Source organism: Suricata suricatta, chromosome 8 (genome assembly GCF_006229205.1).
Source record: "Suricata suricatta isolate VVHF042 chromosome 8, meerkat_22Aug2017_6uvM2_HiC, whole genome shotgun sequence".
Taxonomy (NCBI): domain Eukaryota; kingdom Metazoa; phylum Chordata; class Mammalia; order Carnivora; family Herpestidae; genus Suricata; species Suricata suricatta.
In genome coordinates, this window is record NC_043707.1 from 59620809 (window position 1) to 59683027 (window position 62219).

The 62219-nt window shown below is 37.4% G+C and overlaps 1 protein-coding gene across 1 annotated transcript; it reads left to right on the top strand.

Moving 5' to 3' along the window:
- Positions 1–20072: 20072 nt before the first annotated feature.
- On the top strand, positions 20073–53475 carry FRRS1 (ferric chelate reductase 1). The gene is made up of 15 exons (XM_029948726.1): positions 20073–20270; positions 21566–21702; positions 23007–23101; positions 24415–24562; positions 27529–27711; positions 35094–35192; positions 36509–36656; positions 43909–44022; positions 46018–46130; positions 47561–47647; positions 49862–49959; positions 50442–50500; positions 51310–51453; positions 52531–52592; positions 52674–53475. The coding sequence occupies exons 1-15, from the start codon at positions 20075–20077 to the stop codon at positions 52764–52766; spliced, it is 1776 nt and encodes a 591-aa protein (XP_029804586.1). The 5' UTR covers positions 20073–20074; the 3' UTR covers positions 52767–53475.
- Positions 53476–62219: the final 8744 nt, after the last annotated feature.

The window sequence follows — 62219 nt, forward strand, 5'->3', positions numbered from 1 at the left end:
ATCCATTTTTGTAAGTAATTCTGATGCAGGTGGTTCACAGATGATTCTGAAAAATGATGCTCATTGATCAGTTCTTAGTCTCCAGTATATTCAAGCTCTCAGCGACATTTCACATGATTGACCAAACCCACCTTCAGATCCACTTTTTACACTTTGGGACTCACCACCCTTGGTTTTATTCTTATCTTACTAGCCACTTAATCACAATTTCCTTTACTGAATTTGCCTGTTCTTCTCTCAATTTCTAAACATTAGTGTGCCCCAAGGCTCACTCTTAAGATCTCTTCTCTTTTTTAATCCTTGCTCATGCCCTAAGTGTTAATTTATATCTCCAGACACATCTGTCAAACAGATATTTCCACTTGGATATTTCAATGGCATCTAAAACTTAGTATGTCCAACGCTGAACTCTTGCTTTCCACCTTTCAAACTGGCTCCTCTCCTATATCTCACCAATCTTTCTGTCCAAAAAGATGCTACCACTTCTAATTTCTTTCTGTTTCTCTTAAGTTTTCTGTCTCTGGATCCTGTCTCTGTCTTAAAATTACTTTGTCCATCAGGACTGAGTCAAGAGAAATAGTTCTGGCTGTTGCTCTCATTGTTCTTGAAGGGATGAAGTTATTAGTCATTCAGGTCAAGAATATATCCAGTGTTCTGTTTTAAGAGTCTTATTGCTAGCTTCTTAAAAGAAAATATCCTATTATAGACTAGAGAAGAGTTGGTCCACTGGGGGTAGAGAGAGAACAGCATGTTAGACATTCAGATCCCAAGACAGCCCCTGAGAGTGATTGGTTCCTATGCAACTCTCATAAGCACCGGATAACTAATATGATCAGGACTCATCTCTGCTGCTTGGGCTGGAAGGTTAGGGAGAGTATCAAATGAGTGCAGATATGGCTTTCAGAGCTGGGGAGCCACTGGACAGACATGGCAGCTGTCACAGAGAGACAGCTGCTCCCATATTCCATGTAGGGATTAGCAAGGTTCTCTAGCGAGTCTGTAAACCACTGAAAGTGTTCACTTTGTGGACTCCAGCCTGCTTGTTCAATGGCACACATTCCAGACTGAACCCTTATCTAGCTGTCAGTGAATTTAGCTCATGCCAGAAATAAACAGAAAGATTCACTATTTCCAGACTACCTGCTGTTGTTTTTCCTCTCCTCTTTCTCTTACACATCCTATTTTTGCCTTTGTCCCTTGATAGTATGTCTCCCTCATGTAAAAAATAAACAGTGCACAAAATAAATAAATAAACAAATGTGTCTTAAATACTTGAGTTATTCTTTGACTATGTTGTTATGTGAAAAAAAAATCAGAAAAATATGCAGAGAATGATACTCTTTCTGTTGCAAAACCAAAGTCATATATATTTTTTGTTTTTAAAAATTTTTAATGTTTATTTTTGAGAGAGACAGAGCATGAGTGGGGAGAGAGAGAGAGAGAGAGAGAGAGAGAGAGAGAGAGAGGCAGGATCAGAAGCAGTCTCCAGGCTCTGAGCTGTCAGCATAGAACTTGACACAGGGTCAAACTCAGGAGCCGTGAGATGATGACCTGAGCTAAAGTTGGACACTTAACCAACTGAGCAACTGAGTTGCCCCTACCTATTTTCCTGAGTACAGAAAACTACATGTAAAGTCTTAGAGGGAAACATGTTGAACTGATAACAATGGTTGCTTTGGGGAAAGGAAATGGAATTGAGTGGTATCTTTATTGTTTCAGTTTCTGCAATTAAAATATGTAGAAATAGTATCTATGCAATTCATAATAATTTAAAAAGTCAGGATACAAGGAAAATTGAACTAAACATTTTGGGCCATTTTAGGGGGAAAATGTAGAAAACTCTAGGGATTAGATGGTGTTCATTCAATTCTATCCCTTTAGAAGGCCCTATTTGCCAAGCCTGGACCACTCTTGCATGAAAAGTCACTGAAAGCTTCTGTGCTCCATTCCAAAATTCATCCGGATCAGGACTTTTAGCCATTTCATTACTTCTCACCCCTCTTTTCTTGGTTCTCAAGTTTTCTTATTTTAGCCACATATTTCAGCTTGCGTTTTCATACTATTTGCTTTGATTAATGGCCAGGTTTGGATTTGCTCTTCTTATTTTAATATTGTTTAATTGGCAGGATATGTTTGGTATTTGCCTTTAGGTATTATGCAACTGGAGACTTTTGAGTAAAGGCTTTTGCTTCTGTATTCACTTTTGGGGCACTAGAGGATAGACAGACTCCTTCCTCTGGTAGAGTTGAAGGGGGCGATCATATTCACCTCAATTCACTCATGTTCTGGAATTATTTTTCATTTTCAGAGTACATGGTGCTGTTTCATTCATTTGTTCTCCAGAAACCTGGTTCCTGAGGATTGTGACCTTATTTATTCTTTTGCTTTATGTTTGTTGAATTTAAAATTCTACAACTTTTAAGGTTTACCTAATGGAGAAGAAGTGTTCTTGCAATAATGGTTAGAGCTGCCAGCTTTCATTATAAATGTCACCCTGTCTATATAATGTTTTGTGTGTAAAAGAAACCAATGACTTCCCACTCAGTCGATAACTCTATTGCTTTTCATTCTGGCTGTGGAGAGCATAGTTTCTTTTCAGTATTAAGACTACATTACATTTGTATATATTATAGGCATTCACTTAACACAATAGCCATCTTTTAAATAAATCGCATTTTATTTAAAAAATTTTTTTTAGTGTTTTTTATTTATTTTTGAGAGGCAGAGACAGAAAGAGCAAGCACGCCAGTGGGGGAGGGGCAGAGACAGAGGGAGACACAGAATCCGAAGCAGACTCCAGGCTCGGAGCTGTCAGCACAGAGCCCCACACAGGGCTCGAACTCACAGACTGCAAGATCATGACCTGAGCTGAAGTCCAGTGCTTAACGGACTGAGCCACCCAGCCACCCCAATAAATGGTATTTTAAGAAGTCATGTAGTCCAAGAGCTGCTAAATAAAACTCTACAGTAAATTATACTATTCCTTCATTGTTAAAACTTGGGAAATTAAAACAAAACCTAAGTTATTACTGGATAGGACTAGGTTATTACTTAAATAGATGCTATATTCTTCCTTTCCTTGATTAAGAAAACTAAGAAGGCTTAGTTTCTTTTCATATTTGCTTTAATTGATTTAATAACAGGTATGGTAGAAGCTTGAATATAGTATAACCCTAATTGATAGAAAATAGTAGAAGTCACTGATTGTAATTACTAAGACCTTTATCTTTATATCATGTCTCTAGATGATCAACAGAGATTCTATTGATGATTTGGTAAAGCTGAGTCAAACTTTTAACATTTTACTTTGATCAGTGGTGCCATCTCTGGCACATAATTACAGAGCATTAATATGGTCTTGGACTAAATTAAAATGCTATAAAGGTAAATAATGTAATTAAAGAGAATAAAGAATGTCTTCCATGCTTTCATTATAATCAATAATCTGCCCTTAAAATGAACTGAAATTCAAATCAAGTTTGAAAGGGGATAAAACAAAAGAAGGGGCTTTCTAGTATCCATCTTTCTACCATTAAATTAAGGTGAGATTTTTAACATACATTTTTTTTAGTTCTCAAAAAGAGGAATTGAAAGTAATGACATAGTCCCAACCTCAGTGACTGCTTATAGTTAGTGTGGATTTTCATCCATTGGTGTGGACCACGTGGTGTAGTGTATTGCGAAGGATCTGAGTCCATGTCTGGGTAGGCAGTGAAGAGTATTATAAGCAATTGATGATGACTGCTTGAGTGTGGGAATGACATTTTGTGTAACGTGTATTTCTTCACCCTAACATAAGACAGTAAAAGTAATGTCATGAGCAAATTTTCAGGATCATTCTTGTGCCAATGTGATGAGATATTATTTCATGAAAACATCACAACAACCCTACTTCTATATCATTACCTTCTTTATGCAAATAAAGAAAGTGAGATTAGGGGGTTAAGTAACTTGCCTGAAGTTGAACAGCTAGTAAAGAGCAGAGCTGGATTTCAGCCGAAGTGGGTCAGACTTCAGGGACTATGGCAGTTTTGCTTGGCCATGTAGCCATTTTATGATGGAGGAACTTATATTAGTTCTGATTATCAGAAAGGTTTCATGGATGATTTGGGACTTTTGCTAACCCTTGAAAAAATGTGTGGTGTTTAATACTTGGAAAGAAATGAGATAAGGAAACAGCAAATGTTGGAAACAGGAGAATGAGGCTTTGCATTCTATGGGGTGAGTTAGTCAGCAGTACCCGGTAGGAAAGCAATGAGGATGTTGTAGGTGTGGCCAGGTGGCAGAGTGCTTTATTTATTTTATTTTATTTTTTATTTTATTTTTAAATTTTTTATTTTTGAGAGATAGAGACAGAGTGTGAGTAGGGGAGGGGCAGAGAGAGAGGGAGACACAGAATCTGAAGCAGGCTCCAGGCTCTGAGCTGTCAGCATAGAGCCCGATGCAAGGCTTGAACTCACGGACTGCAAGATCACGGCCTAAGCTAAAGTTGGATGGCTAACCAGGTGAGCCACCCAGGCGCCCCTTCCCCTGCTTTTTTATTCAGAGTGCTTTAAATGTCTGAAAGAGTATGAGTTTAACTCTATGAGCAATGGTAAGTCACAAAACATTATTGATAAAAGCAGTGCTTTAGGAAGATTAATCTAATGTTGGACTATTGTCAGCAGGATTGATGAAGGTCATGAGAGAGGAAGTGGGAGAAATTATTAGAAGGCTACTACTATAGTCCAGAGAATTTGAGCACAGATCTAATTATAGTGCACACATTTTATTGAACAATGAAAAAAAACTTTTTAATGATTATTTTTGAGAAAGAGTGTGAGTGGGGGAAGGAACAGAGAGAGAAAGACGGAATCTGAAGCAGTTTCCAGGCTTTGAGCTGTCAGCACAGAGCCAATGGGGGGCTCGAAGCCACAAACTGTGAGATCTTGACTAGAGCTGAAGTCAGATGCTTAACTGACTAAGCCACTCAAACAATTTTTATGTTTAGACATTGAACTAAGCACTGGACATATTTTATCTCAGTTAATCCTCACAATATCATAAGGAAAGTATCATGATCTTCATTTTATGATAGAGAGGTCTAGATCACAAAGTTTAGGGGTGGAGCTGATCTTCAAGTCCTGGATGATCCGATTCCAGAGCTCCATGTTCCTCTGCTTAGAACAAATAAGTAGGAAGGCCAACATGCGAGTGTTCAGAAGGAAGGAGACGATAATTGACTGGGGAGATATTAAAAGCAATTGGTTTCAACATTTTGGGCTGTTGCCCACAGTAAGAAATAAGAAACACATACACCAGGACATTTATACTCACAGATGTAATCCAAATAGCCTCATGAAACAGTGTTTATTTATTTACCCTTATTATATGTGATGCACTATTTTTTTCCTATGCTATTTTTATTAACATTTTTCTCATTGTTACCCAGTAAAGATTTTATAATCCACTAATAAATGGGTTGTGGCCTCCAAACTAAAAAACGCTGGGCTATAAATATGAAAGAGGGGCGCCTGGGTGGCCCAGTGGGTTGGGTGTCCGGCTTCGGCTCAGGTCATGATCTCACAGCTCGTGGGTTTGAGCCCCGCATCGGGCTCTGTGCTGACAGCTAGCTCAGAGCCTGGAGCCTGCCTCGGATTCTGTGTCTCCCTCTCTCTCTGACCCTCCTCTGCTTGCTCTGTCTCTCAAAAATAAATTTAAAAAAAATTAAAAAAGAATATGAAAGAGACAAAATGTTGAAAGTAATCGCTAGGCTTTGCTTGCGTGTTAACAAGAATAGGTACCACTGATTGACAAAAATACAGGAGAAACTGGAAAGAGGAGTTAATGAAGTTTCCTGCAGCTACTGTGACAAATGACCACAAACTCAGAGCTAAAACAACAAATTTATTCTCTTACAGTTCTGGAGGCCAGAAGTCCAAAATCAGTAGCACTGGGCCAAAGTCAAGGTATTGGAAGAAGCGCTTCCTCCAGCAGCTCTGGTTGAGAATCTGTCCCTGGTCTCTTGCAGCTTCTGGTGGCTGTGGGCCTTCTGTGGCTTGTGACCGCATCACTCCAATGTTTACCTTCATGGTCACATTGTCTTCTCTAGTGTGAAATCTCCTCTGCCTCTTCTTTTAAGGACACTTACGATTGCAGTTAGGGCACACCTAGAGAACCCAGGATAGTCTCTCTTTCTCAAGATTCTTAATCCAATGACATCTGGAAAGCAATGAGAACTGCATGCCTACAGAAACGTGGGTTTATCAGGTAATTATGTTCCTTCCTTTTATCCTTCCTTCCTTCCTTTTCTCCCCCACCCCTCTTTCTTTTGTTCTTTCTTTATTATCCACCTAAGAAATCACAATACATTAGACATAGGGCCACTTTATACAAATATAGGGTAGTGCCTGGCACAGTATCTGCCATATATTAGGTGTTTGATAAATACTTGTTGAATAATTATGATAATTTTTTAAAATGACCTCTCATTCTAAAAATTTAGTCTTTTTCTGCTTTTACAATTTGGCAGGAGACCTTAGAGAATATATGGTTATGGTCGTAACCCTTAATTTTTACTTCAGAGGTAACAACAACGGAGGAAGAGTGATAGCAGTGGAGAGAAAGAGAGGATGAATTTGGATAAGATGGACAAAATTAAAGGCCTCGTGAGACTGGGTCCATTTTAGCTGGTAGGTTTTGGATTTATTGAGTTGAAGCAGGATCTAATCAGTTGGGGATGTTTTGCGTGAATCATGTTTTATGAAATGCTGAGTATAATAAGAAAGGCAAGTTTATGTTTGGTCCATCAGATGTCATTCAGATTTGGCAGTGAGGTTCAGGGAAGAGAGTTAGTAACTGTGGCTTAGAACCCTGTTTTTCTCTGCCCGATTTTGGGCAATTTACTTAGCCAAGGATGTCCTTAGCATTCTCAGTGGTAGAATGTCTGTAATACTGTAATTCCTTTCACCTACAGTTCTTGTGAGACTTAGGATAATACATGTGCTTTGGTCAAAGTGAGTGCTCAGTAAACACTAATTCTTATTCTTGTTCTACTTAATTTGCCTTATTTATTCTCATTCTTTCATGAGTATACTCTGGAGTTTTCCAGTGGATACATGATGTGTCATAAGATACTGGAACACACTGAATACAGAAGAAGATGCGAGAATCCAACAGTCTTTTGTTAAGCCAGGCACTTAAGAGATTTGCAAAAATTTAACAAAACGACTTCTCTCACTAAACTCTTCTTTTTGGGAAACAATCAGAAACGTGATAGTAAAAAAAATACTATGTTATTATTTAATCAGTTTCTTTTGTCATTTAAAAATGAATTTGTGGGCAAGTACTTAAATATTTCTCACTTTTAATTTTAATACATATAGTTATTGATATCACCTGTTTAAGCAGCTATCTCTTTGGGGTCCACGAAAATTTTTAAAAAGTTGTAAAGGAGTCTGGACTGAAAATCGGAGAACTGCCAATTTTAGAGGCATGAGAATGGGATCCAATAGGACAGTATCAACTTCTCAGGGTCCAAGCTCCAGTGAACATCTCACTAAACGTGCTTCCAATACTCTGGTTTCTCTTGAGATCGCATAAATCTTTCGCCTTCTACTAAATGTGCTTCCTTTCGTGACAGCTGACAAGTAGCTGATGAAGAAAAAGCCTGCTAGAGGTGAATTTCTGGCAGGGAGTGATAAGGGGAATTATAGCTGGTGACTTTGGGGGAAATGATAGGTTTGGAAGAGAGTGTTTTTAGATAGAGCTAAACCTCTCTATTCAGTTCTTCCCACTACTGTTTATTTTTCTTCTTCAAGTTTTTACTTAAGTTCCAGTTAGTTAGCATACAGTGTAATGCTAGTTTCAGGTGTAGAATTTTGTGATTCAACACTTCCATACAAACCCTGTGCTCATCACCAGTAACCTTCTTAACACCCATTTCCTATTTCACCCATCCCCCTGCCCACCTCCCCTCTGGTAACCCTCAGTCTGTTTCCAGGTTTGCCCCTTTTTCTTCCCCCCATGTTCATTTTTTAAGAGTGCTTTAGGATAAAAGATTACAATAATATATTTTAACAATTATTTGTTTTGTGAATTTTTTAAATCATGCTTTTGGCATGCAAAGTGTCCACCAGGGACTATTTCTGGAAAAGGTGTAGCTGCAGAAAGGTCTGTCATCACCTGAGGCTTTATATGGAAGGACTGAAACTTGAGGGAATTTGAGTCTGTTCATAGTCCATGCAGCTTTAGGGTAGAAAACCAGCTCTGTGGCATCTTTATTTAAAGTGTCGATCTAAAATCTTGTAAAGAGGGGTTTTTGGTAATTGTGAGTAGTTCTTAAGGAGAAAGATTTAAGTGATAGTGTTCTTTCCCCTCTCTTCTCTCCTCTTCAGATGGTTTTAGAGAATTTAGTAGTGTTGATTGCCAACCAGTGATCACAGGTCAAGGTGTATATGACACCATTTATTTTCCAGTCTGCACTTGTGAGTCAGAGTCTGCACGGGAATGTTTCATATTTTCAGATTCATTGTCTTTTCCTAGCCCTAAAAATTTTCTTTGGCAAAAAAATCTTATGCAAAACAAAGATTAAAGCCTTAAAAAGAAATGAAAACAAAACTCCTGAGTTTCAAAGTGAATTATGCAAAATTAAATAATTCTTTTGCGTTATGTCATTTACACGTTCCAAGGTTTCAGTTCTATGCAGTCGGATTCTTTGCACTTTTTGTAGTTAATTGAAATAATTTGCTAATTACTGTTATGCCTTAGATAGAGTTGCCAGAAAAAATTCGAGTAAATTTGTATTTCAGAAAAACAACCAATCATTTTTTAGTATAATTACGTTCCCCAAACTGCGTAGCAAAATATTTATATTGGTTGTTTATCTGAAAATGAATTTAAGCAGGCATCCTATATTTTAACTATATTTTAATTTGCTAAACTTGGCAACCCTACCTAAGCATAACTAGATTCTTTTATTTGTCTTATTAGAGTATATGGAACAGATAGGTATTTTCAAATGGTTTTGAAGATAAAGGCAAATACACAATTTTCTCAACGAAATAACTATTACTCAGCAAAAAGTGTTCTTATTTGTAAAACAGAACCCTTAATTCTCAGAAATGGAGTCCAAAAATTAGTACTGGTCTTGCAAATCAAGTTCTACAGCTTAGCTTAGCTTGGGAAACTTTCCTTTCTAGTTACTGGGTGAGCTAGCTCCACCCAGCTGCTGAAGTGAGATACAAATTGTAACAAAACCGGAAGTTGGCTAGGCTGCCTTCGCTTCTCAAGGTAAGTGTCGCCTTCTGTTCTAAGTCAGAGCTCTCCGAAAAGCGTTTAAAAATTGAAGCCGGCTAAGCAAACAGTACTGAGAGCCGGCGCCTGGGATGATGGGGGAGTCGGCGACGCACGATGAACACTTTAACAAATTATGTTCTGGAGCTTGTATTGAGCTAATGAGTGTGCACAAACGAGTTAGGTTAATAATATGTCCCGTGACTTTGACTAACGATCTTTAATCCCAGAAAAGGGTGGTTGTAAGCAGAATCGTGCTTGGGATCCTGAAAAACATGGACTTTATTCATGCACGTGTGTTTCTTTCTTTCTCCTTTTTTTGAAAATTTGAAACTGTCGGAACTCCCTTTTGTATTTAAACCTAATGGCATAATTACCTGTATGCAGATTACTTAGAGCCTTACTTGGTTTTTAAAGTGTGCTTTAATCTAGAAATTTTAGCTCCCCCCCCCCATCCCTAGTGTGCCTTTAGAATTTAAGAAAGGCTCTGAGGGTGGCGAAGTGTTTTCTGCCCTGTCCCTCCCCCCACTCCCCCATTTTGCATCTTGTCAGTACTTGCTTAGGGGCAAAGGAGATTATTCGATTTGTAAATGCATTATCCAGGGATATTTCCTTACAAAGCTAAACTTTTGAGCTCAAGTATTTTCTTTTTCTTCTGAAGTAGAGAAAAAGTGGAAAAATTTGAGTTACTGTACAGAGGTGGAGGCTAAAATTTGGTTTATTGATTTATTGAAAACAATGAGCTAGACTTTTTAGGATGGTTTTGTTTGAAGGGATGGGTTCTAGTAGGTTGTTTCATAACCCAACATGTTGATTCTTTTGGCCGACTGTAGCTTCGTTTCACAGCTCTCCGTTTAGGTGATGTCAGATTCTCTGGAAATCGCACTGTACAAGCGCTGTTTTCAAGGTACACTGCTAGTCAATGTGACAGGAGGTCAACACTCCTGCTTGTAGGAGCGGGGCATAAGACAAGTCACCGGTTGGGGCAGGGGTGACAAAATTTTTATTAGCAAGATCGAAGCTTCTGCAGGTTCCGAAAAGAGAACAGTTACTTAAGGTTGGTAGAAATAGGCAAGACTCCACGGAAAGGAGATTTTAATGGAAGACTTTATTTAATTTTCACAAAGCACCTTGATGTTGGTTGCATTTTCTGTAACAAAAATGAGAAAACTAAAGCCTGGTGAGGGTATATAATTTGCTCACAGTCACTGAGTGCCTGCTGGATTCAAACCCACAGCTGGATAATTCGAATGATGTGATTTCAATATCCATAGTGTTCACTGTTTCATAGGACACAGTAGTTGATGGCTTTGGAAATGCACCTTGAAAGAAGGGAAGAGGTTTTATTTACTAAAATAAAACCAAACAAAAACCATAAAGGTAACATAGAACATTTGATAATAGATAAAAGAAAAAACTAAACAATTTTCTGGTATTTCTTTACAGTCTTTATATATATCTGTATTTTATACTTATAAACTATAATTTTTATTATATTTATATTATAAAACACTACATGCTTTAAAACTTTTAAATTATTTTTATATTATATATTTTCATATTATATATATTTTTAATTTTTATGTGATAAACACTCTTTTCAAAAAATATGCACAGTACAAAGAGGATTAAAAAGAGGAAGTCCATTCCTCTTCCCCTGTTGAAAACACTCTCCTGGTGGTAACCACTACTGAGAACTGTTAAAGTGTGGACTAGAGGGTTTTTTTCTTTTCCCTTTAACCTTTAAGTGGTATATCTTTCAGTATACTAAATATCATTTTGCAGGCTGCTTGTTTTCATTCCTCCCTGTGGCATGCGCGTGTTTCCACTTAAGTACATGCAGATTCATGTCTCAGGGTTTTTGTGAAAGGAGTTGATACTTGCAAAGCACTTAAAGGAATGCCTAGCTCTGATAAAGCACTCAGTAATTATTGGCTGTTATATTTGTCATTGACTATTCTTTTTCATTCTTTTTAAATGAGCATGCAATATTCTATAGTTTGGACGTAGTTAATTTTTGTAACCACCTAGATTTTTGCCATTTTCCAAATAATTTTTGCGTAACTGTGCAAGTTTTTCTGTAGGATAATTACTGCAAGTGAAATTCCTAGGTCAGAGGTTGAACATAGTTTAGTAAGATACTGTCAAATTTCCTCCAAAAATATTGTGACAGTTTACATTCTTCACTGTGTATGAGTGTACTCATTTTTCTACATTCTTTTTGATACTGGATATTGTCAGTATTTTGCGTTTTCCATGAAATGACAGGCAATGGTTTTTTTTTTTTTTTACATAAAAGGCATAGTGTACAGAGCTTTTTGTATCTTATTGTAAGGGCTTAGAGAAGATGCAGAAAACCGAGGTCAGAAATAAATGTAAAAGGCCTTTATTGGGAATGCTCTGGGGCGAGGTTCCCTGGTCAGGGAAGGTTCTGGGCCAGAGAAGTCTTGCCTGGGGGTAGGGTGGCGCATTTTCATGAGGTTGGCTGGGGCGGGGGAGGGGTGTATGGACTATTGGTATGTCCGTATAGGGTAGTTTTTTTGCTCAATTCCTTGTTCCCGGTGAGGACATGTCCGTTTTTCATGGTGGGAAGGCTGGGAGAATGGTCTCCTGGGAAGTTTCCGGGTGGGGCGGGCTATATTGAGGTAGGGAGGTGGCCCTTGTTGCCCCGGAGTCTGAAGGTCACACCCACCTCCGCAATCACTTATTTTTTCCCATTTAACATATATCCATTTTTTGCATGAGGAGGAATTTGGGAGATGAAATATGGAGGTCTCAGTTAGAAGGCAGAACATGGGGAGAAAGACTGTGTTGCTTATACCACGAATTGGTACACATGGTACCTTGTCACTAGAGCATGGGAGAAAAAAAATCCTTGAAATTGAGTTGTGCTTTAGGAAAATGATCTTGTGGTGGTGTTCGGGACAGATCAGAATGGTGATACAGAAACAAGGAGGTCAACTGAGAGTGTTTCATTAATATGGTGACAGGCGATGAAGGCTTTGAGCTTTGGTGATGGTGGAATGGAAAGTAGCAGACAAATGAAACAGAGAGAATGGAGAGTAGAAAAGAGACGCAGAAGGGATAGGTAGGAGAGCGGAAGGGTGGAGGAAGAATCTGCAGAGCTTGTTTGGAAATTGGGGTCCAGAAGAGTGTTTGGGGCCAAATCTTGAGAATGTGGGGGTGTGAAGTCTTACTGATTAGAAATGTGTTGCCAGATTCCCATCAAAATAGGGAAGTCAGATGCAAAAACTAGTGTGGAGGAAAAGATGATGAATTTCATCACAGAGCAGTTGAGCTTATTGTTGTCCAAACAGAAATCTATATACAGTTGGAAATATGAGTCAAAGCATTGTGGAAATGTAGAGTGGGGGTAATTGGAAGAGTTGGGAAATATCCTAGGGAGGAAAATTGAAGCCATAGAAGTGAGGAGCTTGCAGAGAAATGTGGGCCAAGGTAAAAAGTCTTGGGAATGGATATATTCATGTATGAGGCATGGAGAGGAATCAGACTTAATAACAATATTTTTTATAATGACTGTTTCTAACATTTGACCTTGGATTTAGGTAGGCAGTCCCTTTAATGGCTCCCAAAAGTCCATGATCACTTTTTCTACCAAAGGTAGAAAGAATCTTTTATTGCTCCCATTCAAATTGTGCTCATTTTGAAACCCATTTTCCTCCATTGTTTACCTACCATGTCAGCCTTAAAGGTCTGATCGGAATCTATGGGTCGCTTATTGGTTAAAACCTCAGAAACCAGATCAGAGACCATACTTTTCACCACTCATTTGCTGTGACTCTGACAAATGTCTTAATCAGTGCCCTATTTTACAATGTGGGGACAATAATACCCCCCATAACTTCCTGCGTTGTTTTGAGGAAGGCATACTAAGTACCTGACTTGATGCCTGACACGTTGTAAGCCCTTGGCAATTCTTGACTCTTCTATTATTTTCTCCCATACCTCTATATTTCTATAATGAAATGGATTTTTTCCTATTCTACCCTGTGTGATCTGAGACTGTAGTTTTTTATAACCTCTGTGAGTTTCAATTTGCATACAACAAAAAGTTCTTGATATGTTTCTTCCAAGGATTAGAGTTTATTTATGTGATGTACCTACTGTGATGACTAGAATGGAATTGGCATTCAATAAATTACACCATTTAAATACTAGATTTATGGCATTTACTTTTGTTTCATCTATTAGTTTTATATCTTTAGAGAAGGGCGATTCCACATTGTACCTAATTTTGTGTTGAGGACGGGGTTATTGCGAGGGCCACCTGGAACGATCCAGATGAAAACTCTGTATCATGTAATAAGGTATTTGCTGCCAATCTTTTTTTTCCTGAGATGAATAATGATGATGGGAAAATTCCTTGCTGATGATGTTGTGATTAGGGGAATCAGGATTAGATTGTAGAGTGCCCTATTACTTTTTCTTCGGGGGTTTTCCTCTACCTTTCCCCTTTTCTTGCTTTTACTTAAACTCTAAAGTCTTTTTGAGAATCCTTTTCAGCCATCTTAAGTTCTTAGACCTGACAGATCTCAAATTGGTGTTCAGTGTGCCATTTTTAATGCCTCTTTGTTTTTTAGAACTATCTCTGAAAATGTCATAACTCCAATTGTTAATTAAAAAAAATCTTTTTTTTTCTTTTTGCTTCCTGCTGTGCTAATGGAGTCTGAAACATTTTTATCTGAGGAAGTGGAACTACTTGACCTATTTTTCAATTTCTCCATACTTTGAGATTCATCTATCAAAGCCAATTTAATTCTTGATGTGGAAGTTTTCTATGAAAGTAAAGTTAAATTGCTGGAAAGAAGGAGAGCACATTTTCTGAAACATTTCAGAAGACTTGAACAAATTAAATGCAGATGAAAGAAATATATGAAAATCTCATTTGTCTAGCCACAGCAGTGTTTGGAAGAAATTAGCCCATACTTAGTGATAAGGAAATGTAATGGTGTTAATATATAGTGGCAGTTACCATTTATTGACAACTTACTGTTTTTAGGCATCGAACGAGTTGTTTTAGCATCCGTTCTTGCAGGAGCTTTAGTTCTATGAAAGAGATCTTTACATTGCTTCTTAGGGTTATAGAATAGACTTAACATCCTGTTTTTTTTTTTATTTTTTTATTTTTAACTTTTTTATTTATAAGTAAGCTCTATGTCCAATGTGGAGCTTGAACTCTAAGAACAAGAACTCTAAGATCAAGAGTTGCATGCCCCACCGACCGAGCCAGCCAGGCATTCTGAATTAGGCTAATTTAGATTTCAACTTTCTCACATTATGCCCCCACTGTCACATTGTTCATTGTGAAATTTGCATCCTTGCTGGATTTGTTTACTGCCTACATGCTTGTCTCTCTGAGGGAGCAGTGATGCCCAGTGAAGAGAGAATATGGGTGTTGCACCTAGATTTAGGTTCTAATCCTCAAAGTGTATGTGATTTAGGATACATTCTGTCCTCAGTTTTTTCATCTCTAAAGTGAAGAGATGAAAGAGATGAAGAGTATCTGTTGATTGTAAGGATTGCATTAGATGTAGTATCATCCAAGTTCTCATGAAACATTTGTTTCTTTTTCTCCTCTTCCATGCTCTGTCCCTTTTCCTCCCCCCTGGGTAGTAGAAATGTAATCCTTTTCTTTATGTCATATAAATTTCATTGCTTTTTGTGTATCTCTTGTGCTTAGTATTAACTTTTGTGACTGAATCAATCTCCTTATCCTTATGGTTCTACTTATTTTTCTAAAAGTCTTTCTACCTAACTCTGCCGCTCTATTTCCACCTCTTTCCACCTCTAGCCCTAGTCTCTCTAAGAACCTATCCGGTTTCCCTCGGATCCTCCTTGAAATGCTGACGTTACAAATGTGCTGTATCCCAAAATTAATTTCCAGTTTGGCTTGGAATTCCAATTCCATTTTCTAAAAGAAGCAATATTATAATTGGTGGTTCTGTTTCAAGGCCAAAAGCCTAGAAGCAAAAGCATGCTTAACTTATAAGTTAATTGAAATAGTTCACACTTGTAAAAAAGTAAAAGAAAATAATGCCATTGTAATTCTAGTAATAAAATAAAATGAAAACTGTATTGAGTAAGAAATAGTGATATACTTGGAGCATTGTACAATGTAGTTGTTGGAAATTCTGGAACGAGTGTGTAAATGCTTTAGGGATTGCAGCGTGTTTATGTTATGATTAAAATTTGTTTTCCTCATACAGAAGGTCACCATGAGAATGCTAATTTATTGGCCATATTTGTAGGTTTTTTTAGGTCACAAATGGAATAAGAGAATAAGACATTTTCATTGAATAAATCCATCCCTTGTCCAAAATCCTCCCTGTTGCATGACTTATTATTTTTTTTTTTAGTTCTGGAACTCTCCTTTTTAGCTGAAATCCTTGATACTCCTAATTTAGAGCTTGATTCAAGGCTAAAACCTAATGGTCAGGATGTGCTGTAAAGTGGTATTTTTCAAACTACAGGTTAAGATCCATTAGTAGGTTGTGCAATAATGATTCAGCAGGATACATAAAACCAGCGTTAAAAAAAAAAGGAAAGAATAGAAAATGTATGAATTTAGCGGCACTTGGGTGGCTTAGTCGGTTAAGCATCCAACTTGATTTTGGCTCAGGTCATGATCTCGTGGTTTGCGAGATCAACCCCGGTTCATGAGATTGAGCCCTGCATTTGTCCCCACGCTAAAGGTGTGAAGCCTGCTTGGGCTTCTCTCTCTCCCTCTCTCTCTCAGCCCCTCCCCTGGTCTCTCTCTCTCTCTCTCTCTCTCTCTCAAAAAAAAAAAAGGTATTTAAAAAAAAGGAGATATATTCATTTATCCCATGTGGTAAAGGTAAATAATATCTCTTAAAATGTTTCTTGGGTCATAATGTAAAAATATTTATTGTGAGTGTGGTAAAAAATTAAATAAAATCCACTGTACATAGCAAAAACCAAACCAAACTAAAACAAAAACCACAACCTTTTCCAAATTATTTACCTATTTTATTGTGAATCTTTCTGGTAAAGTTTTTGCTTTTTTTTTTTTTTTTACAACTCATTCTTCTTAATTAAGAAAACCTTGTTACCTTATACCTGTGCATTGATTAAGACTCTCACTGTGTGCTTGTACTTATATCTTGGGTGATGTAGATTGGGTTTCCTGGGCTGAGTTCCCACAATTTTTTGTGGATATGTTAACTTTTGAACTTTTTGATGCCTTAACTTAAAATGAATGACGAAGGGCGCCTGAGTGGCTTAGTCATTTAAACATCTGACTTTGGCTCAGGTCATGATCTTGTGGTTCATGAGTTCGAGCCCTGTGTCGGGCTATGGGCTGACAGCTCAGAACCTAGAACCTGCTTCAGGTTCTGTCTCCCTCTCTCTCTGCCCCTCCCCTGCTCTCGCTCTGACTCTCTCTCTCTCTCTAAACAAACAAACATAAAATGAATGACTAACCATGAGAGCTAGAGCTTGCTTGCAGCATAATTAGATTTGATTAGTTATTAGCTAGCTTAATAATCTGACTTGGGTTTAACAGGTATACTTTTCTCCATTTCTTCTTTTTCTCACATATTCTTGGAGTGACACATAAAAAGAAATTTAATGAACAATTCATTTAAAAAATTTTAATTAACGGGGTGCCTGGGTGGCTCAGTCGGTTAAGTGTCCGGCTTCGGCTCAGGTCATGATCTCACGGTTCGTGGGTTCGAGCCCCACGTCAGGCTCTGTGCTGACTGCTAGCTCAGAGCTTGGAGCTTGTTTCAGATTCTGTGTCTCCCTCTCTCTCTGACCCTCCCCTGCTCCAGCTGTCTCTCTCTGTCTCTCAAAAATAAATAAAAAGCATTAAAAAAATTTTTTTTAATTAACATAATCTCCTTATTCTAATGACTTTCTTACATCTAAATATTTTTCAATTGGATTCTTCTCATTTTACCCAAATTTTACTTTGCTGTCATTAAATATATTGTCTTGATAAATATCACTTGCCTCTGTGGTCCACAATCACAATAATAATGAAACATGCAAGTACAATAATTCGTTATTTAAATAATAAAGAATGCATTTGTTTTGAGTTTTTGCCATTGTGTGAGATGTATGTGGAACATGTTATAAGCAGTCATCATACCTTTTTACTAATAGCTTGTTTTTCAGGCAAGAAAGAAAACTATGCATATTTCATCAGCTTTGGGAATATTTCAGTTAGAATCAGGATAACCTTCCTTTTCATTCATTAGCTAATAGGTCTATCTTTGTCATGGGATGACAAAATGCAACTTATGATACCTTTTGTTTTATTTTCTATATTGTACCCACTGTGGATTTGGAATATTAAAAACTTTAAAAATCATACAGAATTGGTGGGAGTTCTTTCAGTTCTTGTAGGAAGACCTCATAATAGTTCATTATCCACATTACCTAATTTTAAATAAGTGTCTTTATGAATAACTTCTTATTCCCTTTTACAACTATGCAGTCTGTTGGCATTGGTTGGCTAATGAATTAAAGTATTACTTTGAGAAAAGTCTGTTCCTTAAATCATAAGTGGAAAATCATCATTGGATGTTGTAATGACAATAAAGCTGCACCTTGAATGGTCAGCATCTGACCAAGGACAAAGAAATTGCCGGTTTACTTCCCTCCCTGACCGTGTTTGTTATATTTTCCTAATGAATGACAGGTCGTGGTGCCTTAGTCATTTCCCTTTCCTTGCTTACACCTCTTGCTCTGCTAATTTCCAGGATCCTTTCCCACCTTGTTTTTCTTTTTTTTTTTTTTTAATTTTTAAAATTTGTTTTTAAGGTTTTATTTATTTTGAGATAGAGAAAGTGGGGAAGTGGCAGAGAGAGAGAGAGAGAGAGAGAGAGAGAGGGAAAGAGAGAGAGAGAAAGAGAAAATCACAATCAGGCTCTGCACTGTCAGCACAGAGCTGATCATGAGGCTCAAACTCACCAACAGTGAGATCATGACCTGATCTGAAGTGGGATGCTTAACCAAACTGAGCCACCCAGGCACCCCCAATTTGCTTTCTTAACATCTTAATGTTAGGCATGAAGGCGATTCTGAATTTATTCTGGTTTACCTATTATATTTCACAAATGAAAAAGCAAAGACAGAGATTATATAACCGGATTGAAATTATTCAGCTAAACAGTGCATAGCAGAGACTAGAATTTATATCTTGTTTCCACTTGCACCTGACAGAAAGTCAGTGCCAAATAAATATTTGCTAAACTGGGCTGACTCTTCCCTTATACCACCAATGTGTTGGGTGGCACATTACTGCATTTAGTCTTCATGATAATTTGGCCTCAGTTCTGTGGTTAAAACTGTGACCTTGATCTTCTCCAGCAAATCTTGCGTGATCCTAGGTCTGCCCCTAACAGAAGCACCTTAAAGCCATGTTTGAATAGAAAAATTCCTCTTTTTCTCCACTCTTTAGTCTTCCTTTTCTTCCCCTGCCCCAGTTTTATTGAGAAATAATTGATATATATCACTGTGTATGTTTCAGATAGTTGTTTTCCTAAATATCATTTCCTATAGTAATCAACCATTTTCAAAGTTATGCTTTTCTTATGACTCTAGAGAGAAATTTTATGCTTCTCTTTTAGATTTTTTTTTTCAGAAGCTCTTGATTTATTTGCTCTTCTTGCTTATTTTTAAATAGGAAAAACTCGACCTAGCCTGATGTTTGATAAAAGATAGGTGTATATAGTACTATCAGACCCTATGGTATCTACTTGATAGTTACTGTTGTAAGGTGCAGGGCTGGTTGAAATGTGTAGCCTCCAGCATAATATCTGGTGTCTAGCAGCAATTCTGTAGTTTAGTTGTTGTCCAATGTGGGGTTTGTAATTTACATGTCTAGAGAAGGGTAATTTATTCTAGTGATTCTAAGGGTGCTTTTATTTAGTCTAATCCATTTCTGCAGAGAATGAACTACTTCTTGGGTTCTGCCAATCTGCAGCCTCTCCACTAGTGACTTTGCTGCTATGTAACATGTCCCTGCCATCTTCCTCAAGCCTGGTTATTTGCTGTGACGGGCAGGTTCTGAATTTAAGCACCAGGTAAAGTGGTTGATGTAGGCTACCAGAGGGTTGGACTGACTAAGTAGCTGGTTGTCTATTAGGCAGATGGTGAGAGGCAGGTTCTGGATGAGAGAAGAAAATTGATTGTACTGACAATTGTGTTTCTTAATTCAGAAGTGCCTGGGATAAAGGTAATAGAAATGTTGTTTGTTGCAATCGGTTCTCTGTTACCCTCAGTTTTCAGTATTACAGATTAAATGATCCACCTTGTCATCATGATTAGTGTAATGGGAAATTGGGAGAAGTCCTATCAGATATTTATTTAGGTGATGGTATTTAAGTCTAGAAGAAACATTTTTTATTTGTTCTTTAAGCTTCCTGGGATAAAGTGGAATAGACCCTTTTGCTTTTAGCGAAAATCATGCTAATGAAAGCTAACATTTATTATCTACCATGGCAGACTTTAGCTTGTATCTTCATTTTATTAAAATAACTTATAAGGTGGGTGTTAGTTTCCTAACTTTTCAGGTAAGGAAGTGGAGGCTTGAGTGATTTGGTTAAAGTCTCATAATTGGTAATTGGTAGAGTCGAGATTCAAATCCAAGTCAGACTTCAGATACCACATTCTTTCTATTACATATTTTTGAGAATATGGTTAGCTGTCTATTGAAAGCAAGTTTTCTAGGATTACTATTCTGTCATATGAAACCTTTGTATTTTAATTATGTATGAAAATAATGTGCTTTTAATCTTTTTTTTTTTTTTTTTAGATGGCAGTTCCTGGGTTTACCTTTGGTACCTTCCTACTTGTGTTGCACTTTAGTTCTGTGGCTAATTATCCCAATGGAGAAGTAGGAAAGTCATGCCATGGAATGGTTCCTGGACATGGTCATACTGCACGCTCTGATCCTGTTCACAACATTTCCGTGAGTCACATGACATTCAGACCAGGAGATCAGATTGAAGGTACTGTGTTGGGATTAACTATTTTGCATTTTGAGTTTCCTTCTTTTCCTGTATATTGAATGTTTATTACTGTTAGATTTATAGTTTCATTTAAATCTATCCACCTGTTTCTATAAGATACAGTGCTCTTACGCTTCTCATTTTGTGTTTAACTACTACAGATGACTATATTATTGAAATAGTAAATCTACTACCCAAGCAGAATAGGTTTTTTTAAAAAAAATTTAAATTAAAAAATTATTTATTTTTGAGAGAAAGAGAAACAGAGCATGAGCAGGGGAGGGGCAGAGAGAGAGAGACACACACACACACACACAGAATCTGAAGCAGGCTCCAGTCTTGGAGCTGTCAACACAGAGCCCGATGTGGGGCTCAAACCCACAAACCGTGAGATCATGACCTGAGCCAAAGTCAGTTGCTTAACCAACTGAGCCACCAATGCACTCCCTGCCCCCAATTTTTTTAATGTTTATTTATTTTTGAGAGACAGAGTGCAAGTGGGGAAGGGGCAGAGAGAGAGGGAGACACAGAATCCAAAGGAGGCTCCAGGCTCTGAGTTGTCAGCACAGAGCCTGATGCAGGACTTGAACTCATGAACTATGAGATCACAACCTGAGCTGAAAATTGGACTAAACAGAATAGGTTTTAAGTAAATTTTTTTTATTAATTAATATATCTTTTTAAAATAATAACTAGTAACTCAATAGAAGAGGAAAATAAAATTTATCTTATCTAATTTAAGGTATAATAGACCCTTATTCTTCTTGGTATAGTGTAAATTCTTGTGTTTTTCTGATTCTTTGGGTGAAAGGTAGGCTGACTGTCAAAAGTGTATCTATAACAGTGTTTCACAAACTATTTTCTGCACCTCCAGAAATACAAAACATTAACAAACTGACAAAAACAGTGTATAGATAAATCAGTTTGGAATACTCTGTGTTTCATACTGCACAGTAGGATGCTAAAGGCTTTGGGGTTTTCAGTAAAGAAACAAGTATTTATTTTCATTCATCATTTTTTGAACTAATTGTGGCCCCATGGACACCTCCCTGACCATCACCTACCTTTTTTTCCCTGTAGAATTGGAATGGGTATTAACATCTCACAGAGTGAATGTCCTTTGGAACACAGTTTATAACTTCTTTGTCTCTGGGATTATTTCTACCATTTTCTCTCCTGGAGTAGTTTTGTGTGTGTATATATGCTAGATTCTAAATGTGAGATGCCTCCTCTAAACAGTTTCCTTTTGAGGATGTTGCTAAACCTCTTAAACTATCTTTTTATTTGTTTCTCAGTTACTTTGTCAGGGCTACCGTTTAAAGGCTTTCTCTTAGAAGCACGTGATGCTGAGGATTTGAATGGCCCTCCTGTTGGCTCCTTCACATTGATTGACAGTCAAATGTCGCAGCTTCTAACCTGTGAAGATGTGCAGGTTTGTGTTATGTGTTAGTTTTCATGGATCTTTTCATTACAAGATGAAAAGCTAATAAGGGTTGTGAGATAATGACATTACCCGTTTTGCAGACATTTAAATTGATTCACAATGATGAAACTTTTGAAATTTTTCTATTTGCAATACATTTTTACAGATCAGCATCTTAGAAAAGGCACTAGCTTGAAGGGCTTATAGCTTTTGATATTTTATGTAATATTGACTCACTATATTGATTTTAAAGCATGTTAATATTGAAGATAGGATTCTAGAATGGGACAGAGGTATAATTTTTGTTATTCATTCATTGATTTAATAAACGTTTATTATACCAAGAACTATCCTGGTGCAAGGGATATGGTAATGTACAAGACTTGCTTCTGTTCTTCAAAGAGCTGAGAGCCTCACACGTAAGTGAAACATACGGACATATGACGTATGATACATAGATAGACCATGAGAAATATAGGACAGACACGTAAGTAGAACATGTGATGACTTAGATTAGAAGCATTGGGTGGGTGGAAAACATAGCAGGGAGTGTCACCCACAGGCTGGAGGGAATTGAGAGAGAGCTCCTTGGAGGAAGTGATCTCTACATCAGGCCTCAGTGAATGAGTAGACATCTGCCAGGTGAATGAGAGTGGGAAATGAAATTGTTCAAGGGAAGGGACTTACTAAAATATGATGCTATGCATGTGGAGGCAGAATTTTGTATTTTGATGAGTTTTCTGGATTCTCATTGTAGCTATTAATGGAAGGAATACTAATTTATAGTATAAGTTAAATAATGAGTAGCCTCTATATAACATTGACATGCCCAGTATTCACAACTCTTTTCAGTTCTTAAATTTCTGCTGACTCTAATTTATATACAGAGCCAACTGCTAATCTGGCGTTAACTAGCCAACATGTATTTGTTGAGTCCCTGAGTTCCTGTTCTTATTTTTTTTATGCTTTTTATTTATTTTTGAGAGACAGAGAGAGACAGCGTGAGCAAGGGAGGGTCAGAGAGAGAGGGAGATACAGAATCTGAAACAGGCTCCAGGCTCTGAGCTAGCTGTCAGCACAGAGCCTGACGCGGGGCTTGGACCCATGAACCGTGAGATCATGACGTGAGCTGAAGCTGGACACTTAACTAACTGAGCCACCTAGATGCCCCCTGAGTCTCTGTTCTAAATAAAACAGTATTTACCAGAATTCCTGCATCATGCAATGATAGATTACTTTGCAAAATGAGAGTAGTTCCAGCTATGCTCAGCTATTAAGTGACTGAATGGTAGTTCTTTTCCTTTTTATTTCAGGGATATGCTGTGAGTCACACAAATCCACACAAGAAAACAAAAATTAATGTCTACTGGAATGCTCCAAGAAATGCTCCAAATCACATAAAGTTTCTGTGAGTAGGAGAGCTTACAAATCTGCAGCTAGTAAAATTGAAATCATGGTCTGTATCATTTTTGGTACCTATTGGACATTTACCTATTTAGAAGAGGTTTGGGGTAGAATGACACCACCATAGTGTGATAAGTGGCTATTTTGCTTTTTGTTTGATTTTTCCCCTGAGCCCAAGACCTAACACCTAATAGGTGCTTAATACACATCTGTTGAGTGAATTGAATATTGCAGTGCCTTGGCACTCAGAGGCATTAATTGATACTTACTTGATTTCATATATGGTATATGAACCAATATATTTATTTAGATTTGTTCTTATCTTAATATGATAATATGAAACAATCCCTAAAATTTGGATGACTGTTTTGTAGTGTTATAACCTGCAGCTTAGATTAGTAAGACTTCATGCTCTCATGATTATGAAATTCAGTAGAATTAGAAGTCCATTTCCCTTAATCCTGTATGCAAGGGGAAGTGGAATGTCATAAAACAGTTGAATGATAACCGAGTAGTGTTAGAGACATATGTATATGTTTTTTAATCAAAAAATTTTTTTAATGTTTATTTTTGAGAGAGAGAGAAAGAGAGAGAGAAGGATACAGAGAATCTGAAGCGGGCTCTGTGCTGACAGCAGAACCCAATGCAGGGCTCAAACTCATGAACCCTGAGATCATGACTTGAGCTAAAGTTGGATGCTTAAGGGACTGAGCCACCCAGGCGCCCCTAGAGACATATTGTAACGGGAATTGGTCTCCTGGCATGTCTGTCTGTATGTTTTGTTTCACTTTGTACAGGTGCTAGCACACAGTAACACAGCTTTGTACCTGTGTGTTGTGTGGATCATGGGAAAGGACTGTGACTGTAGTAAGATCTGGTGTTGCTTATGCAGCCTGTATCTAACTTCTTGCCTTCGCTGCCTGCTACCCATGTCCTGTGGGATAATTGAACAGCGCACTATGAAATAAGTAGTAGTAGTATGTTCTTTATATGTCAGGGAATAGAAGTCTGTGCGGCTTAGTCAGATCTGGCACTCATGACTACAGGGAGTATGCCCAAAGAGCAGACCAGGAAGAGAGAACAGAAGAAAAGAAAGATCAAGAGCAAGCAAGAGAACAAGGGTAGTAAGCGTTTATTTAGGAATGAGGTAGAAGAGTCATTAGAGACTTGCCTTAGACAAAATTAGTGGTACCGTTGGGTAGTATTAAGTTGTGTGTCCCCAGTTTATTTCTTTTCTTTTTATCTCTTTTTTGGGGGGATTCTATCATACGGGCCACAGTTAGGGTTCTCTTTGATCTCATTTGTACTGCATTTCAGAGTCACAGTTGTGGAGAAGTATAAAAATTACTGGGTGAAGATTCCTGGCCCTGTAATTTCACAACCCAATGCACCACCTTTTACAACGCCTGAAGCCACAGTAGCGCCTTTGTCAACATTACCTCCTGTCTCGCATTTAACCAGATCGGTAAGTAATGTGTTTATGGTTTCACCAGATGCAATCGAAAATAACAGTGTCTTTGGACATTGTGGTTCTGTACTTGCTGAAGTGTGCAGAGAAGTAGTTGTACTGGTTGTGGTAGGGAGTTTTCGGGACCTCTGCAGGAAATCTGAAGGAAGTCCTCATTGCAACATGATGGCTTCTAGGTCAGAATAAAGGGAATGCAAGACCCTGCGTGTTTGAGGTGTGGTTATGACATTCACACGTGGTCTGTACAGCCAAATATCAAATGTGGAGAGGAAGATTAAAGCTTAAGCTAACCTTAGACAAGATTTGGAGGAGAATCTTGAAATGGTGATGTAACTCTTAGATCTGATTTCATTAAGGCCAGTGAGTACTGGGAAATTCTGTGTACTGAACTGCAGAAGCCCTTTTGCAAACTCCTCAGCAAGAATTCCATTTCAGCCCACAGTCAAAAGGACTGTGGCTGAAGAAACGTATCTCATAAAGGGTAGTGCATATTAGAAATACTAGGTTTTACTGAAAGAAATTCTGATAAATAAGACATATTAGCTTGGAAGTGAATGTGTGAATGTGGAAGTGAATAATGAAAAATGTCTGACAGCAGGTTATTACCATTAAAAGAATAAACTTGGGTCTGAATCCTGACTTATATAATCTTCTGTGTGACTTTGGACGGGCTACTTAATTCTTAAAGCCTCAGTTTCTTCACCTATAAAATGTGAAATAATAATACCCAACTCTTAGTATAATTTTGAGAATTAAACAGTGTAATGATTATAAGGTTTCTAACTGCTTTGCACTTAATAGAAATTCTGTAAATATTAGTTCCTTTTTTTCTTTTCCTTCTCTTTTTTGTCTTTTTATAACTCTTTGTTCTCGTAGGGAAGACCAAGTAAAGCACGTGTATTCTTATGTCCTGTCTCATTTTGTTTTTCTTCTACATTTTGCAACATATGATGATTATACTTGATTACATTATTATGACTGTTACACTTTTGACCATATAATCGGATTTTTTATTTCCACTAGTTCTAGTTTACTTAGTCTTAATGTTTATTTATTTTAAAGCTGCCTTAGGGGAATAAACAATCAGTCTAGACTTGAGCTTCCTAAGAGGAATCTGCTGACATAATCTTTCCATATATTCACATTAAAAGGCATTAGCTCTCATTGGAGCTTTTATGGTATCTCTACACCAGGTTTATAATCTCTGATTATAGAAAGGTTTGTTCAGAGTCATGATTATAGCATTCATAAAGAGCTAGAAGAGACCCCAGAATTCAGTCCTTGTTGTATAGTTGAAAGTATACGTATACAAGAAAGACAGTTAAGTTCTTCAGCAAATGAGTAAAGGGGAGAGTAGAGATCAAAATCCAAGTTTCATCCTGGTATGTGTTTTCCATTCTACTGTGACTTTTCTTTAAGTTCCTGTGAAATAATAAGAAATGTATATTGGTTTCTACTGTGGTTCCTGCTAATGTTTGGCCTTTGATCCCAGTTCCTGATACAGAGCTCCTAAATCCCTTGTAATTTCCTGAGTGGTAGGAATGCCCTCTGCTCTAATGGGTAACTCTGGGTGGGCTCCTCCATGGGGGCAGTTCACCAGAAAGACCAAGCCATGATTAGAAACTGGGAACTTTCTGACTGCCCCTCTCCATTTTCCAGAGATGAGTGAGGGGCTGAAAATTGAGTCATTAATCCATCACGCCTCCATGATGAAGGCTCCCTAAAAACATCCAAAAAGTATGGGGTTCAGAGAGCTCCCAGATTGCAGAATACATGGAGGTGCTGGGAGGAGGATGCCTTAGAGAGGGCATGGGAGCTCCACCGCCTGCCCACGCACCTGCCCTGTGCACCTTTTCCATCTGGCCATTCCTGGGTTGCATCCTGTAATAATACACTGGCATTCTAGTAAGAAACCTGTTTCCCTGAGTTCTGTGAGCCATCCTAATACATTATCAAACTTGAGGAGAGGGTCAGGGGAACCTCTGGTCCTTTTCATTGGGAACCTAGAACTTGTGATTGGCCTCTGAAGGGAGCAGTCTTGTGGGACTGAGCTCCTAAATTGTAGGGCTGGACACTAACTTCAGGTAGATTGTGTCGGAATGGAATTGCAAAGTAGGACATGCTATTGGTGTCCACAGAGAATTGCAGAATTGCTTAATGTGGGAAAACCCACCACACATTGGGTGTCTAGAAGTGTCAGAAGAAATGAGAGGTTTTTGGATATAGTTCCCATTCAATCTAGATGCATGATGTTTAACTCTTCTGAAATACACTGTCATGGCGCATTCTAACAAGATGGCTGTGCTGTCAAAATTGCAGAGCTGAGATTTTTTTGATACTGGTCCTCTTATTTGCCATAAAGAGAATACTCTGAATTAAGTCAATAGATTGTTCCTGTTTCTCCTCCACTAAATTGTTATTACTATTATTTGGAGAAGTAGTATATAGTGGAATAACCATTTTTCTTATATTATTTTAATATCAAATTTGAACCTGAATTCTAGATGCAGGGTCTAGGATCTAAATATAAAAACTTGTGAGCTTGTCTGTTTGCTTTTTTAAAGCCCATTCTAAAAACCAAAGGATTTAGGCAAGAATGTCAATGTGGGCTTAAATATTACCCAAGCTGTTTTTCAAAATTTACTAGAAACTATGCTCCAGAACACAACTGATCTGAAATATTTTGTGTATTAAAGGGACTTTAATTCTCATGCACATTATGGTCCAACCAATATTGTGTCTTCCAAATTTTAATTAAAATTAATTAAGTTTAAAAGTTCACAGCCTAAGTACTGCTCTGATCATGTCTAATTTGGGATGTGTCATTTGTTTCCTTCTTTGAATCTTTATTATGAAAAGATACTCTTGTTAAAACTTGTACTTCAAGGTAATGGCTCTTTTATCATTGTGAAACGAACTGCTTTGTGGGTAATTAAGACTTTTTCTCCCTGCCATTTTTCTAGTTCAGTGCTTCAGATTGTGGGAACAAGAAGTTCTGTATTCGGAATCCTTTGAACTGTGACCCAGAGAAGGAGCGTGCATGTTTCTTCTTGTCCTTCACACGGGATGACCAATCAGTGGTGGTTGAAATGAGCGGTCCCAGTAAAGGCTATTTATCCTTTGCATTTTCTCATGACAGATGGATGGTTTGTATCCCTTGCTTACGTAAGTGGTAATGAAAGAAAAATTAGTGGAGGGAGCCTAATCAATGGCAATTAGTTGTTTGTTCCAGAGTCCAATAAGTGTACTTAAAGTGGGAAGGGGAAGGGGAGGGCAGGAGAAATGAACATAGAGCAGATTCTAACCTAAACATCTTTGGGTATTTCATGTTTTTAACAGTTATGCAATTATATGCCTCTAAGAAAGGCTGTCCTTTCTTAGAAAGTTAGGAAAATCACTTTATATCCAGTGGATTTGCCACTATTTCTGTCTCTGTTTATTTCTTTGTGATAAAAGGTTGATGGTACAGTTAGGAGAAGTTGCTCTGCATCAAGTCTCATGTTATTTGTGATGCTTTTCAAACCCTCCTTGTTTTCTTATGTGGCCAGCAATCCCAGTGTGGGTTACTGCTCTTGCAGCCCCCATTTTGGTAGTCATCAGTACGTATCCTAAACAAAGAGTTAAACCTGGCATGTCCAGGCATAAATATGTTCCTTACCGGTTGGCTCCTTCATCAGCTCTACTGAAGGCAGCATTTGATTTGGGCTGACTCTCGCTCTCCCTGGGAAGCACTGAACGGATTCAGGATTCAGTGGTTCTGTAGACAGCGGCCTCGGGCTGTGGTGTGGAAGCACAGAGTGCTGTGGGGGCTTCCTCCTCTCCCAGAAGGAAGGAGAGTGTGGGCCAGGACACGTGTAAGTCCTTTTTGGAGCGGAGATGGTGGTGAGGTCAAGGCTGACTACAAATGAAGAAAGTCTTTTACTTCCCCATTAGCAAAGGCAATGGGTCTTTTCTAGAGAGTTTTCTTCCTATTATGTCTTAAACTTAGCTTATCACTTCTTAAGGGACTTATATTTCAAAAAAAGAAAAGAAATGCTGAGATTCTATCACAGAAGGACAAATGTTTTCCTAAAAGTGCACTTTGATCACATTGGTCCTCATGTGCTGCTTATGTGTATCGCGGGAAGCCAGGCATAACATTTTTGGGGGGAGGGCATTGCAATATATGCACATGACCTAGATATATTACGATGTAGTCCTAGGATGTACTCATTATCCTTTTTCATTAAGCAAAACATAGACCTTAACCTTATGAGATTTAAGATACGTTATATGCTCTTAAAAATGACATATAAGAAACTGTGACTCTTCTTTCAAAGTTATTTTTTTGGGAAATTTTATGCTTCATCAAATGATGTTGTATTAGTTCAAGACCTTCCCCATTACCCTTTGTAATTGTGGTCAGAGCTATAGCATATTCTGTTGGGTATTTGCAGTTCAGGCAGAAAAGAACCAAGTTTGGGACGTAAGGTGGATAATGAGACCGGATTAAAAATAAAAATGGGGGCTCCTGGGTGGCTCAGTCGGGTAAGCATTCATAAATGGGACCATAAAGCAATAAAGAAAGATGGTGGTAGTGCTTGTTGTGTGAATAATTCTGAAGATGGACCCAGCAAGGGCTAACAATGGTAGCTTTGTTGGTGTGTGTAGTTTCATCTGTAATGTACAGTTTCATTTAGATATGTGTTGTAGTCACTTAAATAAAAAAACATTCCAGTCACTTTAGAGCCAAAATTCGTGCATTAGTATACTCACATTTTCCCTTTTCTGGTCACATGAAATCTGTCAGCGAGAGGAAAAGACAGTGCTGTACTGAGTGTGGTGACAAGGCGCCCACAAGTAGACCGGTTATTTCTGTTCTATGTTGTAGGCATAGATGGCACAAAAGCATTTATCTCTAATTCAAGATATATTTATCTTACTTAGGAATCTGATGTTTCTAGTATAGTACTCATCAAAAATGTTTATAAGAAAGACTTAATTACGCAGGTGCAGTTGATTTACAGAGCAATCTTACTCAGTGATTAAAATCATTTGTACACCTGTTTGCCTAAATGGGGGAAGTAAATAATCCTCAGAAAATATTTTTAAAGTGGTTATTTCTATTTTTGTTTATTTAAAAAATTTTATGATATTTTTATGACCTACTATTTCTTTTCGGAATGTAATATAAATTTAAATACTGAAGGTATCTGATGTTATGAATACTGATCAGCCTAAATGATACTTTTTTTGGTTTCACTTATAAATAAATGATGGCAATTGTTTTGGTATTAAACTTCATTAAAATGGATGAAAAGTATAATTTTCCCTATCTTAGTTACCAATGACTTGCTAATGTCTGAATTTTAACTCCATCTCAAAGTATTACACATATTCACTATCTCATATACTTTTTAAGTGATGTAAAGTATGTTAAGCATACATATTATATATGAACTTCTTCCTTTCCTCCTCTGGGTTAGTGTCATCTTACTTCATATATAATTTCTCAGGGCTCAAGTTCTAGAATGCTCCCAGATCTGACCTCTTTTGTACTTCAGATTGGGATTTCCAGTGGCCAGCTGCTCTTGTCCAGATGAGTGGTCTTGGACAATGCAAACCATCATCCATAAAATTTAGCTTAATATCTTCCCTCCTCCTGTTTCTTGTGTTCCCCATTCTTGGTGACCAAAAATGGAAATAAAGCAGTTACCATTACTGAATCTTGCTTCTTTTCAGATACCGTCCTGGGCACTTTATATACTATCTCATTCATTGCTGTCACTGTCTTCTTTAGTGTTCAGGGAAATTTAGTTGTGACTTAGATTCTTCCCTTTTATTCACCTCTCAGGTTCTTCTTGCTCCTACCCACCCCCAACTTTTTGTTTTGAGAAGTTTTAAACCTACATGAACGTTGAAAGAATAGTACAACAAACACCAGTAAGTTTTTTACTTACACTTGCCACTTTCTCTCCCTCTCCATTCCTGCACTGTGTGTGTATATATAGACTGACTCATGAAGTATATATAAACACACATTTTCCCCCCCAAATTATTTGAATGTTATATTATAGCTGTATCATGACATTTTATCTCTAAAATTTTTAGCAACTATCTATAGATCTAAGTATCTAAGAACATAGATATAGAATTATATCCTATAATTACCATATCTTTATCACATTGAGAAAACAGCAATGATATAGTAATTTTATGCAATATAGTCTAAATTCCAAATACTTCAGTTGTCCTGATACAGTCCTTTAGAGTTGTTTTTTAAAAAAAATTTCTGAACCAATATCCAGTCATTTATTACTAATACATTTAATTGTTACATCTCTTTGATCAATTACCCTACCTGTTTTTGAGAATTTTTTTTTCATGCTCCAGTTCTGTAGAATGTTCCACAATTTGTACACTAGATTCAGGTTAACTTTTTGGCACAGGGGCGCCTGGGTGACTCGTCGGCTAAGCCTCCGACTTCGGCTCAGGTCAGATCTCACATTTGTGGGTTCGAGCCCCGCATCGGGCTCTGTGCTGACAGCTAGCTCAGAGCCTGGAGCCTGCTTCCGGTTCTGTGTCTCCTTCTCTCTCTGCCCCTCCCCCTCTCATGCTCTGTCTCTCTCTGTATCAAAAATAAATAAAACATTAAAAAAAATTAAAAAAAATTTTTTTGGCACAAATACTACCTAAAGGGTGTGTTTCTTTCTCAGTACATCATATCAAGAGGTGGGTAATGTCAAATTATTCCATTATTGGTGATTCTATGTTTGATCACTGTTATCTGTCAGATTTTTCCATTGTGAAGGTGTATTTTATATTTTTAATTAATAAGTTATCTGTGGTGTAATACTTGAGTGTGTTTGAATATTCTGTTCCTCAATAACACTTTCCCAAGTGATTTTAGCGTCTACTGATGTTCCTTGCCTGAATCAATTGTTACATTTGTGATTACAAATTTGTGATTTTCTAAACTGTTAGCTGGTGTTCTTCTAAAAAAAAGAGCTCTCTTTTCTCTGTACCCCCCTTTCCTTTTGGTGGAACATTATGGACTAATGAATTCCTTTTGTTTATTGTGTTATAGTTTATCCTTATCAGTCTTCTTTTGGCTGTTCTATTGACCTAGATATGTCCCCTTTAGCCTTTTTATTTTTTTTGCCCTTTTGATGGGTCTCCATTAGTTTTTTAGTGTATAACAAGATGTTACACCAGAAAAAATAGTTTGTTGATTCCATTTTATACTGTTATGCATTTCATAATTTCCTAAAGGAGGTCTGTTTCCTTTTGTTAAGAATAGTTTTTAGAAATCAGGATGTGAGTGCTTATGTGTTCATTGCTACCAATATTCCAGATACTTGTGATTCTGTTATTGACATAGTTCCTTCATTCTCTTTATAGCATTGTCTCTATCTCTGAGTTGGATTACACCTGTTTTGTCATTTGTAGACTGCGGCAGTGACCCTTCACTAGTCCTTCTGGCTCCATGATTTTTCTTGTCCGGTTCGTCTTTCAGTCTCACTGGACTTTGCTTCCCAAGCTACCACTGAGATCATCTCAATGCTATCCCCCAAAACCCTTGGTGAACCTTTAGTAGTTATAGGGGAAATATTTTCTTCATTAGCATGGCTTTCAAGATACCTCACAGTTCTTGTTGGAATTTCCAGCCTTATCCTGTTTTATGTTTTTGCTAATGCAATTACCTGTTTTCTAAAATTTTCATTTATTTTTATATTTCTATGTCTTTGGTCATGGAAATTCCTCCTTTTGGAAAACTTTACCCTTAATCTCCGTTCTATCTTACTCACATACAATTTTTTTTTAATTTTCTAAGATCTAATTATTACCTTTTCTGATAAGATTTTTCAATCTTTGGGTCTACATAATTTGTGTTTCCATGGAACTTTGAGCCTTTTTTAAAAATCATAATTCACATACTGTTACAACTGTCTCTTCCATTAAAACATAGTCTTTGGTTGTAAGAACAATCTAGTCATCTTTATTTTTCCCACAATAGCCACACAATGTTTCCTAAACAGTGCATTCTAAATGTTTGAATCAAGAGGAACAAATGGGAGAAAGAGGTTCTGTCCAATTCAGATTTTTGGCAGAACTTCTTACATGTGTGTTTTCATGCTCCAAACTTGGGGTTTCTAGAAATTGCTTGGAGCCTAAACTTGTAATAGCATTTTCTCATATTTTTCATTTTGGAGTAGTGAGAACTAAGAGGTACCTCTTCTCCATTCCCATAATTATTTCCAATATTTGGGAGGTCTGCCTTCATACCAACAAGGAGTTAGTATTGGATTTGTTTTATCATCATTTTGCCTCAAAATGAACCATTTTGTTATATTAAAAATTGTTTTAAATAAAAAAGAATTTTTATATCCCATAGATGATAGTATAGAAAACATACAGTGTTTGTTTAAATCAGAAATCAGTGAACTTTTTCTGTAAAGGTCTAGATAGTAACTCCTGAGAATTTGTGGGCCTATGGCCTCTGTTCTAACTACTCATCTTTATTATGATAATGCTAAAACAGCAATAGACAATCCATAAATCAATAGGCATAGCTGTGTTCCAATAACACTTTATTTGTGGACATTGAAATTTGGATTTCATGTAGTTTTACTAGTCACGAAATATTCTTCTTTTATTAAAACAAACCATTTAGGGCACCTGAGTTGCTCAGTTGGTTGAATGCCCAACTTAGCTCAGGTCACAATCTCACAAATCATGAGTTCGAGTGCTGTATGAGGCTCGCTGCTGTCAGTGCAGAGCCGTCTTCAGATCTTCTGTCCCCCTCTCTCCCTGCCCCTCCCCTGCTCACATGCTCTCTTTTTCAAAAATAAATAAACATTAAAAAAACCATTTTAATATGTAAACATCATTCTTAGCCTGTGGGTTCTACCAAAACAGGCATTGGGCTGAATTTGGTCTGAGTGTGCTATCATAGTTTGTTGATTCCTAGTTTAAGTCATGATGACTCCAAATTTCTTGAGTTGGGCTACTTCTGATTTGAATGTAAGATGTGTAACAGTGAATAATTGGTTTGCTAAGGTTAAGTACTTGGGAGTTCTAAAGTGGAACTTTAAAAATAGAATTTAAAGCATGGTAGAATATCATTGGGACTAAAAGCAAAATTTGTTATAACTTGTTAGCCTTGGCTTTGTTTAAGGAGTTTAGTAACCATAGCACATAAAAGACCTTGTTAGATAGTTTATGGAGAATGATTTAGAATAGGCGAAAGAACCGAAACTACACACAGTAACCTAAAATCCAGATTATTCATTTGTACCGTCACTTGAATGGACTTTGAAGATTCAGTCTGTAGCCTGATAGTCACTTCAAACCAACTCTAACTTTGAGAGCTAAGGAATATTATAGACTAAAGGAAAGATAAGAATGAGACTGAAAAATATCCTCCTTGAGTTCAGACAATTTGGCTTGAATACGTAATAGTATATCTATCGAGTGTGTACAATATCAGCAGTATTTGATTCTAGTGTCTTCATCTTAAAAGTTATCCTCCAAACCCAATATAGTGCAGTGCATTTATAGTTATGAAAATTGTAGGACATAAATATTTATTTATAAATAAATATCTAGAACAATGTTCATAGTAAGTTCAGTGAAAAAAGGTAACAACTGTGTATTTTCAATCCACGTGGGGTGAAAAAGTGGGTATAAATACAAAGAGTTTTGGATGAATATATATGAAAGCATTAATAGTGGTGTTTGAGTTTAGGGGCTTGTAAACATGTTATGTCTATTTTATTTATTTATTTATTTAAAATTTTTAATGTTTATTTTTGAGAGAGACAGCGTGAGAGCAGGGGTGGGGCAGAGAGAGAGGGAGACAAAGAATCCGAAGCAGGCTCCAGGCTCTGAGCTGTCAGCACAGAGCCTGATGTGGGGCTTAAACCCACAAACCATGAGATCATGACCTGAGCTAAAGTCGGATGCTTAACCAACTGAGCCATCCAGGCATCCCTATTTTAATATATTTTTTGTATTGAAATTGTGTTGCTTTCATATTATAACAAAATTATTTATTTATTTATTTATGTATTTATATTGAAGTATAGTTGATACATAATGTTACATTAGTTTGAGGTGTACAACATAGTGATTCAACAGTTTTAAACATCAGCTACTATCTGTATCATACAGAACTACATACCATTGACTGTATTCCCTATGCTCTACCTTTTATTGTTACTTATTCATTCCACAACTGGAAGCGTCTATCTCCCACTGTCTGTCATCCATTTTGCCCATTCCCCCACCTTCTCCCCTCTGGCAATCAAGTTTGTTCTCTGCATTTATGGGTCTATTTCTGCTTTTTGTTTGTTTCTTCAATATAGCAAAATTTTTTTTGATTAATAAATTGGACAGCTAATTCTCTGGAATTCATGGTATCATTTAAGATTGAGTTAGTAAATTATGTTTTAAAAGCATCAAATAGTATTTAATTTCATTAGGGACATTTTAAAAAACAAAATGTTGAAATTCCTTCGAATTTTTCTCACTTGCATTTGTTTTTCAGGGTGATGATGATGCTTATGTGTGTATCCGTGAAGATCAGACTGTACATATACAACCTTCCCATCTGACGGGGCGGCATCACCCTGTGATGGGCTCCAGGGTAGGTGTGAAGATTCTGGGAACCTCCACCAACTTGTCTGCCTCTGGCTGTGTGGCCCACAGTGGCATAACTGTGCTGTGAGATAGCTCCCCATCCTCACTTAGCCCTGGAGCTAGAGTGTGACCTTGACAGGAGGCTTCCTTTCGTATAAGAAGCTGGGAGAAACTTTTCTGTGCTTTCTTTTTAACATAATATATAAAAACATAGAAAATAAATTATGTTATTAGATTTGTACATTTATTAATATATCATTTTATTTAATGTATATTAAATATATTAAATATTATATAGTTTAATAAAATTGCATGTACGTCTTTAAGGTATACAACATAATGCATTGATATACATATACATAGTAAAGTGATTACTACAGTTATCTCCACACTTAAAGTTACTTTTTTTTGTGGTGAGGGCACCTGAAATTTATTCTTAGCAAATTCCACTATAAAATACAATATTATTAACTATTGTCATCATGCTATACCTTAGATGTCTAGACTTTCATCCTACATAGCTACAACTTTTTACTCTTTGACCAACATCTCCCCTTTTCTACACTTGGAAAGCACAAAATAGGTTTCTTTTATAGGAAAAGATGAATTCTTGCGTGTGTTGTTTAAATCCTTTTTTGCAGCCTATAAAAAAATTATGGTTAAGATGGTCAAAGCATCAGCTCCTTTTCAAAAGACAGATTTTTTAAGAAAAGGTTTAGGTTAATGACACGAAGTTTCTTGTCTTGTGAGAAAGAAGAACATGTATGGTAGAGACTGGTTCAGTGCTTTGGACAGTTGTCTTCAGTGACCCTTGTTGGCATCTGTGCCAAAGATGGCCTGTTTCTGGCAGAGAAGTGTCTTTTTCACATGGCAGTTGACCAGCAACTGAGCTCTGACCAAGATGTAGCCATCACCTAACAATGTTACGTTCTCTACAGAGCTTTCCCATGAGCTTGGAACTTCTCCCTTGTTGCACGTTGCATTTTGACCATTAGGGTATCACTTTCTAATTGTTTCTTCAGTGTTTTTGATTGTGTGTTAGTGGCCAGAGCGGGTTAGTACATCTGCCAAAAATTTAACCTGGGTAGAGGATTTGTGGGGTTCTGACTCAAAGTACAAATAGTGTTTTTGCAAGACAAATAAGCCAGGAGAAAATGTTTCTTGTACTCCTCAGAGAGGAAGTGGAGAAACAATGGTACAGCAGACAAAACATGCACAAAGGATCTTAGGGAAAGGAAATCGAACAGGTCAGGATTTTGATCATATTTTATTTTTAGCAAATCTGTGGAAAGTGCTGAAAAGACCCATTGTGTGTATCCGTAGGGTGCTCTTGAGGATATGGCTTGGAGGCTGGCGGATGGTGTTATGCAGTGTTCTTTCAGAAGAAACATTATCCTTCCTGGGGTTAAGAATAGATTTGATCTAAACACAAGCTACTACATATTTCTAGCAGATGGTACAGCTGACAATGGTACGTATATTGATAAAAACTATTGTTTCAGGTTTGTTCCTCTCTCTTCTTCCCTTTTCTACCTATTCTGGAAAGACTACTATGATTGCTCATTTTTTAAGATACACACTTGTGGGTAAGGAGTTATCAAAACTCTTTTCCATTTTTGCCTGACAATTTGACTTAGGTTGACCTTCTAGGTTTGTTTCCCTGGAAAATAGATAAAAGTAGTGTCAACTGTGTTATAAAGCAACATGCTTGTGATAAAGATGACTTCTGGCTGGCAAACTGCATTTGGACCAGGAAGAACTATAAATACCGAGTAAGAAGCCATATCTTTGGGCTTCCCTAAGTGTTGTGACATTGGCAGTTCCCTGGCATGGACCATATAAGCAGTGACTGTAAGGTTGTTGTGACAGATAACTGGCTTTTGCAAGATAATCTGCCCAATGTGAATCTCACCTTAAACCTGAGCTTTCTCCAGGGAGGTGGAGGAGAGGAAGAGAGAATAGATCCTGGACGGCTGAATAAAGTGCTATAAGATCTCCCATTGAAGGAGAACACCTCTCAGTGCTCTGCAGATGTGCCATGTCTCCTGTCCCACATCTTTCTAAGTGAATCTGATGCCAGGTGCAGCCTTTGAGAGTTTTATGAGTTTGAATGTTTGCCTTATCCTTAAGAAGACTTCCCTGATGGGCATTGCAACACATAGTTTTAAAAATAATTTTTACAGTTTATTTATTTATTTTGAGAGAGACAGAGACAGTGCAAGTGGAGAGGGGCAGAGAGAGGGAGACAGAGAATCCCAAGCAGACTCCACACTGCCAGCACAGAGCCTGATGTGGGGCTTGAATTCAGAAAACCATGAGATTGAGACCTGAGCCGAAATCAAGAGTTAGATGTTCGATTGACTGAACTACCCAGGAGCCCTTGTATTGTAACACATATTAACATCTAATAAAGATTTTATTTTAGGTCTTGGCTAATGACGTTTTGAAGAACTACAAGAAATGCCAAGGTAGTATTTAGTGACTCCTGTCTTGGGAGATAATACCATTCCCAAACTTTGAGACTATAACTTCTTTTTGAAAATGGTGAGAAGCCGGGCATTTAGAATGGGAGGTTAGGGAGTCAAAGAAGAAGAAGAGAGAAATGTGGTGCAGGTAGAGTTGTGAAAGGCCTTGCATAATCTATCATGTCGTTTAGATTTTATGTTCAGGTAAAAGGGATACAATGGTTTTGAAGCAGGATAAAATATCTACTCAATGTTACGAGAAAATTTAGGAATATTTGTAGATTTAGTTCTAGGTGCTTTGTATAGTTATCTTAGTCAAATCATGTATTCTTATTTGCACCAGCATCAGCAAATATGGCTTGAAAATTATTTCTTGGTTAAGTGATGATGAATAAAAATTACTCAGTGCTTAATGAGTACCAGTCACTGGCTAATCACTATAGTTAGAGTCTTCATTTTTGTCTTCATAATATTGTATTAGATATGTACTATTAGCCCTGTTTCATCCTGGAGGAAACAGAGGCTAAGGAGCAGTTAAGTAATTTGCCAAGATGAGTGAATGGTACAGTTGGAATTTGAACGCAAATTCTTTGACCTCAGAGCCTATGTAGTCAACACTTTTGAACATGGGAAATGCAGAAATTGAACTTCTAATGAAGAAAAGGTCACATATGTGTGTTTTTAAAGAGATACCACTAAAGCACAGGTATTATTATTACAGCTGTTGCTTATTGTGTGCATTACACATATCTTATTTATTTTTCACAGAGGCTCTGTAAATAGACAGTATATTGACCATTTTAGAGATAAGGAAACTGGAACCTGGAAAGGTTAAGTAACTTGTTCCAAATCTAACAAGGAAGAAATTAAGTCAGAAATTAAGTCCCAGGCTGTTCTGCCTACGGAAGCCGTGCCTTTTCCATCATACCAAGTTGCTTCCTTTGGTGCCTTCATAAAGGATGCTTCATAAATGATTATTGATGTAAATGGATGTCTTAAATTGCTAAGGGATTTAAGTTTGCATTTATACTTTAAAAATTTTATAGTTAAAAGATATTACACTTTAGAAGAAAAGCAATTTCTTTTAAGTGGATGAATTCTCTTCTATAATAAATTGTGTGTGGGGGGGATGTATGAGAATGCCAAAAATTTCTTCTTAGGTCAGCACTGTAGAAATTGGAAAGTATTTTCTTACAGAAACAATATTTTAAGTGACAGTTCTAATATTTCCCCAGAAAAACCTCATTCCTGGATAATGTGTGTGCAGAATAGAGCATTGTTGTATCTTCCTCTTCTGCTGGTGTTGCTGCGTTGATGGTACGGTGGAGAGGCTCTGCATTGTCCTTTGTGGTGTTTCTCAACATGTGGCCTCAGACAACCTTCAGAGTCACTTGGAATGACTGCTAAAACATGCAGATTCCTGAACTCCATCTCAGACCCACAGAATCTCTGTTGTTGATGTTTGGAATCCACATTTTTAAAAAAGTTTATTTACTTTTGAGAGAGACAGAGAGAGCACAAGTTGAGGGGGGGACAGAGAGAGTGTAGGAGAGAGAGAATCTCAAGCAGGCCTTGTGCTGTCAGTGGAGAGCTTGGTGCGGAGCTCAAACCCATGAAACTATGAGATCATGACCTGAGCTGACACCAGGAGTCAAACACTTAACCAACTCAGCCACCCAGGCGCCCCGAGTCTGAATTTCTAACGAGTATCCCCCGTGATTATTTTGTATACTGTGGTTTGATAACTTACTGCTCTAGGACAAGGTTCTCCCAAAAAAGGTGTGTAGACATTGTAAGCCAGTCCAGAGGTCCAAGGAATAAGACCAGAACTTTGTATGTAGATTGATTTTATCTCATCTCATCTTAAAAAATTTCTATTGTAATATATTTTAGTGTTCATAATGCATTAAAACGATAGTACACAAATATGTTTATTAACCCAAGTATACATATGTTCAGAGCGCAGACTCATTTTTTATTTAAACTGGTGGAGTGCAAAGCAAAAAAGCAAAACAAAACCTCAAAAAGAAAAAAAATCCAAATCTATACATTTCTGCTTTAGGGAATAAACTTTCCAGTACCCTTGTGTTGGGGAACAAAGTACAATTGCCACATAAATCATTGTCTTTTCTGTTATCTAGTTAAATATATGTGAACCATTTATAAATTGCAGTCTGCTTAAAAGCAGTGAGGCTTTGTGAGGTTGAAACCATTTTTCAAAGCCATCATACAATCTCTGTAGCTCTTATAAATGTAAAATGTACATTTATAAATGTACCCGATTTCAGTAAAATCCATTTAAAACCTTTTTCTCATACTGTTTCCCTTCTTAGAATGCTAACATTGTCCGATCATGAGATCAGCAGTCATGTGAAATGATAGAATTCACTTGGGTGAATAAGTAATTCACAATTAGGAAACCTACCAATTTAAATAATTGATGAACTGGAGACCCTGTTATTACATGACCAGTTATTTTAACAATTTAGGAATACCACACGTTACATAATACTGTGGAGCCTTGTACTAAACACGAACTCAATCTGCCTTAGAGCAGAAATTCAGATTTATAATAGAGCCATACAGAGGAACTCCAAAATTATAATAGACTTCTGCTTTAATGAAGGTTAAGTTCTTGCTCAGCCCATGGCTCTGCAGTGACTCAGTGTTTAAAAACACTTTCTTCCAAACGACTCTCAGGCTATTGGGAATGAGGCCTGGTTTTCATCCCTGCCGCTCTGCTAATTCAGTATAATTCCTGATAGCTATTGTCTCTTTCTTCTGGACTCTCTTCTCTGCATATTCGTTACATAAAACGTTTGTTTCCTGCTTTATCTCTGATCTTCTGTTTTAAACAAGCCATGATATAATAATATTTGTGAAATGAATAATCGGTTGTCCTAACACCATTTTTTGAATAGTTCATTTTATCTCTGCTGCTTCAAAAGCCTCTTTATCATATATTACACATCCATCAGCAAATCAAACTATTTCTAGTTTATTTTTCCATTCGTGTATTACTGTACCAGTTGAAGTAACTATAGCTTTAGAATAGGTTATGAATTTTGATAGTGCCTGATTCCTGGCTGCCTTTCTCAGGAATTCTTGCCTCTTTGTTATCTACCTGTTCTTCTAAATAAACTTTAGAAATGATTGTCAGATTTCATTAAAAATCCTGTTGGGGTTGTGATTGGAATTGCAATGAAATTTTAGATTGATTAATTAATAATTGACATCTTGGCAAAAGTGAGTCTTTCTATTCGGGAGTATACTGGATATTCTATTGATTAAAATCTTGCAGTATTTTTTTAAGTCTTATACAAGGCTTATATATTTTTTGTTACTTTGTTTCTATGTATTTTATAGACTTCTAATACAGCCTATTGTGAGTGGGTTTATTTTTCTTACATTTTCTACATTTGTTCGTGTATAGGAAAGCTATTGATTTTTGAATGTTTATCTTGAATGTAGCCATCTAGTTTTCCAGTTGATTATTTTGGATTTTCTAGATAAACATCATATTTTATGTAAATAATGACAAGATTAAATATCCCTCATTTTTTTCTTGTTTCATTGTATTACTTACTTCTCTCAGAAATATGTGGACTAGCAAGAATTCTTATCTTCTTCCTGATTTTGACAGGAATGCTTTTGATATTTCAAATTGTGTCATGTTTATTGTATTTTCTTGGTGGATAACTTTTATGGTGTTTAGGAGATTTTTTCCTAACTACAGAGTTTATGTCATGAACATGTGCTGAATTTCATTGGATGTCTGTCAGACAGCAATTAAGATAATATTTTATCATTACTTTTATAGACTTCAGAATGGCGGATGACCCTCACTTTCCTGGGACAAACCTTGCTTGGCCATGTTTTAGAATACTCTGTCTCTTTTTCTTAATGTTTATTTATTTTTGAGAGAGAGAAAGAGAGAGAAAGAGAAAGAGTGTGAGTGGGGGAGGGGAAAAGAGAGAGGGAGACACAGAATCTGAAGCAAGCTCCAGGCTCTGAGCTGTCAGAACAGAGCCTGATTTGGGGCTCAAACCACAAACTGTGAGATCATGACCTAAGCCTAAACTGGATGCTTAACTGACTGAGCCACCCAGGTGCCCCTATAATTCTCTTAATGCACAATTGATTTGAATCGCTAATATTTTATGTCAACTTTTTGCATCTATATTTGTAGTTGATTTTGGTCTTTGGTTGTGGGATTGTGTGTGTGTGTGTGCATGTGTGCACACGCATGCCCACAGGCCTGCCTAGTTTTGGTTTCAGTGTTACGCTAATCTCATAGAATGAACTCTAGAAGAGCTTAAATAAGTAAGAATTTTTAAAGTGAAAAGAATTTTTAAATTGTATGATAGAACTCATCCACATAACTGAGCCTTTAGAGATGGAAATATTTAACAAATTAAAAAAATTCTTCTACTGTTATTACCCTCCAGAGTTACTATTATTTCTTTGATGAAGTTTTATAATCCTGGATTTTTCTAGAAATTCATCCATTTCATTTTGATTTAAAAAGTTTTTTTGGCTGACTTAAAATTTTATGTAGCATTTTCATATAATTTTAGAGAGTTTCTTCTTTATAGCAGCAAGGTCACACTTTTTATTTCTAATACTTTTGTGTATCTTTAATATTTGTGTTCTTTTCTTTTTTATCTTGTAGTCAGACTTGCCAAAAACTCAATATTATTGGCCTTTTGCAGCCTTGATTTTTCCTGATTTTTAGACGTACTAGTTTGTAATGTCCGCCTTTAGTTTTAATCAATCTTCCTTTCTGGTTTCCTTGGTTATATTTTGTTGTAAACACCTCTTGAATTACATGATTATTTCAATGTAAGTCTTTTTTTTTTAAAGGAAATTCTTTTAAGATGATAAAACCCTCTTTGAATAGCACCTTGATTGTATCACATGCGTTTTGATATGAAGTCCCTTCATTGTTAGAGAAGACTTTAAAATTTTGATTTCCTATTTAACCCAAGAGCTATTTAGAAGAGTAGTTTTAGAAATATCTAAGTGGGTCATTTTTTCCTAGATTTTGTTGTTAATTTTTTATTTTGTTGCGTTATGGATAGATAATATAATCTGTATCCTATGTAATTATTTCTTTTCTGGAAATTACTGAGATGTAATCTATGGTCTAATACTTCATTGGGATAGGGATTCCTATGTATCTGTTATATCAGATTTCTTAGTTACTTCTATTTGTTTTTACACCTGCATTGTATCCTAAAAATAATGTATGTTCCATGATTTATTCTCTAAATGAGGGACCTCTAGCTTGCCTAAAAAATTTTTTTTTTGGTCAGCATTAAAAAAAACCCTTTTGTGAACATTTTTGTGCATTATATCTTTGGTTAAAAGGGGAGTATTTCTATAGGATAGATTCCTAGATTCACACACATACATAGTCACATATCAAACTAATTGGAATAATTCTGTGCATTCACAGATTTAATCTTATATAATAAATAATAACATATCCTTAATTTGTTTACATCACTGTTACTTGGGATTCTGGTCTGTTAGACAGACCCTGTCTGAATATGCCAAATAATACAGCATCAAAATGCTTTTGTTTGTCTTCTATCCACTTCTTTTGTCCAGGTCCAATTTCTGTTAGTTTAATGTAGGACTCCAGATTTTTAAAAACTATGCAGTATTTTTCAAGAATTATATTTGAAATTTTCAGGGATTTTTGATCATATTATCAGGGATTGTTTTGACATCACAGTGTTTGATCTTTGGCATACCCTCAGCTCTTTTACCATACTCTCCATTCTTTTTTTTTTTTTTTAATGTTAATCTATTTATTTTGAGAGACCTAGAGACAGCATGTTTGGGGAAGGGGCAGAGAGAAAGGGAGAGAGAGAATCCCAGGCAGGCTCTGTGCTATCAGCGTGAAGCCCGACATGAGGCTCAGTCTCATAAACTGAGATCATGACCTGAGCCAAAATCAAGAGTCAAATGCTTAACAACTAAACCACCCAGGCACCCTGTAACTTCTCCATTCTTTGTCCTCATTTTGATTTATCTCTTGATTAGCTAAATTATTTCTTTAACTTTTTCAAGAAGATCACATGTACTTGAATATACATTTTTGTTGCTTTTGCGTATGAATGACATCTCTATAATATTAATTTATTTTTTATTACCTTAAGAAATTTTGTTTCTATGCCATGCCACTGTCTTTCTATTCCTTCTCTCCAGAGGAAGTAATTCTTCTTTCTTTTCTTTTTTTTTAAATTTCAGGTCGAATTTATAAACATTCTCAGCAACCTTTGATTACATATGAGAAACATAATGTGGCAGACGATCCAAAGAATGTTGGAGGCTCCCGATCTTTATTCCTTCTGAAGGCTCATGGTAAGTTCCATGTATAGCATTATTCCTACTTTGTGGAATAAATTTACCTGATGACTCAGTGCTGGCTGGATTAGGAATGGTGGTGAGCATTATTTATTTATTATTAAAAAAAATTTTTTTTCGTTTATTTATTTTCGAGACAGAGAGAGACAGAGCACGAGCAGGGGAGGGGCAGAGAAAGAGAGGGAGACACAGAATCTGAAACAGGCTCTGGGCTCTGAGCTGCCAGCACAGAACCCAATGTGGGGCTCGAACCCATGGACTGCAAGATCATGACCTGAGCTGAAGTCAGACACTTAGCTGACTGAGCCACCCAGGCGCCCCTATTTATTTATGTTTAAGTGTTTATTTATTTTTGAGAGAGAGAGAGTGAATGGGGGAAGGGCAGAGAGAGAGGTAGACAGAGGACCCAAAGTGGTCTCTGCAGTGACAGCAGGGAGTGTGATGTGTGGGTTGAACCCACAAACCGTGAGATCATGACCTGAGCTGAAGTTGGATGCTCAACCCACTGAGCCACCCAGGTGCCCCAGTAGTGGGCATAATTTAGCACAATGTTCAAAATCTTCTATGTTCAAATATTTACATTTGCAGGTAGCAGTGCCTATCTTCATATTTGCAAATTTTTATTATGAATAGAGAGTAGGAATCATTCAGTGGTTTTAACCCTGGCTGCACATTAAAATCACTACTGGAGATTTTAAGACACTTATAATTTTTCAAGAGGGTCCTAGTACGTTTTTTTTTTTTAATATTTATTTATTATTTTGAGAGAGAGAAACAGAGTGTGTATGGAGGAGGGGCAGAGAGAGAGAGGAAGACACAGAATCCAAAGCAGGCTCCAGGCTCTGAGCTGTCAGCACAGAGCCTGATGCGAGGCTTGAACTCCCGGACCACCTGAGCTGAAGTCAGACACTTAATCGACTGAGCCACCCAAGTGCCCCTGCCTTAGTTGTTTCTAAGTGTAGCCAGAGTTAAGTATCACTGGGTTAATCAATTTAATTTTTGTGAGACCTTAATGATGACATTTATTAAAAGAAAGGCTCGTAATAGAAGAGTGCTTTGTGATTTTGATTGTTTAACAGTAGTTTAGGCTCAAAGATACAGTTTTGTTGAACTGATTATTTACAAAGCATTTGAGGATATACAAATTACTCAGTGCTATATGTAAATATTATATACTTAAAATGATGAAATTAACCACACGGGAAGAGCAGTAGCCTATAAACAAGGCTCTGGCTCGCAGATAAAAGTTGACTCCATTTGCAAAATAGCCTATTTTATTTTTGAAAAGATGGAATTTAAAAGTAGGGGAATAGTGTAGTGTATACTATACTATTCTTAAGTATTAATATTGGGCAGGGGCATCTTTCCTTATTTGGTGTATTTCCTTTATATTCTCCAGAGTTATTCCTTCCAGTAGAGTTTCAATAAATGTCATCATAGTTAAGCTTGAAACTAACTTTATTATTGATAATTTGCTTCTACTAATAGCTCCACTTTGACAGTAATTGGATTCATACGTAACATGCCTATTCATTTTTCATTGTTTTTTGGAATGAGAAGCGAGAAGGTCCTGAGGTACCTGCAGAAGGTCTATCTTAGTGTAATGGACAAGAGCACAGCTGCTGGGTTTGAACCTTGACTTTGTAACTATAGGCGTTACTTACTTAACTTCACAATTCTTTAGTTTCCCCACCCATCAAAAGTGGAATAAAAATTATAACTACTTCACGGGATTGTTGTAAACATCAATTAGATTAATACATGTAAAGCACTCAGAGGCAATGCCTGGCACACAGTAGGAGCTACAGAAGTGTTAGCTATTAGAAGTAGTAGCGGTGGTGGTAAAAGCTGTGATATATGGAATGTTTTAGATTATGCTTACATTCGTTGAATGTATTTTGTTCATTGTTTTCCATCTCCTTAGTACTTGGCTTGGTCATTTAAGAAATAGCTTGGTCTGTGATGTCAACCATTCTATTTTCTCACCCGTAGGTGCTTTAATGTTTGTGGCATGGATGACTACTGTAAGCATAGGTGTGCTCATGGCTCGATTCTTCAAATCTGTTTGGTCAAAGCCTTTCTTTGGTCAAGCAGGTTGGTTTCAGGTAGGTGGGAGAAAAAGCTTAATCCAATTTCCATATTATTTAAACATTGCAATGTGAAAATGTATGTAGTATGTATGTTTCTTTTTCTTTTTTTGTCGTTTATAGTTCTAGTTTTGGAATCCTAATAATTTCTATATTTTGTCCTTTGGTTTCCTAACCGACTGAAAATAGACATGAGATACTTGATGGAGGTCAAAATAGAGACAACTGTATGAGGGTCAGGCTGGATTGGAGAATGTGTCAGGGCCATGTGCACCCCTTTCTAACATGGACTTCGGGAACACAAAAGATCCTGACTACATGTCTGTTGGTTGAGGGAGAGCCTGGAAGAGCAGTCACTTCCTGCACTGAGTATAGAGGAGTCGAGGAGGATAGGAGAGCAGAAGAAAGAAATAGCCAGGTTTAATGCATTTCTAAGCAGGGGTCTGTCCTGGTTGATGCTCATCAGTGTTAGACTGTCCCTCACTCACTAATCAAGATCCTCTATCTCCTCTGTGGGTGGGAAGAGAAGCTAGAAGTCTTCCTTTTCATGCTGCTCCTTTGCATCAGATGAAGAGGCAGTCTCCTAATAGACAAGAGTCAATAAACACCTCTCAAAACAAAGCAAAACTTTATCTTTCATGTGTCATGGAGGATAGATAGTTGCACAGATAGTGGAAGATCAGTGAGTATGTGTTGAGACAGAACGTACACATATGTTTTTGAAAAAAAAATACTGCTTATTGAAGCAGTTTTAACTTTCTCTCTTTCTCCTCTCTGTCTCTGTCTCTGTTTCTCATCTGCTCATGTGGATATTCCCAACTGGAAAATTCTTTGTGTCTTCACTTTGCCAATTCAAATTCCTCACTGCCTTTAAAACTATGATGTATGTATATATCATGTGATATGTAGAGTGACTGTATGTCCTTCTTTCCCTGGGATGGTTTTGGTTTGCACCATTTATCCTGGCATACTCAACTGCTACTCCACTCTGAATATTTTCAGGATTTAGACAATTAATTGACATTTCATATTTGTTTCTCTCATCTACTCAGTTGTTTCCTAAGCTTCTTGGGAGACAGGAGCTCTGTTTCCTTGCTGTCTTACTGTATCTGGTAGAGCACTGTGCTTGGTGGTGGTGCTTAATAAAGGAAGGAAACTTAGGACTTGGCAAATAGGTGTAGTCCGTGTATGAAATATCCATTCCTGCTGCTCTGTGCTCACGAAGTCTTGGCAAATGCTTTTGACTGATGGGCATGGTAGCTTAGAATTTTCTTTAAAGTTCAGTCATTTAGTAAAATATTTGAAAACTCACTACAAACTGTCATTAGATGTCAGTCGAATGCATGCCTTCGGTGAATCTCGCCCCATGATCTTTTCCCCACAGTCACGCCAATTCCTGTCCCTTACATGGTTAACTCTATTCTCATGGTGTCATTTCACCCTTGCAGGTACATCGGACGCTCATGCTCACAACCACTGCCCTCACCTGCATTGCTTTTGTTCTGCCTTTTATTTACAGAAGAGGCTGGAGTTGGGTAAGTATCTCTTAAGCAGGATTTTTAAAAAAATATAAATTAATTTTGATGACCAAGGAGATTGCTGTTTTATTCTCAAATGATGGGTAAAAGATACTATTGCATGCATCTCTCTTTCTTTCCTTTTTCAATCATCTGATGACTATTCCAGATGGCTGGGGGTCAGGGACAGAGTGAGGATGTCATTGCGGATTACTGGGTAATGAAATACAGTTTTAGGCTACATCAAACATTATATATACTCTACATAGCTTGGATGAATTTTCTCAATGTGAAGAGGTGAACATTCCAAGTGTGATATCTAAGGAATGTGAACGCTGTTAAGTGGTTTTCTCTAACTCACTCTGTGATTACCATTAAGCTAACATGAGAGCCAGGATATTTACTGTTATGTTCACTGGTATATCTTAAGCACTCAGAGCATATTCTGGTACATGGTGGGTCCTCAGTATTTATTGAATGGAGGAATAAGGCTTACTGAGAACAAATGATATACGTAAGATCAGAGCCTGTGCTCCATTCAACTTTTCCAGCTTTATAGCCAGTCAGAATTCAATATCAAAATTTAATACAGTAAAACCTTGGATTGCGAGTAACTTGTTCTGTGAGTGTTCTGTAAGACAAGCAAATATTTCTAATAAATTTTAACTTGGTAAATGTGTGATGTCTTGTGATACAAGTAGTATATGATGCTGAATGTCACATGATCACCACTGAACAATTGTTCTTGAAATATGCTTTGATATACATGTGCTCTGGATTATAAACCTGTTTCTGGAATCACTTATGCTTGCAAACCAAGGTTTTACTGTATTTCAGTTTGGGCTGTTGGTATAGGGGCAAGACTGATGAATCTTGGGTCACTAGGAAACCTCCCTCCTGCTTTTTAGGTAGTTTCTAAATTGGTCGACCTGTTTTTTTAAAGAAAATTATGAAGATTTTCTGATAAGAACTTTATTTTATGTAGGTTATTTGGGTCAAGGGTTAACACTTATTTTATGAACTCTGTAGTTGGCATTCTTTGCAGTTTATGAATAAGAGAGTATAAAGGAGACAGTATAGTAGCAATGTCACAGGTTTCTGAGAATTGAGAGTTAACTGAAAGCACTTAGAATAGCTTCCTGCACATTCTAAGGATATACAAGAGGACGCCTGGGTGGCTCAGTCGGTTAAGGATATACAAGAATTTTGTGGCAGTTGTTACTGTTGTTTTACGAGATAGAGGCACTCTCCCTCTCCATGGTCCTGGTTATCATTTTATCTGTGTATAAGTGAGTCCATGGCTTGAAAGTGTTTTTCTAATGTTCTTTTGTCAGCTTATTATTCCCGTTCACCAAAGCTTCCTATCATGGCTTGGAAACCACTATATTCTTCTTCTAGATAACAGCCGTTAGAGTCCACCCAAGCACAGCAGTCAGTGACGACAGACTGTAATATTCCCCCATCTAAACATGTCACAGGTTGGAGCATCTCCTTAGTTCCTCTCCTAAGTGTTTAAGTGGAAAAATTGTGCTACGTGCTAAGTTGTGCTAATACAGTCTGCTCTTTTGAGCAGGTGTGCAGCATCTCTAAGAGAGGAGGGGAGCCAAAACCGTTGAGATACTTTGTTGATGTTAGACCTTCATTCCTAACACAGGAGATAAGATTTTAATGCAGTGGCTATATAGGTTATTAAGTTAATCAACACTCATTGAGTGACTAGGGTTCTATTAAGCATTGGAGTTATAAGGAATCATATATATATAGACCCTTCATCTCAGAGAAACACAGAGGTCTGAACAAATAGTTACCGTACATTGGGGTGATTGCTCCTGACATGAGGGTACTAAGTAGTCCTGGGTGAACTGTACTGGTTTGGTGTTGGTGATCATCTAACGTCCTAATGGGGGAGACGCAGCACTCTGCGTGCCTTCCACTAGCACCGTTTATACACTGCGTGGCACGGGACATGTCGCTTGATATCTCTAAGTCTCCGTTCCCCATTTTAAAAGTGGGATATTGATAACTGTCAAGCATTGTAGTGAGCATTAGTAATAATGTCTGTAAAGTATGTGCCTGGTATAAAGTAGGCACTCAGTGAATGGTGCCTGTTATTCATAGTAAGTGTTTAAAGCTACAGAAAACCCTAAGACTACATCTGTGTATTATTTTTAACATGAGGGTTTAAACTGATGGGTGAGATTGAGACCACTGAAATGGTGTAACTTTGTTCAGTATGCAGGTTGTCACCCGTACCTTGGCTGTGTAGTAGTGGGTCTGGCAGTTCTTCAGCCTCTTCTGGCAGCCTTCAGGCCACCTTTATATGACCCAAGGTATTTATAGCTTAAACATTTTTTTAAAATGTTTATTTATTTTGAGAGAGAGAGAGAGAGAGAGTGCACACACACGTGCACATGGGAGAGGGGCAGAAAGAGAGGGAGAGAGAGAATCCCAAGCAGGCTCTGTGCTGACAGCACAATGTGGGGCTCGATCTCATGAGCGGTAAGATCATGAGCTGAGCTGAAATCAAGAATTGAGTGCTTAACTGACTGAGCCACTCAGGCACCCCAAGTACTTATAGCATTTATATATAAATGGTCTTAACATTATTTGGCAAACAAATTCCTTTTTAAGTGAAAATACTTTGTACTTCATGAAATTCACGGATAAATTATATTTACTTTAAAATGTTTTAAACCGTATTTCAGATATCTAATTCCCAGGCAATAAAGGAAATTGCATGCTTTTTATTCTCTTGGGAATTGATGGAAGTTTTGTCTCTTTTGAGAGTATTGACTGGTTCTTTATTTGGTAGAAGGCAAATGTTTAACTGGACTCATTGGAGTATGGGAACAGCTGCTAGAATAATAGCAGGTAAGTAATTGTGATGCCGCTTATTCATATATAATTGCTGGCTGTTTATATTGCAAGTTGTAATTTGGCTTAAATGATTTTTAGATGTATTAGTAATTGGAGTAATTGGTTGTTAAGGAGAAATCAGCCTTAAACATTGAAATCCAGAAAGTAATTTCTAGAGGTAACTATTTAAATCATTATTTCAGTTGTAAGTTTAAGGTTTTTAAAAATGGCTTTAAAACTTTCCTTGTAAGATTTTTCTTTTTTTTAGCATTTGCCTTTGCCAGCAGAATAAGCAAGCTGTGCTAATGGCCAAATGCTCAAGTTGAGGGTCATTTGTGAGTTGGGCTGAGGTGGGCTGTCTGTATATCCTTTCCGTGGGGATGGTACCTTCCAGGGAAGGTGATTGTTAAAAGTCAAGTACGGTTATCCAGTATATTTTTATGCTTTATATAATAGATACCTAAACTGACACCTCCTACTCTCACATTTCTGTAGTCTTTGGGGCTTCTTTGTGGAGGGAAGAGTATAGTTAGCAATGATTTCCATACTTTTCTCCCTTCCAACATTGCAGACTTAAAACTTTTTGGAAAGTTTGAGTGTCTCTTTTTAAACAATTGGTAGATCATGATTATAATTTCCCATCGTACCGTTTCTAGTCTTACAATTAAAAAGAGACTAAATTGACGATTTCATCTTAAGTATTAATTTAATTCATCTCATAAACTCTTACTGTGTTTAGTTGATGTAACACACATGTACATACATAATTACTTCTCTTGGTGGTGACTCCATTTGAATATATGTATATTTTCTTCTAAATGTAGTGTCAGCAATGTTCCTGGGAATGGATTTACCAGGCCTGAACCTTCCTAGCCCATGGAAAACCTATGCAATGATTGGATTTGTAGCCTGGCATGTTGGAACTGAGATTGTCCTGGAGATACATGCTTACCGACTTTCTCGAAAAGGTAACCTGCACAAAAAGCCATGTTACATAGAATCACTTCTATACAAACTCTGGGACTGTAATTAGTTTCTAGATACTAATGGTTGACTCTTACATGATAGCTCACTAAAAATGTCTGTGGTGATTAGTCAGTGTTAGAACTCGTGGAAATAGTTTACCCTTGTTTTTATACTCATTAGCATTAGAATTTGTGAGTGAAAGGGGAACGAACAATTTTAGGTTTTAGGGAAGAAGTCTTTTTTGGTGAGTACTTTTTATTTTGTATGCTGGTTTAAAGCCAGTACACAGAGAGTCCTGAATGCATGGAGCTGAGGGAACCCAGACATGGAGGAAGAAGAGATGCCCAAATTCAACAAGGGCAAAGCTGCAGATGGATTTTGCCTAATTGATAAATGTACTGTGTGCCATCACCTAGGTTTCCATATACCTAATTTATAGCTGCTAACTAGGCAGGCTAAACAGGAAGAGCTTACTTTGCCCAAGCTTTCTAGTGGCAAGGTTCATTTTGGTCTTAGATACCTACAAGATACCTATAGCCATTAAGAGTGGAGAAATTAGTAGAGAATGGGTGATATTTTAAATTAGCTTGGCTTCTGGGCTATGTCCTTTGTGTCTTATTTAGTTTCCAAGCCCTAAATGATGAGTAAAGGGGGCCTTCTAAAAACAAAACCTCTTTATTTTGAATGTAGGAGCTTTTTGGAGCTGAGTAGTAAAAATCTATCCTGCCAGTTTTGGTCTTTGATGGGGTCACATAGATGGGGTTTTTGATGACCACTGCATTACGGCTTGCTGTTTAAAATACAAAAGTACTTAAAACATGGTTTGTTAAGACTTCAAAATGGTGTTTCTTGACCAGAAGAAGAGGCATATTTTAAGTCTCTTGACAAATGTGTGCTGTAGCCAGCTTGTCCCAATTTGTGAGAGCCTTACATATTCAGGAAGTTTGCAACATTTGGTAGCTTGAAATGGGAGAATATATACCCTGGAAATCAGCAAATACTACACATCAGGGGTTTTTTTTGAGAGTTAGTTTACTGGCATACTCATCAGCTGTATAAACTTATGTTGTTCTTGACAGTTGAAGTATTGGATGATGCTAGAATTCAGATCCTTCAGTCATTTACTGTAGCTGAAGCGGAAGTAAGTCCTCTTTTTCTTACTTATTGACAAAAACCTAAATGATAGTAGTTTCCTTCTTTCACATTTCAATTTTTCTTTCAGGGTCATGCTTTTAAAAAGGTGGTGTTAGCAGTTTACATCTGTGGGAATGTGACCTTTCTCATCATATTCTTATCTGCAATCAGTCATCTATGAGCGAGCAAAGACCTTGGCTTTACAGACCAGATGATAATTATCATTAAGCCAAAGAAACTTGAAGCCTGAACCAAGTGCCTGGAGCATATTCATGAATTCTAATTTAGAAGACCAGGCCATGTCCGTGGAGGAATTCCGAAGTATGGTCCTTAGGGATCAGCTTTCAGCGGAGTCCTATGGACTCTAAAATGGATACCAAGCCTTTGTGTGTGATTCTGAGTGTTACCGAGGGAAAGTTGTACTCGAGAAGTGATTCTTCAACATTTTCTATGATGAGATTTTTAGAATGGTAGCATTTAAGAAAAGAACTGTTTGGAAGGGCAGAAATGATGTCATTTGGATGAAATGGGGATTCTTTTAAGGTAAAAATATTTTGGACTATAAAGGTGCTGTAGTACTTTAAAGAAAACATCTATGCTAGTTTATCAGAATGCTCTTTCTTAGGACTTTTTGTGAAATTGTTTTTCAGTCCAGTTTTTTGGATATGTTCTTTTTCTATGCATTCTGTGACTTCTCTGGAAAAGGTGGAGGCGGGGCTAACACTGTATTAACATCTAATTATGTTGTGAATGTTATAATTTCTTCCTTAGCAACAAAATGCAAATGTGCATCTTCTGCTTAAGACTATTTCTAGGAGCGCTTGGGTGGCTCAGTCGGTTAAGCGTCTGACTCGATTTCAGCTCAGTCATGATCTCACAATTCGTGAGTTCAAGCCCCTCATTGGGCTCTGTGGTGACAGCATGGAGCCTGTTTGGGATTCTGTCTCTCTCCTTCTCTGTCTCTCCCCTGTTTGTGCTGCTTGCTCTCTCTCTCTCTCTCAAAATAAATAAATAAACCTTTAGAAAAAAAGACTATTTATATGTTCAGTTACAGGGCTGAAATGACATTTTATATGTTAATTATTTTGACTAAAAGATTCAAATCCTAGCTTTTGGAGATTGTAGACTTGCATTTCAAAATTAATAAAATTTACCCTTGTAAATATATTTAACAGTTACTCTCTTGCTTTGTGATAATAAATAATATGGGTGGTTCTTTTTTGTTAGACGTTCCTGATGCTGTGATGAATTAGAATGTCAGTGTTGTTTTCTGTCCTACTCCAATTAATAATCTCTTTTTAATGTCTGGGTTTCCTGTTTGCTATGCGGACTTCTGGCCAGTGGGTGGCACCATAATACCAAAGTACTGCTTTGTTCCTGTGTGTCGCTCATTTTTAGTACTTGGATAATACCATGGAGCGGCATTTCCCTTGATTCCGCCAACTCTTAATTTGTATTAGTAAAGTTTCTGCCTATTTTTGGGGGGGGAAAGGGGCTGGGGTTGTGAGTTAGAAACTGAAACCAGGGACTGTTATTTTTCTGGTTACATTTCTGTTTGTTTTCTTATCGTGATTATTTGTAACAATTGCTTGCTAGTTCCGTTTACATTCATCTGACCCTGTAACAAATAAATATAACTATCTTAAGCAGAGAAAATAAACAAAACTGAACAGTCTAGTTAGGAAGGCATATTTTATTTTTTAGGTGTTCTTTCTGATTAATGTTATAGTTTCTGTTTGGTCTAAGGACGTCATTTGTATTTGACGTTAATAATGTCCTTAGCTGTGTATCCTATTGTATCCTACATCTTTTACGGAGTAAAATTATATGGAAGTTTTATCTTTGTTCCTTATATAGGTGTTTATCATAAATAGTTTAGGGTTGAGATGTCTGTCTTCTGTGTTTATGGTGTGTGAGTGCCAGGCTACTTAAAGTCTAAACTTTACTTTTAAATAGTTTTCTTTTTAAATAGCTTTATTAATAGTATAGAAAATTATATACTAAAATATTTTCTTTACTTTTCAATTATAAGGTGCTTAAAAGTTAATATATTCTGTATATGACAAAGAAAAATTCTCGCAAGGGGAAAATGAACCTGTTGTGTTTGGTTTTCAAATATGTGGACTTATTGAATTTCCAGCACTGAGGCGAAGCTATTTTAACTTTTTCTTGTTCATTGATTCACCTTTCGGCACTATTTTGATATATCATCAATTAATATATAGAGTTGTCCAAAAAGTCTTTCTTATTTAATCTTGATAGATGCCATTTTATTAATACAAAAACTATAGTTTTTCTGTCTATGAATCGTTAATATCCACGGATTGAAAAATGCCTATTCTTCACTCCTGTCATCATTTCTTCTTGTTTTTGTAATAAACAGATTATTTTTAAACTTCGTTTTCAAGGGGTGATTGTTAAACTGAATGCCTTTAGGTTTTTAGCAGTATTGCTCCAAACTGTGATCAAAATCATAACTTTCGGGGCGTCTGGGTGGTGGCTCAGTTGGGTAGGAGCTTAAGTGTTGGACTCATTTGGGCTTGGGCCATGATCTCTCACAGCTGTGAGGTCAGAGGGCTCGTGCTGGGGGTGGAGCCTGCTTCAGATTCTCTTTCGTGCTCCTGGGTGGCCCAGTGGTTAAGCACCTGACTTCTCCGCTAAGGTCATGATCTCGCGGTTCTTGAATTTAAGTCTTGCATTGGATGAGCTTGTGTCCCGCTTCTGGTGAGCACGAGCCCCGCTTTGGTTACGCGGGAGCCCCGCTGCGGGAGATTATGTGCCCGGCTTCCGGTGAGCCCCGCTTCGGGTGAGCATGAGCGCTTATTTAGGTAAGCCCCACTTCTTCCTCTCTCTCTCTCTCTCTCTCTCTCTCTCTCTCTCTCTCTCTCTCTCTCTCTCTCTTTTTGGAAAAGATGAAACAAATTCTAGAAAATTGTGGTTGGGTAGCATTCACCAGCTGAGGCTGTTTTTTGCTTTTATTATTTTTTTGCTCTGTGGAAGCCTATCTTAAAGGCAACGGTAGCCTATGGCATAGGTAGTCAAATAAATGAATTAAATTCACTTTAGTGCTTACTTGGTTTCTATCAGGATTTTGGCTGTAATGTGTGTGAAGTGATATTCATCCCTTCCATATCCTTCCTCCAGTCCAAGATGCAGTGGAAAATGATGATGCTGACTGCAGCTGATGCCAACTAGGAAGTTCTAGGGGCACATGTAGCTTTTGGCTGAAATTTTATTTATCTTTATACTCTGGAAAAGCAGAAAAGAAAAGAACAAAGGTTCTTGTTTAAGATAATCCATTATAGGTGGGAATGAAAGATAGGATTCTTTCAAATTCGATCAGGGTACACACTGTTCCTGTCTATTTCCTGCTTCTTTCCTCTTTGCCCAGTACCCAGGCTCATCTGCACCCAGGTCACTGATGGTCATGAAGATGCCTGGGATGTCCATTTGTTCCCTCTTTCTAGCAAAAGCTAGTTTATCAAGTTCTGCCTCAAGATCTTCCTTATCCTTGGAGCCTTCCCTGGCTCTTCCTTCCACATGGGTCTCTCTTGCTGTCCTTACAAGTGACATGGTAGTGGGCTAGGAAGCCACCAATTCTATTGATTCCAAGGGACTGGGAGATTGGGGATGGAGTTGGAAGACTTGGCACATGCATGTTTGTATTATCAGCTGCCTGTCCTTGGGCAAATGACTTATCTTCCCTGAAGCTCATTTCTTCCTCTGTAAAGCCCACTCACAGAGCAGTTGTGAGGAATGAATGAAGTGATTCCAGCAAAAGGTGCTTTGTACACATTGTTGATGCTCTTGTTGGTGTTTGATTATGGTGTTATACTTTAGTCGTTTTTAAATATGAAATGTGTATTTTTGTTTCATGAAAAATTTTGATGTTCACCTTGAAAACAATATGAATAGTGAAATAGGCAGGTGTAAATGAACAACCATTATATAATTTTATGTATTTGAAGTACCTGGACTTGTCAGATTCATGGAGAAGAAAGTGAAATGGCGATTTTCAGGGACTGAGGGAGAGGAAGGAATGGGGAATTAATGTTTTAACAGAGTTTCTGTTTGGGATATGAAATAGTTCTGGAGATTGATAGTAGTGATGCTTGTATAACACTGAATATATTTAATACACTGAATTGTACATCTAAAAGTGGTTAAAATGGTTTATTTTGTGGTATGTATATTTTTACCACAATAAAAAAAACCCCAAAAAATTAGTGTTCATAGCAGCACTATACACAATAGCCAAATGGTGGAACTAGTCCACATGTCCATCATCATCAGATGAACGCATGAACAAATTGTGCATATGTACCAGAGAATATTATCAGCCGTAGAAAGCTGTGAGGTACCACTAATGTGAATGAACCTTCAAAACCATATATTATGATTCCACTTATATGAAATATCCAGAATAGGAAAACCCACAGAGACAGCAGAGTGGTGTTCGCCAGGGTCTTGGGGGTCAGGGGGGAGGGAATGGGGAGTAACTGCATACTGGGAATAAGATTTTATTTTGGAGTGATGAAAATGTTTTGGAGATAGAGGTGATAGTTGTAAAACATCGTGAATGTAAGAAATGCCACTAAATTGTCCACTGTAAAGTGGTTATTTTATGTTGTGTGACAATCACCTCAGTAAAACAAATATTTCTCTTATTACTGCTTTTGGATTATACCTTTTGGTGGAAAGATTTAGGGTTTTTGCTGACTGTAAACTTGATATCAGCTTAATTATTTAATTATCAAAGAAGTTAATGTAATTTTATTTTATGCCTAGTCATATACCTCTAGTTTAGGGTAGAGAAAGTTTGAGAACATATCTTTAGAAGTATATCTTCATATGATGTCTTACTCATGTGTAAAAGAAATTGTCATTGTACCGTGGGTTTCCTGTAAGGACCTAAACACATTTCTGATTTGTAATCAGACACTGATATATGGTAATCAAATTCTTGGGATAAGAATTTCCTGAATCCATACATTTTACACTTGATCTTAGCCAAAAGGCCGAGAAGCGATGAATCCATACATTTTAAATATGTACTGTCAGTAATGGCTGATAATGCCAATAATGGCTGAGTGAGATCCTGCTAAACTGAGTCTCCTCCTAAAAACTAGTGTGAACTTCAGAGAGTAGCTACTTGAATATCCTGGAAAGTGAACTGAAGTAGGAAGATGCTGGTCAGGAGTCCACACTCAGGGGAGGAAAATTGTTTAGAGTGCCCTCTTTTCAAAGTTTTTAGTTTTGGGGTGGTTGTAGTCCATTGTCTGTGTGGTGCTAGGTGGCAGTGCATAGGAAACCAGAGGACTGATGGTTGGGCCAACTGCCACCGTCTGGGGGAGGGACAGGATGATCTTGGAAAGAAAACACAAGAGAGGGGATTCCAGTTCCTATTTGCCCACAACTCTGGTTGACCCCTCGATGTGTTCACGTGTGTGAAGCAAACCCAAAGCAGTTAGAGCAAAGAAAAGGAGTAGTTGACCTGAGATTGGAGTTGTAACACAAGAAGGAGTTTGCAGTCTGACCCAGTTAATTGCCTGCTAAAACAAAAATGCAACATCCTTTGGAGAAAAATAAGAGAATCTGGTATTTTTATAACCTAATATTTTATGATGCATGGATGGTAATCCAACGTTTCCTGACTTAAGAAGAACCAGGAAATTCTGACCCATTCTCCAAAGCAGAGGTTGGTTGACTTTTTCTCTAAAAAGGCCAAATAGGACATATTTTAGGCTTTGTGGACCACATATGGTCCTTGTAGAATATGTGGTGTGTTGTTATTGTTTGTTTGTTTGTTTTACCAATCCTTCAAAAATGTGAGAAACCATTTTTAACTTGTGGGCTATACAAAAACAGGATGTGGGATAGATTTGGCCTGTGGGCTATAGTTTTCCAATCCATACTCTAAAGAAAGAATAATCAATGGAGACCAACCTGTAAGACTTCTTAAATGATTAGATTAAAGGCATACTATGTTTTAAAAATGCTTATTTATTTATTTTTGAGAAGGAAAACACAAGTGGAGGAGGGACAGAGAGACAGAGGGAGACACAAAATCTGAAGCAGGCTTCAGGCTCTGATCTGTCAGTACAGAGCCTGACGTGGGGCTCAAACCCATAAACTGTGAATTCATGGCCTGAGCCAAAGTCGGATACTCAACTGACTGAGCCACTCAGGTGCCCCAAGAAATAAGGATTTTAAAGCATCTATTATAACTGTTCTCAATGATATAAAAGCTATAAATAAGAAAGATTCATAGAAGTAGACACAATACAAAAGGACCATATAGAAATTGGAGAGCTAAGGAAATAAAACTATTTGAAAAATTCACTGGAAGGAACTAATATCAGAATGGAGATGACAGAGAAAAGACCTCATGAACTTGAAGATAGATCAATAGAGATTGTCTAATCTTTTAAGAGAAGAAAGAAAAAAATTCGGAAAATAATTAAACAGTTTCAGGGACCTGTTAAATGATAGCATCTTTAGGTATTATTTAAGAAAGAGAGGAGAATCTGAGGAGATAATGACTAGAAAATTCCCAGATTTGCTAAAATGTTTAACTTTACTAACTTATAATGTAGGAAAACAACTTAAGATATATATATATATATTTTAAGTCATACTTTTGAAAGCAAAAAACAGCAAATCTTGAGAAAGAGAAAAGGGAAGAATTGTATATAAGGAAACAGTGATTTGGTTAACATATAACATTTCATAGAAATCTATAGAGGCCAGAGAGAGTGGAATAACATCTTTAAAGTTGAAAGAAAAAGTCAACAAGAATTGTCTGAAAAAAATCCTTCAAGATTTAGCACAAAGTGAAGACAATTTTGGGTGAAAGGCAGCTAAGAGAATTTGTTGCTAGCACATTTGCACTATAAAAAATGAAAAAGGAAATTTTGAAGGCTGAAGAGAAGGGACAGATCCTCAGAATAGAATGAAGAACACTCAGATTTACCAGTGGCAAATAATTGGTAAATACAAAATTCTTTTTGAACTTTTCCTACTTAAACTTTTTATAGTAAATGTTTGTTTAAAGCAAACAAATGAAAAATACATTCTTCCAAGGGGTTTATAATATGTATGAATGTAATAAAATAGCAAGTTAGCAAGTTAGTGTAAAGGATGAGAAGGGATAATAGACTTATATAGTTGCAAGATGTCTGCATTTTATTTGAAATTATACAGTGGGGGAGGAGCCAAGATGGCAGAGAGGAAGGGAGCTCTGTAAACTTCATCTGCCCCATCGATCAAACTGAGAAGGACATTACTGTCATCTGCAAGAGCAGAAGGAGAAAATACAGAATCCAGAAGGAAGAGAACCTGAAGGATGCCTGAGTGAGTGAGTGCGAACTGGGGAGATTGGAAAACGGGCCAGCCCGAGATGGGCAGGAGAGGTGGGAGCCCCAGCCCAACGCCGGGCAAGCACACGGGGCCTGAGAGACAAAGGGAAGAGACAGAGAGACTGAACACGCTCATAGTACTGTCTCTGGGAAAGAGGCAAAGAACGCTTAACCGCACTTGGAGAGAGAAGCTCACTCCATAGATAACTGCTGGGTAGCCTAAATCCCGAACCCAGGTGGTGCAAGGGAAGGAACAGCTTCCAGCCCTGTGCCATCTTGGCGAGGAGTCGGCGACTGCTGCAGTGGCGGTGTCAGGGGTGCTCACTTCAACCTCGGTTTTGGGAGTGGGAGCACGCACCTCATTTCCATGGCACATCTCGCCCCCAGCATTGGCTGTGTGAAACCTGAATCCTGGGTGCCAACAGGGAAAAAATAGCCCCCACCTCTGCGCTATCCCGGCAGAGAGTTTGCGGCGGTGGAGACCTGGGTTCACGTGCAGTCTGCAGGAGCTCCCAGCTCATTTCCAGGAGCTCCTGGCGCTGCTTCCGGCAACAGCTGCGCACTCATTCCTCCCCCAACGCTAACGCGATCCCCGCTCAGGGTTGGGTCTGTGACGGTGCACATGCACTTCACCTCCTGCTGCTCATTTCACTTCAGGCAGGGGCAGCTGAAATCCCATCCTGAGCCAAGACAAACCGATTCCTCCCCCTAAGAAGCCAGCCACCAAAGCAAAAACATCCCATCTGTGGTAGCATAAAAAGTGCATGGACTGGAACTTTGAACCAAGGCGGGCCTGGAAATACAACTTGGCTCAACCTTGGCAAAAGGAGATTGGACTCATTAGAGTGGCCTACAGTTAGTAGTTCAGTGGAGCTTGGCATGCCGCCAATCTAATCTCTGCAGACACCAAGGCAGAGCCTCTGAGAGCAGCCTTCAAGACCTACCACATCAAACCACGCCTATCCACGAGGGGGAGCTGCTGGTTTTTTGTTTGTTTGTTTGTTTCTTTTGCTTTTTTAATAATTTTTTTCTTTTTTCTTTATTTTTTTTCTTTTCGCCTTTTTATGTACGTATTTTTATTATTATTACTTTTTAACTTAAATTTTTAAAAATTTTTACTCCTTATTTTCCTTTCTCCTTTCTCCCTTTTTTTTTTTTTTTAAACTTCTTGCAATCCAGATATATTCTCCTACATCTCATCCCTACCTCTCCCCCCAACTGGTCATACACTTTTAGATTGTCCACTGTCCTTTATTGTCTCTACCCCCTCTTTATTTTTTTCTTTTTTTCTTTTCCTTTTCTTCTCCTCTTTTCATCTCTTTCCTCCCCATTCTCTTTATTTTCTTTCCCCCTTTTAATGTGTTTGTTTGATTTGTCTGTGCGTTTGTGTTACAGAAAATCACTAAAGAAACAATGGACCTGAATGACACATTGGAACAGATGGAACTGATAGATATATTTAGAACTCTGCATCCTAAAGATAGAAAATTCACCTTCTTTTTGAGTGCACATGGCACATTCTCCAAGATTGATCACATACTGGGGCATAAAGCAGCCCTCCATAAGTATAAATGAATAGAGATCATACCATGCACACTTTCAGATCACAATGCTATGAAACTTGAAATTAACCACAGGAAAAAGTCCGGAAAACCTCCAAAAATGTGGAGGTTAAAAACCACTCTACTAAAGAATGATTGTGTTAATCAGGCCATTAGAGAAGAAATTAAAAAATAGATGGAAACCAACGAAAACGAAAATACAACAATCCAAAATCTCTGGGACGCAGCAAAGGCAGTCCTAAGAGAAAAGTATATTGCAGTCCAGGCCAATCTCAACAAACTAGAAAAAGCACAAATTCAAAATTTAACAGAGCACCTACTGAAGCTAGAAGGGAAGCAGCAAGAGCACCCCAAACCCAGCAGAAAAAGGAAATAATAATGATCAGGGCAGAAATAAGCAATATAGAATCCAAAAGAACAGTTGAGCAGATCAATGAAATTAAGAGTTGGTTCTTTGAAAAAATAAACAAAATCGATAAACCTCTAGCCAGGCTCTGCAGAAAGAAGAGAGAGAGCACCCAGATAGACAAAATCATGAATGAAAAAGGATCTATTACAACCAATCTCTTAGGAATACAAGCAATCATCAGAGATTACTATGAAAAATTATATGCCAACAAAATGGACAACAGAAGAAATGGACAAATTCCTAAATGCACATGCACTGCCAAAATTCAAACGGGAAGAGATAGAAAGCATGAATAGACCAATAAC

Excerpts from the sequence above, each read along its gene's own strand:
- FRRS1 (XM_029948726.1), top strand. The coding sequence starts at position 20,075 with ATGGCAGTTCCTGGGTTTACCTTTGGTACCTTCCTACTTGTGTTGCAC. Across the intron at positions 21,703-23,006 it reads TAACCTGTGAAGATGTGCAG|GGATATGCTGTGAGTCACAC; the intron begins GTTTGTGTTATG and ends TTTTTATTTCAG. Across the intron at positions 23,102-24,414 it reads CCAAATCACATAAAGTTTCT|AGTCACAGTTGTGGAGAAGT; the intron begins GTGAGTAGGAGA and ends ACTGCATTTCAG.